This window comes from Amblyomma mixtum, chromosome 6 (assembly GCF_055824585.1).
Source record: "Amblyomma mixtum isolate Tamu chromosome 6, ASM5582458v1, whole genome shotgun sequence".
NCBI classification, from domain to species: domain Eukaryota; kingdom Metazoa; phylum Arthropoda; class Arachnida; order Ixodida; family Ixodidae; genus Amblyomma; species Amblyomma mixtum.
This window is the reverse complement of record NC_143017.1, coordinates 52,750,075-52,821,801: the sequence shown is the minus strand read 5'-3', so window position 1 is coordinate 52,821,801 and position 71,727 is coordinate 52,750,075. Positions and strand designations below refer to the sequence as shown.

General features: G+C 50.2%; 1 protein-coding gene and 1 pseudogene across 2 annotated transcripts; one reads left to right on the top strand and one right to left on the bottom strand.

The window, feature by feature from the left end:
- The window catches only part of LOC149339130 (uncharacterized), a 1,695-nt pseudogene extending 228 nt beyond the window's left edge, over positions 1–1,467 (top strand).
- Positions 1,468–30,230: 28,763 nt separating this feature from the next.
- Positions 30,231–62,035, bottom strand: LOC149339129 (uncharacterized). Of its 2 annotated transcripts, none has more exons than XM_089550402.1 (4): positions 61,689–62,035; positions 49,382–49,575; positions 31,886–31,944; positions 30,231–31,288 (listed from the first exon to the last, which is right to left on the bottom strand). In XM_089550402.1, the coding sequence occupies exons 2-4, from the start codon at positions 49,566–49,568 to the stop codon at positions 30,623–30,625; spliced, it is 912 nt and encodes a 303-aa protein (XP_089406528.1). In that variant the 5' UTR covers positions 49,569–49,575; positions 61,689–62,035; the 3' UTR covers positions 30,231–30,622. The 2 variants fall into 2 exon arrangements, with proteins under 2 accessions (XP_089406528.1, XP_089406529.1); XM_089550403.1 differs by lacking the exon at positions 61,689–62,035 and adding an exon at positions 53,647–53,773.
- Between the last annotated feature and the right edge of the window lie 9,692 nt (positions 62,036–71,727).

Sequence of the window (71,727 nt, the reverse complement as noted above, 5' to 3'; positions counted from 1 at the left end):
CAATGTGCTCCAGCGAAATCGGAGCTTCTGCATGTCAGAGCGAACCCAAAGGATAGGACAGCAATGCACATCTCTCTGTCTGGAGATCCTATTAGAGAAGTGGAGGAGTTCCGTATTCTGGGCCTTTTCATTCACCATAGACTCAGACCGGACTCCACTATTGTGAAACTCGAGAGAGTAGGCGAACAGGTAGGGCGCATGATCCGCCGCGTTTCCAACAAGCGGGGCAGTCTGCGGGGCAGAGACGCGCTTCGGCTCGTCTATGCCTTCGTGACTAGCCGGATCCTATACGTCATGCTATATCTCCGCACTACTAAGCAAGACGAGGGGCGAATAGACGCCATCATCCGCAAGGCAACTAAGCGAGCCCTGGATCTCCCGGTGGCTACCTCTAATGCGAAACTCAAGGCACTGGGGGTGCTAAACTCCTACCAGGAGCTGCGGGAGGCCCACCTCGTGAACCAATACACGCGGCTCATGCAGACGGCCCCTGGACGCCGCCTGCTAAACCGCTTACACATCCAACACGACTGCACTCCAGAGGAGGCGGAGCGTAATCCAGTACTGTAGCGCCATATATGGCGCTACAGTACTGGGACACGCTCCGCATATATGCTCTGGGTCCCCCCCTCTCCCCCGTAGCATGGACACCGACATGCACGAAAACAGACGACAAGCGCGGGCTCGGGCTCTTGAGAGACAACACGGCTCCCGACCCGGTGTATATATGTAGACGTAGCAGGGCCATCGCCCACGAGATTTTACACGGCCGCTGTCGTTCACCAGGAAATGCACGTTGGTGGACTCTCCTTTCGAGCCCCGAATTCAGTGCGAGCCGAGGAAGTAGCGATAGCGCTTGCTGCCGCCCACGCCAATTCGAGAATCATTATCACGGACTCCCGAAAAGCATGTGATCATTACTTGGCAGGGGAGATCTCCCCCTTAGCTGCTTGTATTCTAAGACGGACTGCCACTGATCCAACACCCAAAAGAATCATTTGGGCTCCTGGCCACCAGGGCTTACGAGGAATGAGTGAGGAATGAGCCGCTGACGCGGCTGCCCGAGCGCTTGCTCACCGGGCTCCTCATCCCAGCTCTTCTGGCTCGGAGACCAACCAGCCGCTGCTGCAATTCAGGGAAATAATAACGCATTATAGCGACAACCGCCGCCTTTTCCCTGCCCCTGCAAAGGGGCTGAGTAAGACGGAGGAGCGAACTTTAAGGCGCCTGCCTGTGCTGCAATCATAAAACATTACGATCCTAACACGGATGGGCGATGCCCGCACTGTGGGGAGACCTGTGATATCTTCCACATGGTGCGGGCGTGTACTCAAAATCCCCCCTTTCCCTACCCCTTCCAGAGAGGCATGGGAGACTGCCCTCCTCAACTGCTCCTCGCTTGAGTCCCAAAGGGCTCTGGTGAAACGGGTGCGAGACGGGTCCTCGTCATGCGGTGTCCCGGACTAGGGACGCCGACCATGTAGCAGGGCCACTCTGTGGCTCCCAAACTCTTTCACAGAAAAAAAAAAGCTTTCACCACCACCACCCGATCCTGGTCACCACTGCTGGGACTGGAGCATCTCAGCCTGCTGACACTGTTGCGCAGAGCTGAGCGAAGAAGCGGTCGAGGCGACGGTGAGTCAAAGGACGTTTATGTACAATATGTACAAGGGCTTTACCTGATAGGTACAAAAGCCGAGAGCACAACAGGCTAGCACAAAGAAGTAGGGCGGCCCCGGGAGAGCGTCGCTCTGGCGTGATGGCTCGTCTGCTACCCCGTCTGCTGCTCGAGCTGTTGTTGTTGCGACTGAAAAAAGGATGAAAAGGAAAGTGCACGGGCCTGCCGTCCGGCTCGAGCTGAGCCACCACTGCTGCCACATGCGGGTAGAGGTGGTAGAGGAGAGTTGAAAGATATGAGAGGAAAGAGTGAAAGAACAGACTCGCGTCGCAACAACCGCGTCCGCCGAAGCGATGATGCCGGTGTGCTCGGTCTGTTATTGTTGCGACTGAGAGAAGGATGAAAAGGAAAGAGCATCGGCCTGCAGACTGGCTCGAGCCGAACCACCGCTGCCACGTGCAGATAGAGGAGAGTTAAAAGATAAGAACAAAGAGAGAAAGAAGACACGCGCGTCGCAACAGCCGCTTCCGCCGAAGCAAAGACGCTGGCTGAAACAACAGATACACCCCGCCGTTCAACTGTTGTCGCGACTGAGAGAAGGATGTAAAGGAAAGTGCACGGGCCTGCCGCCCCGATGGTAGTCACGCGACGAGAATCGGTCCTGCTGCGGCGGATTCAGACAGGCACCATTCTAACTCCTTTCTTGTTGAACCGCTTTCATCGGGGTGGCACGACGCCACCTGTATCTTGTTCCTGCTCCAGGTGCAACTGCCGTGCGGATATGAACCACCCGCTCTGGGAATGTCCTCTCTACACCTACTACACCCGTCTCGTCTTCGAGCCCTGGCCAACGTTAAGCGGGGACCGTGGGCCTGCCCCGATACCTCGTCTCGAGATCATGCCGTCGAGCTCTGGCGGGCGCTCCTCGTGTTCATCCACGACTCGGAGGCGCCGCTGGTCGACGATCGGCTCCGCAGTGCTCACGAGAGGCATGCAGCCTCCACTTAGCTGCCTCCAGGAAGTTTTAATAAAACGGAGGCAGCGTTACCCCCCTCCCCCCCTTACAATACCCCTCCCTTTCCACCGTAGCGCCTTCGGCGCGTTCTAATGTGGAATAAACGTGGTTTAAATCAATCAATTGGGCCTGCCGACTGGCTCAAGCCGAGCCACCACCGCTGCCACGTGCAGATAGAGGAGAGTTCAAAGATAAGAGGAAATAACAAAAAGGAAAGAAAAGACGCGCGTCGCAACAGCCGCGTCCGCCGCAGCGGACGCTGGCTGAAAAAAGAGATAAGCGGCCGAAGCCGCGCTCGCTCCACCTTACGCGGCTCCGTTTTCATAGCCGCCGGTGACCGCTGCGACAGCCAGACGTTCGAACCCTCCAGTCAGGTCACGCCACAGGCCACCGTTTGAATTGGACGAATGGTCGACAGGAGCTCGGCCGTTGAAGGCTTACAGACTGGAAAGGGCGGCCGGCGAAGCGTCGTAGGAGTCTCGAGCCGACACTAGTGAGGAGGAGGAGGAGGAAGGGTCTGCGCTGGCGAGCCAGGATGACTCATGCTGCAAGCCGCGACATGTCCGAGAGTCCGGGCTTGCTTTGCGCAATGGCGGGCGCATGGCGCTGGTTTCCACACAGGCCAGCGGAATGTGGGCTCGAGCACAACCCCCTCACAACAACCAAAATAAAAAAAAAACGGCAGCTTCAACAGCAAAGAAAAGGCGTATAACTGGCTCCTTGGAGCAGTGGACACCGATGGAACGGGAGCTTCGAAAGCAATGGAAATGTGCATAACTGCCCCCACGAACAGTGGGCACCTCTTTAAGTGGCGTGGCGGTAGTGACAGATGTGCGCTGCATGTGTTTGCATTGGCAACGTTGTGGGAGAAACGCGACACTGAAGTCATAGGCCGTCGGCGTTCATTGTGTTCACAGGCGTTGCCGTTGAAACGTTGTCGGAACGTCGAAGGCTAAACCCGCTTCCTAGCCTATCGAATCTACCAAAATTACATACGGGATACGGACGCTGCACGCCGTTACCTCACGGGCTCATCAGGGGTTGGCAGGAAACGAGGCAGCAGACACAGCCGCCCGCGCGCTTTCTCACCGGGCTGTTTTCTCCTCCCCACCCGATCAGGAACCCGATTTTAATCCGATCTATACCTTCAAAGATATTACAACCAACTATCAAGATAGCCATCGTCTTTACCCCCGCCTATGTAAAAACCTCAAGAAGGCGGATGAGCGGCTCCTTCGCCTTCTCGCCAATACATTGCTGTGCCCGGCAGCGCTAGAACATTTGACCCATCCTTTAACGGCAGCTGTCTGCACTGTAGAGCGGTGTCTTCGGACACGTACCACATGGTGTGGGCCTGCCCCTCCAATCCGGCTATTCCCTCCATCCCCAACCCAACCCGGGAGGGAGGACTGGGAGGCAATCCTGCTCGGCTGCCACGACTTACAGGCCCAACAAGCCTTAGTCGGGCCGCCCTGCATCTAGTAACGTTCTATCTTGTAAGGATCGGTCCCTTACGGGTTGATCCAAGCATACCTCCTGTCAGTTCCCAATAAATGTCTTCACCACCGCAATGTCCCACCACAATTTTGCATGCAAGACAGAATGGCGACCTGCAAATTTGGCCCGGGTCATATCCAAAAATTTGGCCCGGCCCTCCCCGAAATTTGACCTGGGCCGATTAGCACCAAAATCAATGTACAACCTTAACTGACCGTGTCCGACACGATGACGACCTACAAATTTGGCTCGGATCATTTACAAAAATTTTGGCCTGGACCACCCTTGAAATCTGATCTTGGCCGACTAAATAGCGACCTCGAATTCGGCTCGGGCCATTGCCAAAATGCTATCGCTCGAACTTTGGGTATAACCATGGTTAAAACCTGTTAGGAGAAGGTAAGTGACGCCAACCAAGTAAAATACAGGAAAAACACGATGTTTCGGGACCGGCTCGGCCCCTTCTTCACGGTGTGACTACGGGCGAGCGCAGCTTGGCTTTTTAAGCCCCTGTGTGGAGGACCTGCGGGTCAATGGCCGCAGCCCATGGACGTAGGATGAGGGGAGAGTCCCCAGGGAACGATTAACATTCTCTCGTGTTTGCTGTATGTGCCACGACTCGAGTAGAAGCCTCCTGCGTGGGTTAGCTTCCGTTTCCAATACAATGGTGCTGTCGAAGTCAATTGGGTGGTCACACCCTTCACAGTGTTCGGCCACGGCGCTGCGTTGACGATTCATGTGACGGACGTCCGCTTTGTGTTGGTTCATCCTTTCCGCGAAGTTCTTCGTTTCCCCTATGTACGACGCCGGGCAGACGGAACACGGAATTTTGTACACGACGCCCTGGGCCTTTTCTCTGGGCTGCCGGTTTTTTGGGCGGGGGAGAAGGCGACCGATAGTGCTGGTCGGTTTGTGCGTTGTCAGCACCCCTTCTTTTCCGAGAATGCGACCGAGCGTCTCGCTCACGCCTCTCACGTAGGGGATGCAAACACGTTTCCGCTTCTGGCATGCGTCTGAGGAAATAATAGACCGGATTTTGTTTTGCCTTTCTTGTTTCCTGATAATGCGCCGGATGAATGAGCTTGGGTAGCCGTTCTTTTGGAGGTCAGAAATGACTCGGTTCTTCTCCTTCCTTTTATCTTCACTTGAGGAACATATGGAGTCGGCTCTCTTCAGTAATGACGTCACGACAGATGCTTTGTGCGGGATGGGATGGTTCGAATCGAAATGTAGGTACCGTCCTGTGTGGGTTGGCTTCCTGTGCACCGAGGACTGCAGGCTTTTGTCGTGCCTTGTAAGTAGGACATCCAGAAAAGGCAGGCTGCCCTGCTGTTCATGTTCAACAGTAAATTGTATGGCCGGTTCAACTGAATTTAGATGACTCTGGAGGTTTTCTATCTCTGAGGTTTTCACCACACAAAAGCAGTCGTCTACATAACGGAGGAATAACTTTGGCTTGGGATTAAAGGAGGAGAGGGCCCGGCTTTCGACGTCTTCCATGGTTAGGTTAGCCACTGTGACTGAAATTGATGCCCCCATAGCAGTTCCGGTTGTTTGCTTGAAAAATTCTCCGTTGTAGGTGAAAAAGGTACTGCGCAGACAGAGGTCGAGAAGGCGACATACCTCATCGACGTTGAGTGGAGTTCTCTCGTGCAGCGTATGGTCGTTTTCGAGTGCGCGGCGAGCAACGGACACAGCAAGGGGAACCGGTACGCAGGTAAATAGCGACACCACGTCAAACGAGACTAGGCTTTCGTCTTCCTCCACGGTAAGGTTCGAGACAAGTTGGACGAAATGCCGCGAATTCTGTACATGCGTGGGTGTTCTGCCGGCGAGCGGCGCCAGCACCTTGTGCAGGTAGTCAGAGAGACGTCGCAGAGGAGACAGGGTGAAGTCTACAATTGGCCGAAGGGGGACGCCAGGTTTGTGAGTTTTAGGTAGCCCGTAAAAACCTGGAGCTGAGCCGTTTCTGGAGATGAGGCGGAGGTAAAGCCATTTGAAATCAGGATGCCGCTTGAACATCTCTGCCAGGGTTTTGTTGAGTGTTGCCTGAGTGTTTGAAGTCGGATCCTTGCGAACCTTCTCATACGCCCCACTGCTCAAAAGGGCTGACGCCTTCTCCTCGTAGTCGCGTCGGTCCATCACCACTGTATTTATTTATTTATTTATTTATTTATTTATTTATCATCATACCCACAGCGCCATTGGCTGGCATTACAGTGGGGGGGTAGAAGAAAAAGTACACAAATGCCACCGCGTGCAGGTGGTTACAAAAAAAAAGATAACAATGAGATAGAAAGAACACGGAATTATTATACACAAAAAAATGTCACAGCATGGAAGAAAATGAATCATTTGATAATATGGACACTACTTCCTCAGGCAGCTTGTTCCATTCCGAAACGGTTTTGGGGAAAAAAGACATTTTAAAAAGGTCAGTCCGGCACCTGTATTCTTTAACTTTAAGTGAATGATCTCTACGTAAAGACACGTAATCAGGGTTGGCTATATATTTGGTTCTGTCTATTCCAGTTCTAGAATGAAATATATTATGAAATAATTTTAAACGCAGTACTTTCCTACGTTTTTGAAGTGAGTCCCAACCCAAAGATTTTTTCGCGCTCGTTACACTAAAATATCGCCCATAGTTATTGAAAACAAAACGAACAGCCAAATTCTGAACTCTTTCTAGCTTTTGAACGTCAAGCAAGGTTTTCGGATCCCAGACTGTGCAAGCATACTCAAGTATGCTTCTAACGTTTGTATTATACAGCAGTTCTTTAGTCTTTAAAGGGAAAAGTTTAGCGTTACGTCGCAGGAAACCTAAAACACGACAGGCTTTGGCAGTAACGAAATGCACGTGACGATGCCAAGACATTGAACTTGTTAAATATACACCAAGATATTTAAATTCCAACACTGAAAGCAGTCTGCTATTATTTATGTTATAAGTGAAAATATGGGGAACCTTCTTTTTAGTGAAACACATATGTACAGATTTTTGTAAGTTAATATGCATTCCCCAGTTCTCACACCACTGGGCCACTTTACACAAATCCTGTTGTAATGCATCGCAGTCACTTTGATCGTTAATAATTCTATACAATACACAATCGTCCGCAAAAAGGCGCATGTATGAAGAAATACCTGAAAAGATGTCATTCATGTAAATTATGAACAGTAATGGGCCCAAGACGGACCCCTGAGGCACCCCTGATGTTACAGCCACCTCATGCGATTGTTTCCCGTTGACAACAACACATTGACGCCTAACGCTCAAATATTCCTTTATCCACCTAATAACGTTCTCATTTATGTTGTACCAGTATAATTTTTGTATTAATAAGGCATGTGATACAACGTCAAAGGCCTTCCTAAAATCTAGAAAAATACAGTCAACAGAATATCCCTTATCTAAAGCACTTGACAGGTCATGTACAAATTCGGTAAGCTGGGTGACACACGAGTAACCACTGCGAAAGCCATGTTGATTAGTATTTAATAATGAATGTATACTAAGATGATTCATAATACTAGTATAAAACACATGCTCTAAAACTTTGCATAATACACTGGTCAAGGACACTGGTCGATAATTTGAAACAACATTCCTAGGTCCCGATTTATGTATAGGTACAACATTAGCAAGCTTCCATTCATCAGGCAAGGAGCCTTCCTGTAATGACTTTGTGAAAAGGATTTGAAGGTACCTTGACAACGCAAAAGCGCAAGAAGAGAGCAGGATCGTGGGTAAGCCGTCCGGACCGGTGGCACTGTTATCTTTTAAGCGTTCTAAGAGCGACACAATTCCTCGCTGATCAAATTCAATGTTCTCCATGGGTTCCGTACAGTTCAAGGCAAGGCGAAAATCGGCAGGGCTATTGCTGTCCTCAGCAGAAAAAACTGAGCTGAAAAACGTGTTAAAGCACTTGGCTTTCTCCAGATTATCATGAACGATACTTCCGTTGTGATCGAGTGGCGGGATAGACAATTCATCCTTTCTGTTTTTTTTTATGTACTGCCAAAATTCTTTAGGGCGATCCTGGATACGCATGTCGAAAGACTGAAAGTAGGTAAATTTAGCCTCTTTGACCGAAGCATTCATATCCTTTGTAATCTTTTTTAACTGATCCATGTTATCTTCCGACGGATTTCTTTTGAAGCGTGCATATAGTTGTTGCCTCTTTTCAACGACTCTGCGCAGCGCTTTTGTGAACCATGGCTTGCTTTTGCTGCGACGTTTCGTCATCACCCATGACGGCACATGCTGCTCACGCAAATCAAAAAGTTTGGCTGTCAGTGTGCGCCACAGCTCATCAACGCTGAGTGAATCAGACAATGTTTCGTACACATCGTAGAGTTGCCCTTGTCTGCCGGGAGTATGACGATGTCGGTGTCATCCCTGAGACCGCGTAGGGCTTTTCGTTCCAGTTGAGACAGATTGCTCGGAAATTTGGGGGGTACCTTGGCGATGACACCAATCGCTTTCAGGCGGACCTCTTCCCTGACGTGCGGCTCCAGGTGCTGGATCGCATCTTCAACAGCCGCGACTAGTTTTGGGAGGGCGGGACCAGATGATATGTTGAATCCATGTCCTTTTGCGAGAACAGAGGATTCGGGCGGTGTTAAGCGACGGGAGGAGAGGTTCTTTACAAAGCCAGAGTTATGGGGGTCAGGCTGTTTCTTCTGCCGCTGCTGTAGGGCAAACAACTTCTTGTTTTGACACTCACGATGTTTGTTGGCTGCAGTGGAGGCCGCTTCCATGGCAACATATCATCTGGTCCCGCCCTCCCAAAACTAGTCGCGGCTGTTGAAGATGCGATCCAGCACCTGGAGCCGCACGTCAGGGAAGAGGTCCGCCTGAAAGCGATTGGTGTCATCGCCAAGGTACCCCCCAAATTTCCGAGCAATCTGTCTCAACTGGAACGAAAAGCCCTACGCGGTCTCAGGGATGACACCGACATCGTCATACTCCCGGCAGACAAGGGCAACTCTACAGTGGTGATGGACCGACGCGACTACGAGGAGAAGGCGTCAACCCTTTTGAGCAGTGGGGCGTATGAGAAGGTTCGCAAGGATCCGACTTCAAACACTCAGGCAACACTCAACAAAACCCTGGCAGAGATGTTCAAGCGGCATCCTGATTTCAAATGGCTTTACCTCCGCCTCATCTCCAGAAACGGCTCAGCTCCAGGTTTTTACGGGCTACCTAAAACTCACAAACCTGGCGTCCCCCTTCGGCCAATTGTAGACTTCACCCTGTCTCCTCTGCGACGTCTCTCTGACTACCTGCACAAGGTGCTGGCGCCGCTCGCCGGCAGAACACCCACGCATGTACAGAATTCGCGGCATTTCGTCCAACTTGTCTCGAACCTTACCGTGGAGGAAGACGAAAGCCTAGTCTCGTTTGACGTGGTGTCGCTATTTACCTGCGTACCGGTTCCCCTTGCTGTGTCCGTTGCTCGCCGCGCACTCGAAAACGACCAAACGCTGCACGAGAGAACTCCACTCAACGTCGATGAGGTATGTCGCCTTCTCGACCTCTGTCTGCGCAGTACCTTTTTCACCTACAACGGAGAATTTTTCAAGCAAACAACCGGAACTGCTATGGGGGCATCAATTTCAGTCACAGTGGCTAACCTAACCATGGAAGACGTCGAAAGCCGGGCCCTCTCCTCCTTTAATCCCAAGCCAAAGTTATTCCTCCGTTATGTAGACGACTGCTTTTGTGTGGTGAAAACCTCAGAGATAGAAAACCTCCAGAGTCATCTAAATTCAGTTGAACCGGCCATACAATTTACTGTTGAACATGAACAGCAGGGCAGCCTGCCTTTTCTGGATGTCCTACTTACAAGGCACGACAAAGGCCTGCAGTCCTCGGTGCACAGGAAGCCAACCCACACAGGACGGTACCTACATTTCGATTCGAACCATCCCATCCCGCACAAAGCATCTGTCGTGACGTCATTACTGAAGAGAGCCGACTCCATATGTTCCTCAAGTGAAGATAAAAGGAAGGAGAAGAACCGAGTCATTTCTGACCTCCAAAAGAACGGCTACCCAAGCTCATTCATCCGGCGCATTATCAGGAAACAAGAAAGGCAAAACAAAATCCGGTCTATTATTTCCTCAGACGCATGCCAGAAGCGGAAACGTGTTTGCATCCCCTACGTGAGAGGCGTGAGCGAGACGCTCGGTCGCATTCTCGGAAAAGAAGGGGTGCTGACAACGCACAAACCGACCAGCACTATCGGTCGCCTTCTCCCCCGCCCAAAAAACCGGCAGCCCAGAGAAAAGGCCCAGGGCGTCGTGTACAAAATTCCGTGTTCCGTCTGCCCGGCGTCGTACATAGGGGAAACGAAGAACTTCGCGGAAAGGATGAACCAACACAAAGCGGACGTCCGTCACATGAATCGTCAACGCAGCGCCGTGGCCGAACACTGTGAAGGGTGTGACCACCCAATTGACTTCGACAGCACCATTGTATTGGAAACGGAAGCTAACCCACGCAGGAGGCTTCTACTCGAGTCGTGGCACATACAGCAAACACGAGAGAATGTTAATCGTTCCCTGGGGACTCTCCCCTCATCCTACGTCCATGGGCTGCGGCCATTGACCCGCAGGTCCTCCACACAGGGGCTTAAAAAGCCAAGCTGCGCTCGCCCGTAGTCACACCGTGAAGAAGGGGCCGAGCCGGTCCCGAAACGTCGTGTTTTTCCTGTATTTTACTTGGTTGGCGTCACTTACCTTCTCCTAACATTAAATTTCCCAACCAGACAGACTTCTGTCGAATGTTTTCTTTTGAGTCTATGGTTAAAACCTGCCTGGTGATAACAAAATAACTTTATTTGCGCCCGTCGAGGAATCAGAGGGCGATGAACACGTGAGTCTTGACCACCGTCATCTTCCTCCCCTTTCAGCAGGTTGGTGGTGGTGGTGAAACACTTGCATTTATTTGACGGCCTAAAAAGAAACGAAAATTATGCAGCAGCATTGCGGGTGGCCTTCAGGCTGGCGGTTGTGGAGTCCAGGCCGTGCCTAGTCGCGACGTCCTCTGCCCAGGTCCCCAGCCGAAGTTGGAAATTCGGCTAGGTGCTGGACAAAGCAGCCTCCAATTGCTGCGGACTTTTTAGGTGCCAAGAGGAAGGGGGCAAGTGTACTGGGCAGGAGAGCAGGATATGAGCGTAGTAGGCTCTTGGGCTGGCTCATAAGCGGCAGGCCGGCGAGTACGCTCCGGGGTGGAGGAGAGCAAGACGTACGGGGGTAAGAAAGGTCTGGGTTTGAAGGGGGCGCCACAAGGTTGGTGGTGCTGGGAAAGGGATTTGTGCGGTGAGGGGCAAGTGAGACGAGAGAGGAGGTAGTGTAAAGTAATACGGTACGTGAGGAGCGCGTTGCGCATATCCATTCCCGGTAGGGGTGGGCTTGCTCGGTCGGTCGAATCGCGAGCAATATAATTAGCCGCCTCGTTGCCAGGATGGGCCGCGTGAGCGGGCACCCAGATGATTTGAATGGGGTGAGAGAGGACGGTGTCTGAACATTAGATGCCGATGGCCGGGGGTGCCACCCGTCCAACCGCGTAGTTGTAGACCGCAGGCTTGGAGTCAATTGAAAATGTATTCCGCGTAGGTCAGAGGGACGGCAAGTGCAATAACTGCCTCCTCGGCCTATCCAGAGAGCGAAGTGTAGACTGAGGTGGTAAGAGTGGGTTGAAGGGAGTTGTCAGTGACTGCAAGCGTGTGGGCTGGGTAGCGGCTGTGCGGGGCAGGATCCACATAAGCCACGGCAGGTTTCCGCCTGTACTCACGCCAGAGCGCGGAGGCTCGTGCTGCTCTGCGGGAGGGGTTGTGTTCAGTATGCATATTCTTAGGGAGGGGATGAACGGTTAGGAGGGAAGAGACGTGGGAAGGGATGGGTAGTGAGGCGGGAAGGGGAATAAGAGGGGAGAGCTTAAGGAGAGCTCCTCGGTGCGAGAAAGGAAGAGATAAGAGAATACACGAAGCGGCTTAGAACAAAGGCCTGGATCAAGCGGCGGAGGTCGTGTTCGCGCGTGCCGTGGTGGCGGTTGGCAATGCAGCGTATGAGGTGGATGTTCTGGTGCACAGTGTTTGTGTGTCGAGGATGAGGGTGGTGTGCTTGCCATTAGATTGAAGAAATAGTCCAAGGATGTGGAGGGTGGAGACAAGGGGAATGGGTGGGCCGTCCAGGTAGACTGTGAGAGGAGAAGGAGACATGGGGGCTATCCCCCGAGGCAGAAGGACCAAAAGCTTCAATTTGGTCGGAGAGCAGCTCAACTCGATAGTCCGGGCGTGAGCCCCCACCGCGTCCACGCTCGCCTGGAGATAGGTCTCCATATCGCCAAGATTGCCGGTGGTCACCCGGAGGGTGATGTTATCGGCGTAGAAAGCATGAGATAGAGCTGGAATACTGCGCAGAGTACGTGCCAGTATGAAGAGGGTTATGTTGAAAAGAAGCGTAGACGAGACAGAACCTTGGAGGGTACCCTTGTTCATGATTAAACTGCGCGAAGAAAACACGGACAGAGACAGAAAACACGTACACACACTGTTTTCTGTCTCTGTCCGTGCTTTCTTCGCGCAGTTTAATCATGAACGAAAAGCACCAACTAGCCCGCCAGAAAACTCTTCTTGAGTACCCTTGTTGCCAAGAGAGAAAGAAGGAGAAGTGGGACATATGAGATTTCGGCTGTGCGGTGGGTGAGGAAAGCGGTGATGTAAGCATGGACACGGGGTCCGACATGGAGGGAGGAGAGAGCGTCCAGAATGACAGTATGATGTACATTGTCGAATGCTTTGTTAAGGTCCAGCGCTAGGATAGATTGTGTGCGTTTTTGGCGGGAGGGGTGTAGGACATCCTCGGAAAGCTGGAGCATGACGTCCTGGGTTAACAATTGGGGACGAAAGCTGAACATGGAGTCCGGATACATGTCGTGGTCATCCAGACAAGTCTGCACGCGCGCCAGGATGACATGCTCCAACAGCTTGCCAAGACAGGAGGTGAGAGAGAAGGGGTGGAGGTGTTCTAGGGCAGTAGGTTTGCCGAGTTGGGGGATGAAAGAGACACGTGCATGGGTCCACGAGGAGGGAAGATTTGCTGCCTGCCTGTGTGTATTGATAAGGTTAGGAAGGACTTCGAGGGTGTCACCCAACTTCACGCACTTTTGCGAGGCGTTCGCAGACACCCTTAGAGCGTGTGGGTGTAGCGGTCTCGGACTCAAAGGAGATGCCCTCGACTCAGCGTGGCAAGCTCAGCGGAGACCAGCTACCAAGTGACAAGAGGTTTTTGGTCGTTTGGTGCCCAGTTTTCGCCGGTCGCAAGCCAGAGAATGGGTCGGAGACAAAGGTTCACAAACAAAACAAAGTTTATACAGCAATGAGACGATACAGAGGATTTCACAATCACTAGTACAAGCACATACAAAGTGATTAACAAAACAATGCAACGCGTGCAAAGTTACACTCGAGAGAGAATACAATACTCAAAAGAAATATCGCACCTAAAGTGCACTAACACAAGAGAGAGGCTAACAAACAAAACTCAATTTGTTCACCGGGCACTGCGACTGTCCGATGACCAGAGGTCCACGACGATGCCGTCCCGCAGACTGGCGCACGTTGCCTCGTTGGTCCGTGGCTGGCCGAGTGGTGTTCTCCCGGGAGTCAAGCGGGCGCGCTTCTCCGAAGCTTAAACGGCGCCTCTGACTAAACTGGTGGTTGGTTGCGAGTGAGAGAAGAATGAAAAGGAAAGTGCACGGGCCTGCCAACTGGCTCAAGCCGAGCGACCACCGCTGCCACGTGCAGATAGAAGACAGTTGAGAGGTAAGAGGAAAGAGAAAAAGAGAGAGTAAAGACGCGCGTCGCAACAACTGCGTCCGCCGGAGCGGACGCTGGCTGGAAAAACAGATACACGGCCGTAGCCCTCACTAAACTGACAGCGGTCAACGCCCTTCTTATATAGGCTTTGTCCGCGGCTGTTTGTTCTACGCGCCAGAGTAGGCGCGCACATACACGTAATGTCCCGTGCAGTCTCCCTTTGCCTTCTCGCGCCAGCCACGCGTCCTTATTGGCCAAAAGCCGGGAGTCGCTTCGGGGAGCTTCTCGTAATTTCTGGCGTGGCGCCGCCGCCGACTTGCGAGTGGAAGAGGAGGGAGGGCATGTCTTAGCGCACGCAGGGCTACGCGCTTTCCCCCGGTTCGCAGTAGAAGCGACTCCGACGTTCTAGAGCAGGGGTTCTCAAACTGGGTTCCGCGGAACACAGGGGTTCCGCGGGCTGTCTTCTTGTGTTCCGCGAGAACCCGCACCGGCCCTGACCCGGCAGCTGATATGAAACTGGCTCTGAGTGCTACTGAGCCACGCTTTGACTTGCTCTTAAAATGGAAGCAGTACCACCCATCACATTAGTATTTGTATAAATCTGTGCAATAAACATTTCCCCTTTACAACTCTGTCTTTGCAAAAATGCACTCGACAACATTGCTGGTAAGTGAAAGCGGGGGGGGGGGGGGGGGGGGGGGGGGGGTTCCCTGGAACTTATTGAAGGCTTTTGGGGTTCCTCCAAGCAAAAAAGTTTGAGAACCCCTGTTCTAGAGAAATCGGCGTCGTGGCTGACTCATTCCTTCCGGCGAGCGGTGGTGGAGGGGGCAGCCACACACACAGAAGGCTAGTCGCCCTCCAGGGGTTTTCTCCACCCCCGTTTTATGATCGTGCTGGCGAGATGCGTCCGCGCGGTGATGATTTTGTTTCTTTGTTTCTAAAGTGCGCCGAATTTTGTGACTGAGGGACAGTGTATCTAGGTTTCGGAGTGCTTTGTTAGTGATGCGGTCAGCCCCCGGGGCCGAGGTGGTGCGGAGCTTAGTAGCGCCGCACGAACCTCGCCCAGGGAGATGTCCGCATCAAGATCGGGGTTGGGGGAGCCTGAGAAGGTGGGAAAAAAATTACCGACGATTACGTTACTTCCTAATGCGAAATTTGAGCGCAGCAAATAAGCTGTTTCACCTTTTCGATAGATTGAGGCAAAGAAATCGAGCAACACATGTATGCGCTATCACAGAATTTTTTTTTTATTTTTCACACGTATTCCTTTAACAAAGACTCCACTAACAGTTCTTGACAGTCATGAAGGAAGCTTTGTGGTCGGAGAAATAGAGTGATATATGTTCTAATTGGTACACCAATGCTTGATTCTCAAAGACGAGATCTATACAAGTGCCTCGCGAGGTTGTCACAGCCGTGGGACGCGTTACGAGCGAGAGGAACGGGATGTTCTCCCGCATAAGTGTTAGGAAATTGCTGTTTGTCTTTATGTCAACATTAAAGTCCCCCACTACTAACATCGGTGTGGATCGATGGAAGGTTAATGCGAGTTGCAGGAAGTGCACGACGTCTTTCGTGAGTGCGGTAGGGGCGAAGTAGGCAGCTACTACCAGCAAGCCGTTGGGCAACTTTGCGGCGCACAGTTCGCCAACTTCATGTGACGTGCCAAACATTTCGACTGGTATTGCAGAGAGACCTGTGCGCAAGTAGATAGCGACTCCTGCCGCTCTGTTGTGGTCTCTGCGAGCACCACAGCAGTATAGGAAATCTATGATTTCGAGAGGCTCTTCGGGATCCATCCAGGTTTCAGCAAAGCAAAGTACAGAGGAATGGCGCAGAATGTGATCGTGGTGTACGTCCTTGGCATGTGCGGAAAGGGAGCGTACGTTAAGAATGTGGTTGTGAATGATGAATCAAGTGCTGCCAGCGAATGACGCGTCCATTGGCTGTCTGCGTGTGTTACTGATGTGTGGTTAACACGTTAAGCTTCGCCTGTAAGAGTGGAACGCGACAGCGTCTTGCAACGCTGCCAGGGAGTCCACAGAACGCCATCGCCAATTCGTCTGTACGCCTTGCTGGACGGTAAATTTATTTGTTGAGGAAAGGAAATGTATCTCTCTCGCATATCTGGGTGGACACCTGCACCTCGCCGTAAGGGAAAGGGGGAAGATGGGAGTGAACGAAGACGCCGTATTACCTAGACGCGCCTTTGTTCATTCCAAACCATTTAGCTGGCATTACGGAGTGGCTAGCGTGCTCGTATCGCACTCCGGAGACCCTGGTTCGATTCCCCAACTCGACCAATTTCGTTCTCGGTTTTATTGATTTATGCGGTCTAACTAGAAACGTTAATTAGGCTATTTCATATTTATATTATTGAATTTCTATCCATCGTGTTCTGTCATTAACCTGTCAATTGTTGGAACTGTCTAGGATGTTCGACACAACGTATATGAAACGAGCAACGTCTTACTGAGTGGGGAAGTGCGTGGTGGTGGAGGGAACGCGGCTTCGTACTTATCTGTTTTTTTTCAGCAGCGTCTTTTTCCGCGGACGCTGTTGTCGCTGCGGCGCGCGTCTTTCTTTTCTTCTGACCTCTTCATTCTCCTCTATATTAATTAGGCTAATTGATTAATTAAGCAATTAACTAAACTCAGTCGAACTTAGTTGCAGCATCACTATACGATCCCTTTGATTGGTTGCATGGTTACTACCCAAAGTACAATTGGCCCCATTTGAAATTCGCGCACTGTGACGTCACGAGCATTTCGACCAATTGAAAAGCGTGACATTGGGGGCGGAGCTGGTTACGAGGCCGACGCCGACGCCGACGCGAAACCCAGGAACGGACGCCAAAGAGCTGCGCTCTAAAAGAGTAGGGAGGTCGGTGTTGAGGTACCAAGGTGTTCATGAGGGCTGCCAGGAAGTCAGTATCTGAGAGAGGGGAGGAGTGGAGGAGGTAGGAGACATCCTCGCGCTGGAAGGCTTTGGTGTGCATAGGTTCTAGCAACACCCTGAGAAGCAACCACGTGTCGCGGAGGCCCAGACTGCCGGCCATGCGATCGCAGGTCTGGCCCCACTGTTGCCGAAGAGAGGAGTAGGGCTCCTCCGTGTCCGATGCCAGCTGGGCCAAACGGAGGCGCAGGCGGCGATTGTGTTTCTAAGCCTGCCAGCGGCGGTGGACAGCGTGATAAGCCTCCCGAAGGTGCAGCAGACGACTGCAGCAGACGACTGTCTGCCATAGTGGAGTGTAGTGCTGCAGGGAGTGTGGATGTGGCAGTGCGGACGTCCGCCAATAGGGTCTCAGTCCAGGCCGAGAGATCGGTGATAGGACCAGAAGAGGAAGTAGAGAGATGAGGGAAGCGGAAGCAGTTGCAGTCAACTATCTGGCTCAGACGAGCAGAGGTACGAGCTAGAGACGGGAGAGGGAAAATGGTGCAGAGGATGTAGTTATCGCTACCGAGGGACACCCCTGTATGAATCCATCTGGGATCGGTAACATATTTGGCGAGGGCAATGTCTGGATTGGTGTCTCGCTGTACACTGGATCCAATCCGGGTGGGTCAAGCGAAGTCATTAAGGACAGAAAGGCATTCGCTCTGGATGAAAGTCAAAAGCCGCACCTCAACCTCTGGCAGTGAAACTGTCGGGGTTGCCGCGGCAAACGGAGCACACTGCAGTTCCACCTTCAGCATGGATACCTTGCAGTTCAGCGGTGTCCGGGGCCAGATGGATTACTTTCTTTTAGTCTTCTTTCTGGGTGACCATTAAAGCATCCCACGACTCTATATTCATGTCTGGTTCGTTGTAGCTAGGCTGTATCCACACCATGTAGATCATGTCTACAATTTCGTTGCAGTGTTTACGCCTCGGGTCATGGATCACCGGATGTCATCTGCTTAGTGCTAGTGGGTTGGTAGAAACCCCCACCTCTAACGTACTCCATATCACCTCTTTCTTTTTGCTGAGGCCTTTGCCTGCTCGAGATAGTATCTGTCTTCCTAATCTGTAATGACTAAGAATATCTATGTACGTGTTCAGTTCAGCCCCTTGTCAGTGTGAAGGGGCTCTGTGCTCGACGAGACCGCACTGGGATCCCGGTGTGCGAGTCCTTGGGCCATGCGTACGCTTTCTCGTTTCCTCGCAGGCCCTCGTGAGCCGGTGTCGAGATTAGGTTAATTAGCTCTGCCGGTGCCGGGCCGGCAGCCCCTGCAACCCACGTCCTGTCTGTTGGCTAGTTTCTTTCTGTAGAGCGTTCGCTCTGTCCTTTCGCCCACCCTCATGGTTTATCGGGTGCATGTTCCTTGGAGTGGTGGGATTCTGATTTTGTTCCTTATGTCTGTTGTGATATTCTCCGTGTGTTTGAACCTCGCTCGAGGTTCGAAGCTTAACTTTTCCAGTATTTTAGCCCCGGTCGGCTCTGTAGGAGTCGCTGCTGTTGCGCTTTTCTGGTAGCTTCAATGAGCTCGTATAGTGTGTTTTAAGTCCCCATTTTCAGAACGTTCTGGGTGGATGTGTACGAGGGGAGGCCCTCGGTGGTTTTGACGCCTTATTTCCTGATTAGGAATTCAATCTTGGTCTTTTCTGCTTCGGCTAGCCGTAGGTATGGTGCCATGTATGCGATTGTACTGATTACGAATGATTGGACTAGTCTCATGATGTTCATCGCCTTCATTCCCGCGTGTTTGTTTGCTATATTCTTTTGAGTAGCCTGCATATGTCTGGCCTACACTCGATTCGAGATTTTGTATCATTTCGGTGTTCTTACTCTGACTGTATCCTAAGACCCAGTACTCTAATCGCGCCTACCGAGGATATTTTGTCCTGGTTTACCGTTATCCCATGTTCATGGGGCTTTCTTTGTCTCTTTTGTGGGCCGAGGAAGAGCGATTCCGATTTCTCGGCAGAGCATCTGAGTCCTACTCGTTTCAGGTACGACTCAATTTCGTGGATCGCTCGTTGGAGGGTACTTTCGATGTGCGCGTCACTGTCTCTGGTAACCCAGAGGGTGAGGTCGTCCGCGTATAATGTTTGGTTGAGTCCTTCTATACAGGCCCCTTTCTCTGGCAGGCCAATCATTGCAATGTTGAAGAGTGCTGGTGGTAGGACCGAGCCTTGGGGAGTACCTTTGTTGCCCAGCCTTATGCCTTTCTCTTCTTTCCTTTCTAGCCTTATAGTTTCAAGTTTTTCAAGTTGCAAGTTTATTCAGAAACACACAATAATAATGATTACAATAAAATCAGTGCAGAAGGACGTACCATAGTACACGACTGTCGGGGGGACCTCCTAGAGCAAAGCAAGTGGGGTAAAATCACAAACAATGGAAGGCAAGGTATCAATTAGCATAAAAATACAACCTATAAAAAAGCGACGTAAACGATATGTTGAAAAAAAAAACGGAACAAAAAGTATATGCAGTGACAACTTTGGTACATAATACTGACAAAATAAAAGTTTAAACAAGGGTTACGACTGTTAAGCAGGTGAACTACACCGCAAATGTTTAAGTGCTCCTTAATGCGATGGTGAAATGAGTAAACATTCCGAATGAGTGAACAGTGACTGCTCTGTTTGAAAGAAAGTCCTTGACGTAGTTGTATACTTTTCCCTTACACTTGGTGCTTCTAGGCGTTCTAGTAGGCTGCGTAATCAACGTTGCCGAAAGCTTTGGCCACGTATAGGCCGCCTATTACTCTCGTATCTGCCGTTAGGTTGTCTGGAACTTGCTTTTTAAGTTGAAGCATGACGTCGCATGCAGAAAGATGTGTGCTGAAAGTCCCTGTTCTTCTAGGAATCTGTTTAGTCTCGTTTGAATGACGTGCTCCGTTAGCTGACCTACACACGAGGTGAGCGAAATGGGCCTCATGTTTTCGAGGTTTTCCTCGGCTTAGTCCTCGTGTTTCTGCGCATTTTTTTCGGTATGAATATCAACCAACCAGCCCAGCTTTCTGCTTTCCTAAGTATAGCTCCGAGACTTAGTTTCTTACCTGGTTTCGGAATAAGGACTAGGTTGTCCTCTTTCAACGCAGGTGGGATTTGGCCCTTATCCCAACATTCCTGCATGTACACTGTTAGGTTTTTAATTGATGCGTCATCCAAATTCCTCAGCATGCGATTGCTGATTCTGTTTGGACCTGCGGCAGTTTTCGTTCTGAGTATGTTTAAATTCCGCCCTAACCTCTCCGATGGTGATGGGCCCGTCCAGAATGGGATTCTCTGCGCCCTTGTACTCGGGGAAGGGTGTGCATCGCAAGTACCTGCCCTGCACTTCAGAGATTAATTGGTCGCTATAGTTCCTTCGTATTTCCACCGTCCGAACCAATCGGTGGCGCCGTACCGCGGCCGAACTGTTTAAGCTGGGACTTGCCAAGCCTTGGGCATTCGAGGTGCTCGAAGATCGTCTTCTTCCTCGCTCGAGCTGCCTGCTGGCTGGCACGCCCACCTCGTCTAATTAGAACCTGGGCTATTTCTTCACCCGTTTGTCGGTGACATATTTGGTGGAGCCGCTGGGTAGCTTCCCATGTACTCGGATTGCGAGGACACTCTCGACACCTGTTCTCCACGCGTGGACACAACATTCGTCCACAAAGCGAGCCGCCATCTGCGAGGCCTACAACCAGAGTTCAGCCAACTGACAGCGCCGGTAAGAGCGGTAAGAGCAATGACCTCAACCGTGGCTAGCCAGACGACTCAGCATTCCGGGAATGCCCCGCCATTCGTCCTTCACGCACCTCGGTCGCCGCCGCCGTTCCACGGGGACAGGTTCGAGGACGTAGAAGACTGGTTGGCCAGCTTTTACCGAGTGGTGGACTTCAACGAATGGGACGGCGAGCGCAAATTGCGCAACGTCTACTTTGCGCTGCAGGACCCAGCCAAAACATGGTTCGAAAATCACGAAGCCTCCTTTACCACCTGGGAAGTGTTTCGACGAGAACTGCTAGCGACGTTTACCACCAGCGAAAGAAAAGAAAAGGCTGAAATCGCCCTGCACTCGAGGTCACAGCAGTCAAATGAGAGCGTCGCTATGTTCATCGAGGACATGACGCGACTGTTCAATCGGTCCGACCCTGTTATGCCAGAGGCCAAGAAGGTGCGCCACCTAATGCGCGGCGTAAAAGAGCAGCTATTTGCCGGACTGGTCCGTGACCCACCAAGAACAGTGGCAGATTTCACAAGGGAGGCAACGAGTATCGAGCGTTCACTGCATGAACGGGGCGCGCACTACGGACGTGAGGCTACTGTAGCACCCGCTTCCCAGTACACGCCTACGTCGCTGCCCGCCGAGGAGCTTCGGGAGCTTGTAAGAAGCGTTGTGCGCGAGGAATTGGCGAAACTTCGCTTGGAAGCTCCACAGGCCAGTGTCGCTGCCGTAACGGACGTGGTCCGTGACGAAATCCGACGAGCTGTTGTGCAGCCGCCCCCAGCTCCACACCCGGCGCCCTCTGTTATGACGTACAGCGACGCACTACGAAGTCCTGGGCCAGAAATTCAAGCCCTTTCCCCCGTCGTTCCCATGCCAGTGCCATCTCTGCATCGTGGGAGGGAACAGCGCGAAACAAAACGACGGACAAAGCAAGAGGACACAAAGACGAGCGCTGACTCGAAACTCGATGTATCAGTACAAACTCGCCCAGTTATCCATCCTTCTTCCATCTCTGCAGTACCCGAGCGCAGCAGTACCATCTGTGCCGCAGGAGTACAGGCCCCCCATGAGCAAAGCGCACGTGTGGCGTACGCCAAACAATCGGCCGCTGTGTTACCACTGCGGGGAGCCCGGTCACATCCTCCGCCACTGCTCCTACCGCAGAATGGGTTTAAGGGGGTTTTCACCATGACGCACCTCGACCGCGCTACGGTGAAAGGCCACGGGATATCGAGCTGTACCTGGCTGATAACGTGCAGTCCTCGACCCCGCAGCGGCGCCAGTCCCGATCGCCATCCCCAAGGCGGTTCTCTTCGCCCGGCCGCCCATCGTCCTCTGGCCAGTTCAGAGGTGCGTCCCCATATCAGGAAAACTGAAGACGGCGTCCTCCGGGGGTAGGGCCGCCGCTGCTGGACCGTGTCAAGAGCCTCCATTCGAAGATTCGCCGCGATGCTCCGACCGACGACGACCTGACCCGACGACCTCAACGACGCGCTGCGACCGACTGGTTTCTGCCGAATTTCCGGTATCCACTGACTTCGAACAGCGCTAAGACAAAGGACAACGAAAAAGAGTACAACAGGACCAAGAAACATGTACCAACTAGCTCAACTCTCCGTTTTATTGAGGTATCCGCTGACAACCACGACGTTACTGCACTGGTGGATACCAGCGCCGATTTTTCTGTAATGAGCAGTCGGTTAGCCACGGCCCTGAGGAAGGTACTGACCCCTTGGTCTGGGCCGCAGATCCGGACAGCTGGTGGCCACGTCGTAACTCCGATCGGTGTCTGCACTTCGCGAATCCAGATCCGTGAAGTTACTTTCCCTGGTTGCTTTGCTCTGTTACCCGAGTGCTCCAAGGACCTCATACTCGGTTTAGATTTTCTTCAAAAGTACGGTGCCGTTATCAATCTACAGGAGCTAATCGTGTCGTTTTCCACCCAAGGCCCTGTCGACGACGATACCGAGACACGCAGGGCTAAGCTATGCGTCTCTGACGACCAGGTACTAATCCTGTCAAGATCCAGCATGTTTGTTAATGTAGTGTGCGATAACAGTCCCAGCACTCGTGGCATCGCTGAAACCAACACCTCACTGCTCCTTGGTCGGCAAGTCTGTGTAGCTCGTGGAATTATTGAATTGAACAGTGGGCGAACTGAACTTCTGGTGACAAATTTTGGTTCTGAACCTCAGTGTTTGCCTGGTAAAACAGCTATTGCGTATTTCGAAGAACTTGCTGAATTCTCGGGACAGCACGCGTTGTCCGAAATCCCGACATCAGTGGAGGCACCGACCACTCCCATAAAAACCGACGTGAACCCGAATCTCCCGTCTAATCAGAAACGCTGCCTAGAGAGCATTATCGAATCGTTCCGCGACTGTTCCGCCTCGACCTCCAAAGTTAGGCAGACTCCATTCACAAAGCATCGCATTATAGTTGACGCAAACCAGCGACCGCTATGCCAGCCGCCTTATAGGATCTCTTCGAAGGAACGTGATGCCATTCGCCGACAAGTTCAAGAAATGCTCCAGGACGACGTGATACAGCCGTCGACGAGCCCATGGGCATCGCCTGTTGTTCTAGTGGCAAAGAAGGATGGAACCCTACGGTTCTGTGTTGATTACAGGCGTCTAAACAAAGTCACCAAAGAAGACGTTTATCCTCTGCCGCGCATTGATGACTCCCTGGACCGGCTACGCCACGCCACGTACTTCTCGTCACTAGATCTACGCAGTGGCTATTGGCAAATCGAGATGGACGAACGTGACCGGGAAAAGACCGCATTGATTACACCGGATGGTCTGTACGAATTTCGGGTGCTCCCTTTCGGCCTGTGCTCGGCTCCTGCCACCTTACAGCGGATGATGGACACCGTGCTTGCCGATCTAAATGGCAGTCCTGCCTAGTCTACCTGGATGACGTTGTCATCTTCTCCGCCACGTTCGTAGAGCACCTGAGGCGCCTGCGGGCTGTGTTTGCCGCCATTCGTTCAGCCGGTCTTTCCCTCAAGCCCGAAAAGTGCCACTTCGCCTTCCAGGAGCTGAAGTTTCTGGGTCACATCGTGAGCGCTAAGGGAGTTAGCCCTGACCCCGATAAGACGACCGCTGTCGCTGCTTTTCCCGTGCCAACCGATAAGCGCAGTGTGCGCCGCTTTCTGGGTATCTGCGCCTATTATCGCCGTCTTGTGCAGAACTTCTCCCAGATCGCTGAGCCCCTCATACGCCTCACGAAAGATGCCGAACCGTTCTTCTAGGGCCAGGAGCAACAACAGGCCTTCGAAGACCTCCGCACTCGTCTCCAAAGGTCGCCCATCCTTGGCCACTTCGACGAGTCAGCCGACACTGAACTACACACAGACGCCAGCAACATCGGCCTCGGTGCGGTCCTTGTGCAGTGGCAGTATGGTCTCGAACGCGTAAGCGCATACGCAAGCCGCACCTTGTCACGCTCGGAGGCGAACTATTCCCCTACTGAAAAAGAATGTCTGGCGATTGTGTGGGCAGTGACCAAATTTCGCCCATATTTATACGGCCGCCCGTTTAGAGTTGTCAGTGATCACCATTCGCTGTGTTGGCTAGCGAACCTGAAAGATCCCTCAGGGCGGCTTGCACGCTGGAGCCTTCGTCTTCGAGTTCGATGTCACCATCGTTTATAAGTCCGGTAGGAAGCACAGTGATGCCAACTGTCTGCCTCGTGCCCCTGTCGAGGACAACCGAGTTGATCCCGACGACGATTCTGTGTTTCTCGGCGCCACCCCCACGTCCGTCCTCACTCAACACCAAAGAGACGACAGTGAACTACGGCCTCTCATTGAGTATCTTGAAGGAAGCGCAGAGTCGCCCCCGCGACTCTTCTCACGTTGTCTGTCGTCATTCTGTTTGCGCGATGGCGTTCTGTATAAGAAAAACTACCGTCCGACGGAAGCTGTCTATCTGCTCGTCGTACCTGAGGCTTTGAGCGAAGAAGTCCTGCAGGCGTGCCATGATGACCCATCTTCTGGTCACCTGGGTTTTTCTCGCACTTTGGCGCGGATACGCCAAAAGTACTACTGGCCCAGGGTTGCTACAGTTGTACGGCGTTACGTCCGAACTTGCCGCGAGTGCCAACGTCGCAAGACGCCACCGACTAAGCCAGCCGGACTACTACAGCCCATTGATCCGCCACAATCCCTTTCCACCAAGTCGGCATGGACTTACTGGGCCCCTTTCCGCAGTCCTCGATGGGTAACCGCTACATTGTGGTGGCCACCGACTACCTCAGCCGGTACTGTGAATCTAAAACTCTCCCCCGTGGTACCGCTGACGAAATTGCGAACTTTTTCGTTCAAAACACTGTGCTTCGTCATGGTGCCCCCGTCGTCGTTATAACTGACAGGGGAACGGCGTTCACCTCGGCCCTCACACAGGAGGTTATGCGCCTTGGCGGCACAAGTCACCGAAAAACAACCGCTTACCACCCTCAAACGAACGGACTCACCGAACGGCTCAACAAGACGATCGCCGACATGATCTCCATGTATGTTGACGCAGACCACCGGAACTGGGATGCCGTACTCCCTTACGTCACTTTCGCCTATAACACTGCACTACAAGAAACGACGCGTTTCACTCCATTTCGTTTAGTGCATGGTCGCGAAGCCACCACCATGATGGACGCAATGTTGCTTCCGACTAGTACTACCTCAACTGTTGTGGGTGCTGACCACTTCGTTCGTCACGCCGAGGCCGCCCGCCAACTCGCTCGACAGCGCATCCTGCACCAGCAAACCCACGACGCTCGCCGCTATAACCTCCGCCACAGAGCTGTTAGTTACCAGCCCGGCGAACAAGTCTGGGTTTGGAGCCCAGTCCGCATGCGTGGACGCTCCGAAAAGCTTCTGCGCCGATATTTCGGCCCCTACGAGGTACTCCGCCAAGTAAGTGAGGTGAACTATGAAGTTCTTCCCCAAGGAACAATTCGCTCCTCCAGACGGCCGACCTCCGAAGTTGTCCATGTCGCACGGATGAAGCCATATCACGCCCGCTAGCGCTTCAGGCGTGTCTACACCTGCCGCCGGACACATGCAGCGTCCCTTCTCTTCGTGCTGCCCATTGCTGCGGCACCGAGTCGGTGCCCTTCAGAGAGGGGGAGCAATGCCATCGTCCGAACCAATCAGTGGCGCCGTACCACGGCCGAACTGTTTAAGCTGGGACTTGCCAAGCCTTGGGAATTCGAGGTGCTCGAAGATCGTCTTCTTCCTCGCTCATGTCCTCGCTCGAGCTGCCTGCTGGCTGGCACGCCCACCTCGTCTAATTAGAACCTGGGCTATTTCTTCACCCGTTTGTCGGTGACAGTATTTGTATACGAGTAGCTGTAGTTGTTGGCGCGCCTCACGCCTCGTGCGGGTGTAGTGCCTGAGCATTTCCCATGTTGGCTTTGCTGATACTGCGGTACATCTGCTCGCAGATGCTACCCCAATTTTGTCAAGCTCAGGGCGTGCTCCTCGATATCTCTGTCCTGTTTGGCTGGAAGCTTGAGTATGTTTCTGTTTCCCTTGTTTTGAACAAGTTTTGCTTCTAGCTCCCTTTTCTTGCTCCACAGGCCTATCATGCGCCTGTCCACCTCTGCTCTCGTTTTGTCTGCTTCCACCTCTTTCGGTGGCTTCTTTAACTGCCGCGAGAATATCTGTGCCCCAACATTCTCCTGATTTCGTCCTGGGCATGAAAGTTCCTCCTGAATCGATCCCAATTTACCGCTGTGACCTTTGTGGGTTTCGGCGCGGGCGGTACGTCTTTTACCACGATCTCAATAATTTTGTGGTTGCTTCCTAGGTCCCACCCCCCCGTGTTGCACCACCTGGCCGCGATTTGGCCCCTGGTTAGTGTTAAGTCGGGTGTAGTGTCCCTACTCACGCTATTGCCCTGACTTGTTGGTTTGATGGGGTAAGTAACTAAGATTAGCTCATTCTGTAGAATGCTGTCCCAGAGTTCTCTGTCCTTGATGAGCCTGATTTTGTACGCCCCTGCGGGTTGATGCGCGTTTAAAGTCACCTGCCATGACAATTGGGTTTTTGTCCGTGATCTGATTCGTTTTTGCGAATAGCCTGTTGAAGCCGCAATCATTTCTCTGTTTCGGAGAGCTGTATACGTTTGAGACGTATATGCTATTCTCTTTACGCTTTCGCAGTATCATTTGATTAGAGTGTGACCTAATTTGACGTGTCCTGTCTCGTGCTTCAGTGCCGTAACGTTCCGTTTGACGAGGGTGGCAACCTGTGCATTGTCCCCTCGGCCCGGGTACGATTTGTAATCGGGCAGTTTCGCGTTTTTCCGGCACTCTTGTAAGGCTATAATTTCAGGTTTGTCGCCGTTTGCAAGGAACGATTTTAAAACGGCTCGTTTACGCAGAGAGCCCCTACAGTCCAATTGTCAGATAGTATTATTGTTGTTTGGCCAAGGCATTTTTGCTTGCTTGGAATTCCGCGCGTATACATGGTCCCTTTTCTCGAATTCCGCCTTGAGAGCAGCGTCTCGCTATCAAAATTCTACTCTGATCGTTTCTGTGACTGGTTTCATGAATTGCATTAGTGTTCCTCTCAGTAGTTTCATGTCATGTTCCTATTTGTCGTTTAGTTGTTCGAATTTCGTCTCGAGGTCCGACTGTGCTTCGTTTCTTTTGTAGCGAAAGAGAGAAAAAAACTTTATTGTGCAGAGGAATTCGGGCCTCCCGGACACCTGGGTCCCCGCACGACCCCACCACACTCAAAACTTCATGCCTAAAAGATCCCTGACGCTGGCAGTGCAGCTGGCGACGATCTTTTGTCTTGCCGGGTCCATGGAGCGTAGTGAGGTCTCCCGGTCCTCCCATGATTGGAGTGGCACCGGCCCGCCGGGTGGAGGCAACTGGCTACTTGCGTTGCAGTTGCTGCCCGGTTTGTGGCCGGGGGAGGGACCGGTCCCACGTTCTACTGCTGGAGCTATCGCTGCAGCAGCTGCTCCTTTGGCCTTGTTGCTTCGCTTCTTCAGCCTCTTGGTTGCATTTCCCATATGCGTTTCTTAACGGTGCACGGGGTGCAAAAGAGATTTTTGCACCTCTTGTCCCCGGTGTAGTGTTCTTTGTCGTATATAGTTGGCACTGTGGTGTACACTGGTGCCCCTCGGGGGGGCGATGTCATGCCACAGCCACGGCACTTGGTCTCTTCACTGTCGCAGACGTCCGAGCGGTGGCCAAGTCCTCCCCACTTGTATCAGACCTCATAACTTTTAAAAAAAAAGCGAAAGCATTACTAGTCCCATTAGGAGAAAAGCCGGCGGCGTGTGTACTCGCTGATGGTACAGAAAGTCTCAGCGGTGACAATCATGAGGATGATTAAAACTTTATTTCCGCCGATGTAGGAGGCCCCCTACTCCCCGCCCCTGGCACACAGGCCTAGGGGCTGGAACCTCCGCGACTAAAGACTGGCGAGATACATTGGTTCTTCGCGGCTTCACCCGCCAGGCGGAAAGCTTGTTTCTGGTCGGCGGGGACCGCGCTCAGCAGCAGGGCCTCCCAGGCTTCTTTGCTTTCAATTTTATCCCCAGCGCCCGGAGATCTGGCGCATTCCCAAATTGTGTGATCAAGGGTCCCCTTCGCTCCGCAGGTCTTACATTTATCGTTTTTCCTATCGTCTGCCTGGGTGCGAAACAACCAGAAGGGGTCGAACCGAGTGTACGTGTGTTTCACTCGTACCTTTGTGGATTCAGCGTTTGTGGAATGAGCGTCCGCTGGCCTGTCCTCATTTCATTTCTGAGAGCGCAACCTGCGTCGAGGTCGAGAGCCGCGGCGGTGACTCAGTGGTTATGGCGCTCGGCTGCTGACCAGAAAGAGACGGGTTCGATTCCAGCCGCGGCGGTCGAATTCCGATGTAGGCGAAATTCTAGAGGCCCGTGTACTGTGCGATGTCAGTGCACGTTAAAGAAGCCCAGGTGGTCGAAATTTCCGGAGCCCTTCACTACGGCGTCCCTCATAGCCTGAATCGCTTTGGGACGTTGAACCCCCATAAACCAAACCAGGTCGAACACTGATGATGACACACACGTTTTCACCTTCACAGCACGTATGGAGTCTTAAGTGCACTCTGAAATTTTTCTTCTACTTTCTAATCAGTCATCTTTCAGCCGTAAAAGGATTACACAATTGATTTACGGGGGTTAACGTCCCAAAGCTAGTCTGGCTATGAGGCGACGCCGTAATGAAGGACTCCGGAAATTTCGACCACCTAGGGTTCTTTAACGTGCACAGTACACGGGCCTCTAGAATTTCACCTCAATTAATTTCTCGTTGTGCAACACCACAATTTAAAAAAAAAAGAGAAACATTTCCTCATGCTTGCCCTGATTTCGGTGACTGTTAGCTTCCTTCAATGTACACTCTGCGTCACCCTTGTGTAGAGTGCTCGAGCAGCCTGCACCACGCAGTCAAAAGTGAAATTAGAAAATGAAAGTTAAAAGTTGGCTTTGAGTAAATTAAATTATGCAGCAACTGTCTCACATATCTCCATGGACACCCGAATCACGCCTTAAGGGAAGGTAGGAAGGTGGGACTGAAAGAAGAAAGGAAGATTTTTTCTTCGACCACCTGGGCATCTTACGTGCTCTGACATCGCACAACACACGGGCGCCTTTTTTGCATTTCGCCTCCATCGAAACGCGGACGCCGCGGTCGGGTTCGAACCCGGATCTCCGGCTCAGTAGACGAGCGCCGTGACCGCAGTCCATGGCTTCCTGGTAAATTGCTTGCGCCCACGTTGCTTGCAGGTTATGTGGCTCTACATCGGTGCAAGCGTAGACTTTAAAAGGCAGAGACGCTCCTACAAGGTGACTTTTATGCTGGCCAGGACACCTCTCGCGCGCACTGTACACTTCATATAATGTCAGATAATGCTGCTTCGTTGGTTGTGTGATCGCGTAGCTACTGGTCACTTTCACTCACGTACTGGCTAGTTCTCAGCTCTTCGTGCTTTCCATAAACGTTCGCCTTTCGCCAAATACTATTGCATTCATATGTCAAGCTATAGGACCTCGTCGCCATGTGCCCAACTAGTCTCTGCTCCCAGGCTCGTCAAAACTGTGTACAGTTGTCCGCACACCTGAATAGAGCGCACGGACGGTGCATCGGGGAGTACACTTTTGTCATTTACCAGTGACCAATGGCTGGAAACCTGTCCATATGGTGCATGCACATTCCCATGGATCGTGTTTAACGCATGTCTTTAAAATCTGCATTGGGCCCGCCAGTCAGCTGCGATTGTTATAAGACAGGTGTGTGGGCGAGTGTACGGTTTGCTGTACAAACACTCGGAGTGGAGAAAGTGGGTTGTAGCAGTACGGCAAATAGCGTTGGTGCGTTTACGAAACATATAACCTATGTGAGATCCAGGGCGGCGACGTGGGCCACTTTGGTGGCACAGCTGCATATGATAGCACATAGCTCTGAAACAGGGCAGCGAATGGAGTATAACACAGCATCTGTTTGATCCTTTGTCCTATATCCTACTTAAGCGATGTTTTTCGTGTGCAGCGAGACCATGTAGCCAAGTGGGACGATTCGGAATCACGATTGTGCGAGATGGATGATTCGATGAGGAAAGCCAGTGACGCCAGGCGATAGCCCTCATAACTGCAATCCACGTGCAGCAAAAAACTTTATTTGCGCGCATAAGATTACTGTTCTCCGTCGGGGGGTCTAGACGTGATGCAGTTGCTACTGGGTGTGTCCATGACACGCAGAAGCACCGAAAACACGATAACGCTACTAGGGTTCGAGGAGTCTGCAAAAGCTCTCGGCCTGACCATGAAAACGAGGCACAGTCTTTCTTCGCAGTCATGGCAAATCGTGGTGATACGGTAATACCCGCGCTTGGTAAAGACTTTCCGGACAGGAAGTCGGTCTCAGAGCCACTGAAGGGTCAGCCATCGTGGCTCGTAAAAGCGGCCGTAATGAGGTTGATCTTTCGGGCATGAGCGTGCGCCCCACCGTGCGTCGCTCTGAGACGCCAGTCAGTGCGCGTCGGAGATGACGAAGCCCGGTCCGCTTCCCCTGCGCCGTGCGGGAGTGGGCGGCGGTGCCTTGGGCTCTTCCGCGTCGATGTCGTTTTCCGACGGATCCTCCGGGGGCAACGTCGGGCTGCTGGTCGCATCGATGGACGGCGCCAGCGTCTCGACCGTCGACGTCGCCTCTGCCACGTCGCGCGTCGCCGACGCACTCACTGTCTGTACGGTCGTTGCCTCCGGAGGCGACGGCACTAACGTGCTGTCCTGAGCTGTCTCGGTGTTCTGCGGCGCATCCTGGTCGCCGGTGGTAGATGGTGGCGCGGTTTCAGGAACATTGGTTGACTCCATGCTTGGCGCCCTGGTTGTGGTCACCACCAAAGTGGGCGATACTGAGGACGGCTCCGCGGCTCTCGTCTCAGAGGTCGGCTGGTCGGACGCTTCGGCGGTCGTGCTTGCAAGCCCTGTCGACCTGGACACCGTGCTTTCGCTGTCCGTGCTGCCCTGCGTGGTCGGCTGGGCGGTGGGGTGCGCCGTGGGGTCCCGACATGGCTTCTCCTCGTGTTCTCGGTGGCGGTGTTCGAAGCCGAAACCATATTCTTGTTCCACGGTGTAGGACTGGTCTGGCTTTCTTGGCGTCGGAGGAGTTGCGACCCGGAACTCGCGGCCCTCACCCTGTGCAAAAAAGAGGCGTAAACCTCACCTAATGTCCACAAGTGTCGCTAAAACTTTACCTTACGTCCGCGCCTGTATGGTCATAACTTCTCCACTTAATCGACGCCTTAAAATGTTTCAATGTTCATTACTGACTGCACTGATTTAGCCAACTTTGTATCAGATGATAAAGGAAGAAACGAAGATGCTAAGTCTTCATGAACGTCCTATCGATTGGGGTAGTTCAATGGAGGAAAATTTGCAATATAAGTTTCAACAAAGTTTCCGCTGCAGTACGTTTGCGATCTCTGTCAAGCCCTCGTGCGAGCCCCAACATTTTATGGAAACGAAGCTCGGTAACAAAGACATCTGTTTTATACCCTGTCCGTTTTTTTTTTTTTAGGCTTCTGTTCTATTTATGAGTTCTCGTTCGTATTCTCTGACGCAGCCTGGAAATGAGTCGGGTTCATTTACACTGGATGAAATTTAAACTTGCTGGCCATGCGTACTTGGTATAATTGTGATTTTAAAACCGCAACGAGGATCATCAAGGTTAAATATTCAATACTTGAGGCTTCCCTTCTCACGAGCTGCAGATAAGAAACCACGCCCACTCACCGGCGAAGGAACTCCACGCAGCCAATTCATGAAGTCCGCGAACGCTGATTTGACGCTGGCTGCGAAAAGTGAGAGAAAAGAACGTTTTGGTGAAGACATCGTCGAAATCAATCGATCCGTTCGGGAGTAGTTGATCAATAGCATCCACCCATGCGCAGCCTTACTGTTACAGAGGAAAGTTATACAGATTTATTAGAAGCTTCGCAGTAGAAGCAAAATTATTTCTGGTGGGGGAAACAGATCTTGCGACCCATCCTGCGCGAAATCTTGCTGAGAAAGCAGGTTAGTACGGCAGAACCGAGGCAGATGGAAATTTGTCAGGAAAAAATCGAGTACATGATTTTTCCAGAGGGTGAATTTTAGTGAGCGCTACGAAAACGAGGCGAGAAACTGTGCACAGCTACCATAGTTACCATACACTATCATAAACGATTGCACAGCTACCATAGTCCTCCATAAAGTCAGCAATAGAATTAAAATAAGGAATGAGGGCCGGGCGGGGAGACCCGATCTCGCCAATGCTTTTCACCACCTGTTTGCAGAAGGTGTGTTCCGAGGTCTAGATTGGGAACAGTTGGGGATAAGAGTTAATGAATACCTAAGCAATCTGCGATTCCCTGATGACATTGCCTTGCTAAGTCACTCAGGAGATGAACAGCAAAGCATGATCAATAAGTTAGACAGTCAGAGCAGAACGGTGGGGCTAAGGATTAGCATGCAGAAAACATAAGTGATGTTTAAAAGTATCGCAAGAGAACAGCAGTTAATAATTCGTAGCGAGCTGCTGGAAGTGGTAAGGGAATACGTCTACTTAGGCCAGGTAGTTATCACTATCCGGATCAGGAGAGTGAAATAACTAGAGCAAGAATGGGGTGGAGCGCATATGGCAGGTTTTCTCAGATCATGGTTTGGTTTGGGGTAGAAACGTGGAGGCTAACGGAAAGGGTTCAGCTTAAGTTAAGGACAACGCAGTGAGCTATAGAAAGAAAAGTGATAGTTGTAACGTTAAGAGACTGGAAGCGGGCAGAGTGGGTGAGGGAACAAACTAGAGTCATTGACATCCTAGTCGAAATCAAGAGGAAGAAATGGGCTTGGGCAGGGCATGTAATGCGAAGGCAAGATAACCGCTGGTCCTTAAGGGCAACGGAGTGGACTCCAAGGGAAGGCAAGCGTAGCATGGGGCGGCAGAAAGTTAGGTGGGAGGATGAGATTAAGAAGTTTGCGGGGATAGGGTGGCCGCAATTGGCAAAGGACAGGGTTAATCAGAGAGACATGGGAGAGGCCTTTGCCCTGCAGTGGGCGTAGTCAGGCTGATGATGATGATAATAAAAAACGTACGCCTTGCCACACAATCCAAATGCATACACTGCACCGACATACCTATAATGGCTTTAAAGAAACGTTTGTGAGATTAATAGGTACATCCTGTACATAAAGCAAACAACTCAGGGCATTGTTGTGCCTTGGTCGATACTGCATTATTCAATAAAATCGTGGAAACAATATATAAAACACATGGGATGACTTGTCATGTTTATACCAAAGCTGGAAACAGCAGATGTGAGCATAATAAAGTGTACCAATGCCACCAGGACAAATATAATGCCATTAAATGCTTACTGCCTTAAGTTGTAATGCCATTCGGACAGTGCCACATATTCAAATTTAATGGCATTAGCCTTACAGCCATTCGCGACCTACTGAGTTCACCACAACTCATTTACCACAACTCGACCCAATTCACTACCACTCAAAAGCTTGCAACTTTGTTAGTAACACCTTCCGAACCAGTGCCAAATGATGTATTCATAACTTTCAGTCAGACGAGGCATCGCTACTGCATTTTCGATGCGAAGAACGCCATTTTTACCAGCACTTCTGACGGACGTTCTCGACTAATTGTGGACCGACATGCGAATTTATGGCTACTTTTTTTACTTGTCAAGCAAGAACAGCGGCATTTTCTACAAAAAAAAGAGGAAATATTGCATTCACACAAGATTCCCCAGATGTTGTGCTCATTAACACTTTTTATATCCAGGTAAAATTTTTGACTGTCTTATCGTCATGGCGACTTTCGTATAAGGGAATTTAATTTGGACGTGTTGTAACAACTCCGAAGATAATGTCGTTAACAAACTTAGGGCATTAAGCCTTTACTTCTACCGCCTGTGGCACGGGTATAAACTCTGTTGCAGCACTATTGTGAAAATAAACCATCTAAGAGCAGCTTAATCCGAGTAGGTTAGGCCTGAAATGATTACCTTCAAGCCGCGGTCGACTGTACACGGCTTGAAGGGGCACTGAGGACAACTCCATAAAATTTCTGTCATTAATAAAAATCGACCCTATGGCTCCTTGTTGATATGTTTAATTTGTTTGGCGGCAAAAAAATAATTTACTTTGGAGAAAATAGAATTTAGAATTGAAAAACTTTTCCCCCACCACTCAATTCAAACTCGCGACGTCAAAAACGAGAATGGCTCCGTAATCACCGTTCAGAAGTGGATGGCGGTGTAACAAAGCCTCAAAAATCCGCGATTATAAAAACTGTCTTAAAGAGCGACGGCGCCACTTTTGAGAATTCCGCAGTACTAAAGGACTCCAACCTGTATAGGCTGCTGGTAAATCACGTCAAGCTTTTTTTTTGTGTGTGTTTGCTAGCATAAAATGCTGCCGTAATTGACGATTAAATTTCAGGCTTCTCGTCACAGCACCGGAGGAAAGCGGAGAAGCTCGGCGTGACGTTACGGACGGTAAAATTTCAAGTTTCCGCTGCTGTCAACCACTCCCTGCTGTGCGTCATTGGATGTTGCCAAACAACACTCAGCGGACTTTCCCTTCAATGGCTTTAATTTGCTTCCTTCGAAGCAAGCGTTTGTAGGTTAGAACTATGCCGGTACCGCAGATGACGCCATCATGCGCCCTCCAATTCATCATGGCTCTCCTGTGGAGAAGTTTGAAGGCCGTTGCAATTTTAATCGACGATTACATCACCATTTCAAACGCTAGTAGAAAAGGACTTCGCATGCTTTACTTGCAAGTTTCACACAGTCGATCCCTCAAAGTTCGTTGAATACAAAAACATCTGCAGTTGCCATTCAACGTCCACACAGTTTCCTTGCGAAAATGGCCGATGGTGGCGATCACCTCTTCAGCCATCACCCGCACAACTGGAGTGACGTCACAGCCAAGCCGGCAGCCACGGAGCAGCAGGTGGTGAGAGACAATTTAAGCCGCTAGATAGCGCTACGTTCACATGACGTCACGGCGCTTTATAGTCGTGTGCAACGGCTGTGTGAAGCTCCTTTGCCGTGGTAGACGTCGGATCAGTAGCAGTAAGAAGTCAAGATTCAGTATGCTCGCCAGCGTAAGATGCAGCATCGGCAGCGGCAAAATCCAGCCGTGCCTGAGGCGGAACGCAAACCAGCTATCGAGGTCAAGTAACATATTGTTGCCAAACGAACGCCGCGTATTTTCGGTACTACCGCAAGCGTAAGGGGGAAGCATCCGGAATAGATGTCCCCTTTGCCACGGCCGGACTGTCGACGGAGCCGCCTGCAGCTAAACGTGTGCTAACGGATGAACAGCGGGCTCGCGAAGTCGAACAACAGTCTTCCAAACAGAGGTACCCCACAGGGCTCGATTTCTGTCTTCGACGCTCTTCAATCTTCTTTCCACTCCTCCCTTGCCTCTCGGCACCGCGACTATCCGACGCTCTCTGTATGCCGATTACTTCGCAATCTGGACAGACTCTGGATCTCTGGATCCCTGGGTGACAACCAAGACGCTCTGCAAGCGGCCATTGTTGTAACCCAGAGCTATCTATCTCGGAGAAACTTAGGTGCCCAGCCACCAAATCTCAACTTCTCGTGCTGCACCCTACTGCAGGACCGAAAACATTGCCTTCCATAATGTGAAGCAGCTCCTGCCCACCTCCAACCAGGTCCTAAGCATGGCTGCCGGATTCATCTCCAGGAGACATGGGATCATCGAGCGTGACAACATCCGTTTGATCCAGGCCCTAATTCACAGACGTCTCACTTATGGAGCCCCCCTCTCTTCCCTTCAGCCAGACTCACAGGTATCAATTGGGCTGCCTTCTCCTAAAAGTGTATAAGAGAGCCCTCGGTCTGCCACAGCATACGCCCATGCAAGGATTGCTGGCTACGGGGGTCGACAGCCTTTAAAGAGCCGGCGGAGGTGCACTTGACCAAAAAAGCTAGAACGTGTCGCTGTCACTCCAGCCGGGCGAGTCCTCCTAGGTCGCCTCGGCCTTCCTCTTCCGGTGGGTCCCCAGGCACTGGAGAGCCTCCGCCGGTTGTACCGCACCCAAATGATGCAGAACACAGCGACACACTCACAAGCTATGGCTCCGCATTGACTTCATCAACACTCAGACTGAAAAGTACGCATGTACCTTTACCAGAGGGATCTTGAGTTCGCTCTGCGACAGTCTCCAGGCCGCTCTTGGAGTGCCTAAAACGTGGGACTTAAAGGTCACTCATCGACACTAGCAAGAGCAGATCCGAAACCTATGATCGGCTGAGCAATATCGTTCACTCCACCAGCAACGAGAAAGCACTAAAGCAGTTGCAAGACAGGTACGTAAGCCCACACATACTCCGTCTCGAGTATGCTGGCCCTTGATGCCACGATCACGGCAGGAGAAGTCAGGGCAGAACTATAGTAGCCATGAGGAAAGCACCACCCCGGGGTCAGACAAGGTGACGGCCCGGCTCCTATAAAATCTCCCCGATGACTACCTTACATCCTTGGACCGATATTTAAACGAGAAGCACTGGAATACGGGTAAACTACCATCGTCCTGGAAGCTGGCTGACATACGATTGATATCAAGACCCAAAAAACCCCTGCTCTTAAGCCCCACCTCGGTGGACACTGCCGAGGCGTACACGAGAAGCGCCTGCGCGCCCAGCACGCGCCGCAACGGGCTTCGAAAAGTGGCATGCATCTCCATGCTTCTGGCGCTGGCTCGCTCCCCGTTGCGAGCCGGCTGAAAAAATGTCACGCCGTGAACAAAAAATGGTTGGGGAGCTGCAAGGATTCCAAGAAGACTTGGGGGAATCGGAAAGAGCTTCAAGCCGTGAAGAAAACAGTAACCGAGAGCCCCGTGGTCACCCCATTGTTGCAAACCGGACCTCCCTTTCGACGCACGCGCTAGCACCCGCGCGCAGGCGCCGATATCTGACATGCACAGATATCTGCGCCCCGCTAGCGCCTGCTCGCTCGTCGCGCCTCGCGCATGCGCAGACAGGCTCCAGCGTACGCCCGTGCGCGTAGGCTCCTCGCCCGTACGCCTAGGATGTGTCCATCGAGTTAGCCCTTTAGACAATCTTCGCTCAATTTCACTAACGTTTTGCTTCGGCAAACTCTTCGAAGGAGTTGTCATCACCAGACCTCGAACAGCCTTCTGAATTCGCCGCAGTTCAGATTTCGGCTGTACCTGCCAACGCAAGGCATCTGCCCGCTTTCACCGTCTCACGAGCAATATACGGGATCTACTTCCACCTCACCAGTCAGAAATTGCAAAGCTAGAATCACTTATACGGACGGCCTACAAGATGTCACTCGGTCTCCCAGAGACAATTCGAGATCGCGCCTCATGTCCCCCGGCATCCACAACACGCCCAAGAAATCTAGGAGACGCAAAGACTTTCACAGCTCAACCGCCTGGCCATCACTCGAACAGGCCGTACTCTCCTGAGTAAGATACACCTCAAAGTACCCTACCCGGTCGACAAAAGGACGGAGCTTCGACTTCCGATCCGCAGCAACATATATATACACCATATACACCATCTATATACACCACCAGAAATATGCATCAAAAATACAACGCGGAACGAATAACTGCCAGAGACAAAAGCCTGCCCAAGAAATGGGATGGTCACCCAGATACGCTCAACGTGGATGCAGTCGGTTCAATCCAAGCGCGAATGACCATCGCCATAACAAATCCCGAGGGCAAACTAATCAACTGCGCGTCAGTGCGCACTTCCGACCCCACACACGCACAGGAGGCATCCATCGATCTAGCACTAGCTACCAACCCAAACGCTATGTATTGACAGATTCCAAAAACGCATGCCGACATATCAAGAACTGACTAACAACGGACATATTAACAATGAACTAATCCATCAGTCAGGAATCACACTTTTCGCAAAACATCCCCCTAGTCAAGTCTCAATCATATGGTTCCCGGGAGACACGGGACCAACGGGAGGTAATGATGCCGGCCATCTGCGCGCTCGAGCTCTCTTACACCAGGCTTCCCCGTCAGTGGACAAAGCAGAGAAACATGTTACACAGCTTATAATTACCTTTGTCGAACACCTACAGGCCTACAAGCAGGCCAGACAAACATACACCAAGCCCTAGATAAGGCGGAAGAACACACCCTCCGCCGATAACAAACACACACTATCGAAACACCGCTTCAGCTCCACCAATGGTACCCCTCACTCCACAAACCAGAGTGCCCACTTGTGGAGAAGTAGCTAAGGTTTTCCACATGGTGTGGGCATGCCAATCCAATGCCGGTATTGACCTCCTAATCCCGATCTGAGCAGTGGGAGGTCATTCTGCACAGAGAGGACCCAGACAACCAAGGAGGTCTGGTTCGCAGGGTCCACGCTGCGGTGCAAAACACTGGGCTGCCGCACTTCGCGGACGACCCAGGGCTCCAGGAATTTCCATGCCTTCAATAAAGTTTTCACTCAATCAGTCACCAAGGAGCGCCTGCAAGTGGGCGTTCCGTGTGTCGTAATGTAGTCCAGGTTGGTCTGGGAGAGGGTGCATTCACGGAGAGGCTGAAGGACAGCCAGCGCGGGATGATCTTGCGAGGGAGGGGGGTAACAAACATCAGAGCCTTTACCTTTGTTTCTAGATTCCCGCAACGTCTCTGGTATATAAGGCACCTGAAGCCGGTATGTCATCACCATTTCTGTGGACGAGAGCAGCGATGCTCTGGTTACCAAGGGGATGGCAGGCTGCTAGGGAGACCTTTCCCGGTGGGGACTCCGAAGGGTGGTTGCACCCTGGAGACGGGATCCCATCGCCGCCGGGAGGACGCGCGGTGGCCCAGCTGGTCTGGGCGCCTCTCGTGAAATGTGCACGGGTGGAGACAGAGCCACCTCAGCCAATGTTCCTGGCTGGGACTGCCTTGTGGACGGACCTCAGTCGTGTGCCGAATGCCTTGGGGCAACCGGCCCCGTGGCCGTTTGACCCGAGGAAATGTCGGGGATACCCGCAGTTATCCTCGGTCATCCGACACACGTCGGAGGGCTGGTAATGACTTCCCTATTCCACAGTCGCACTACACATGTGGCTGCAAAACGGGAGCTGCCGTCCTTTTGAAACTTTTGCTGCAAGCAATCTGCGGTGCGCACTAGCGGGAGATTTTTTAATGCGTAAGCATTGCCTGGCTCACGCATGGCGTCCACGGAAAGCGTGTACAGAAAATTTTAACAGAAAGTCTGGATACTTACCCGAGCCTACACCAGTTACTCGGTAACTCGGTTACTCGATAGTAACTAAGGAAGGCTCGGGTGTTAGCAGGATATCCGCGGCGGCGGCCAATGGGCGGAAGCTCGGGTAAGCTGCTCGGGCACTAACTCGGCTAAGCTCGGGTAAGCTAGGAGAAGCGCCGCGCAAGGTGCAGCCAATAGGTGGAAGCTCGGGTAAGTTCGGAGGAACGTCGCGCCACCTGCGCAGAAGATAGGGAAGAACAACATGGGTCGCACAATCCCTGCGGGTGGCTATGATAGAAACAGCCACCTGCCAGTGCAGTAGCTAATCGCTTAACCTCCGCGCCACTGCGCTGGTAGTGGTATATGAGGACTCGCCGCCATCTAAGAACGTTCAGTAGAGAGTGACCAATTCTGCATATATTGGCATTAATCCAAGGAGCTCCAAATGGTGTGCGGTTTGGTGGCCAACGCGAACTAAGTTACAGAAATCACCAACGCTCCAACGAAAACAGCAGTAGTGCACAATGCTTTCCATTCATAGCACGCAAGCATACTTAAGTGCTCCCGGTTTTTTTTTTATTGCTGCAACTGGTCCTGAATTATTTCAGCATGCTTTGCGAGGCAACGACACCTGGATGGCTATGTCATTTGGCTTCCCAGTCAGTGATTTCTGGCTCGATCCTCTATACAGTGGCCGCGTTTCAAGGAGGCCGGATACAAAAAGTCCGTGCATTGATATTTTGGTGAAAACTAAAGAGCTTCAGGGTAAAAAAAATTGTAGGGGACACTTAAGCTACGCTTTAAGGATCTATGACGCGGCAGTGTTATTTAGTTATGCCCACATACGTGGAAATGGCCATTCTCAACTTTACATTTATATGTCCTTGGGAGTTCTCATACCACTCCTTGGGCAATGGTGCAGCGGTTAAGGATGCGCCGCTGCCCTGCGATGGCAGGTGCTGCCACCGGTGGGTCTTGTGCGACCGAAACATTAATTTAACTTCACCTGGCAGAAGTTAGTTTGCTCACAATCCGTTGTGATGACGCCACAGGGTCACGTGACCTAGGTTGCCCACCCAGGTTTCTTCTCCAGCGGTGGCTGCCTGGGCCACCCCACACCACCCTGTTTATCGCTCACAACGCCGACGCCGGACTTTCTATACGTAGTGGGGCCTTTAACGCTGTCACGTTAAAACAATGTACACGAATACTGAATTTATTCTAGTCCCGCCAAACTCTTTTCTGAAGTGCAAATTTACTGAGGGTCGAATTCAAGGTTGTCGCTTTAGCAGTCCCTAAACCATAGATTTCTCCTTGTGGTCCAGCCAAGGTGATCAAAGTTCCAGCAGCGCTTATATGCTCACAAAATTTGTGCGTGGCACGTGCATTGAAATCAGTCAACTATGAGGAGTGGCCAGAGCTGTGGTTCGCTCCTAATGCGGGAATACGCCTGCGCTTGCACGTTTTTATTCGACCAATTTGCAAGAAGCGAAGTCGCCATTAGGCACTGCAAGATATTTTCCAACCTGCTGAGGTGTCACCGCTGAGTAAGGCTATGAGAAATGCCCCTTTCTTTTCTTGTATAGTCAGTTCAGCGCTCTTAATTTGGCTGTTTCTCTCGACCAAGACTATGACGATGTGGAGGCCCTCAAGGCTCCCTTCGTATCTCGGTCCACGACGACATGGGTGACGGCTAGTGGCCCAAGCTCCCCAAGTAGACAGGAAGCACACTGTCAAATTTATCGAGAAAACCTTCCTCCGTTCTCCTTCCCACGTGTACGGTATACCATGCTGGTCATCGCATAGTAAACCTCCCTGCCTTTCCGTTCGTCTTTCTTTATATCTCTTTCTTTCTCTCTCCCTCTCCCAGGAATCCGTGGTCACGGCCACACTCACATCGCGCTCCTGCTACGGTGCGCAACACGCCTCGAGCTGAGCAAGGCGCAGACCGTAAAATGGGAAGGCCTATATTCAGGGACAAGGAACTGGAAGCTGGATGAACCGATAAAAGAATACGAGGTATACGCGGCTGCCAGGTCATTCACGAGGAACACAACACTGGGAAAAGATCAAGTAACCAATGCAATGATCAGAAACCTCAGTGATGACCAAATTGAAAGCCTGACTGGACTAATCAACGAGCACTGGGAAAGGGGCACGGTCCCGGTGGAGTGGAAACACGCTGAGATTATCGTGATACCTAAACCAGGGACAACACCCAGTTTAGAGAACCTTAGGCCGATATCACTAACTTCATGCCTGCGTAAACTATACGAGAAGGTGGTCAAGACTAGACTGAGCAACTACATGCAGGACACCGGTCTGTTTCCGAATACCATATTCGGGTTCAGAACGGGGCTCTCCACGCAAGACGTGATGCTCCAGTTAAGAGACACGGTACTAAAACAAATATCAGGAACTCGAGAAGGCGTAATCTTGGCTGTAGACCTCAATGGGGCCTTCGACAACATCAGCCACAACGCCATTCTCGCAGAACTCTCGACAACAAACTGTGGGGAGAGGATCTTCGCATACGTAAAGGCCTTCCTGTCTAACAGAACAGCAACGATCGGCATCAACAACATTAGGTCAGAAAAGAAGACGACGCCAAACAGAGGGACACCACAAGGATTCATCATCTCACCTTTGCTCTTTAACATTTCATTGATTGGACTAACTAGGAGACTGAAAAACATCAAAGATGTAGAACATTCAATTTATGCGGACGATGTAAAAGTATGGACGACAAAAGGATCGACGGGAAACAAGCAAGAAATACTGCAAAGAGCGGCGGATGAGATCGGTCAATTTGTTTTATTTAGCGGGATGCAGTGCTCCCCAGAAAAATCAGAATTTATTGGACTTCACAAAAAAAAGAGGACATCGGAACGATAGAATTAGAGATAGATGGACAACCCGTAAGAAAGACAAATAAGCTTCGCATCTTGGGAATGTGGCTGCAGGAGAAAGGCAAACGGGACCATACCATCCAGCTCTTGGAACACTCCACGAAACAGATATGCAGGATGTTAAGCCGAATTACGAACAAGCGAGAAGGGGTGAAGGAGGAGATGCGTTACGGATAACTTCTGCGCTCATCACACCGAGGATGACGTGCGCGCTTCCGTACCTACAACCAAGCAAAGGGGAAAAGAACAAAATGGAAACATGCATCAGAAAGGCGTATAAGCAAGCCTTAGGCGCCATGACCTGCGCCTCGACAGAAAAGCTGATGAACATGGGGGCGTACGGCACCTATGAGGAGCACAGCGAAACCATGCTCAGATTTCAACTGGAAAGACTTAAAAGAACAGCCGCTGGCCGCGCACTACTGCTAAAGCTAGGATACCCGGCAGAATGCGAGGGCGAAGACAAGGCAGACATTTACAGCCAAATTAGGAGCACTTTCTTGGTTAAACCAGTGCCCAAAAACATGGACCCGAAGAACCACGAAGGAAGACGGGCGGCGAGATCATTGGAGTTGGACAGGTTCCTAACGAAGAAACAGATGGTTCTGTATGTTGACGCGTCCAAGTACAGAACGAAGGAAAACGCTAGTGCGGTAGCAGTAGTGAACGCCAATGGAAAGATAATTACTGGTGCATCAGTGCGCACAAGGACAACACAAGCAGCGGAAGAGATCGCCATAGCTCTAGCCCTGACTGAAGCCAATCGGCAGGGACTGAGTTACTGGATAGCGACGGATTCTCAGGCTGCAGCGAGGGCATACAGAGATGGAAGGATCGGCCGAAAAGCCGCCAGGATCCTCTTCGAACAAAAACAACACAGACATGGATCAAACAACACAAACATTCAACACACAATCATTTGGGTCCCTGACACTGGGGTTGAGGGAAATCTCATGGCAGACAACGTTGTCCGAGGGTTCACGGACCGGAGGGCGGGTTTGCCGGTGGAACCCTTCAGCACGCCAGAATCTTACGGGGAGGCAATGAAGGCGTTGTTGGGAGCGCGCAAGAAGTATGCGGCTCCGGCGGATATCCTCAACAGAGAGCACACCACCACACTCAGACGACTACAAACAGACACCTACCCAAGCAGAGCCATGTATCATAAAATGTGGCCGAACAGATACGCGAAAGAGTGCGTGTGGTGTGGGGGCTACGCCACAACGTACCACGCCACCTGGGGCTGTGAAAAAAGCCCTTTACTACCAAAGATAAATAGGCGTAGTCTAGAGCAGTGGGAGGCCCTCCTGACTGACTCCTACCCGAGCACACAGCTTATGCTGGTAACGAGGGCCAAGGCAGCGGCAGAGGCCAACGGGATCCTGGAATAGGGAAGACCGACCACTGGAGCTCCACATCTATCTATCCCCAACCCCCTACTCCCTAACTCTTCCTTTTGCAAAAATAAATATTTTACTACTACTACTACGCAACAAAAGTCTCCAAGCTGTCGCGGGGCTACCACGCCACGTTGAAACCAATGAACTGTAACTGTACTGTAACTGTACTGTAACTGTACTGTAACTGTACTGTAACTGTACTGTAACTGTACTGTAACTGTACTGTAAATGTACTGTAACTGTACTGTAACTGTACTGTAACTGTACTGTAACTGTACTGTAACTGTACTGTAATGTCTTTCGCATCGTTGTCTTTGCATCTTATCGTTTTTGCATTTTTATCTCTGTCATCACCAAGTTGCACAGGACTGCCGGCGCGTGTAATCTCGCTTTTTTACCAAGTGTTGTTATTATGTCTTCCCCACGCCCCCTTCACTGCCGCTTTTTGCTGTTTGTGTCCTCAGGGGTGTACAGCCACCCTGATTTTTAATAATATAGCGCGAGCGTCGACCGAACTGCTGGTCAGCGCCTTATAACGTTGATAAGCGTGCAACAGGGCGAGACTTCGCGCACGCGCACGAAGGCAGAGCGTCGTCTGCTACGCTGTTCCGAGCACGAGGACACACGCCCTGCCACAATATCAGCTCGCAAGATCCCGCCGAGTCGTAGAGCGCATGCGCATGGTTAATATGTGATACTTTCTTTCCTTTTATTTTTTCTTATCGTAACTTTGTATCGCCAGGCAGGCCTCCAGTAATAGGCAAAAAAAAGAGAGAGAGAGAGAAAGAAAGAAATCACGTCTCATGCAGTCTCGCATATTAATCATGCGCATGCGCTCTACGACTTGGCGGGATCTTGCGAACTGATATTGTGGCAGGGCGTGTGTCCTCGTGCTCGGAACAGCGTAGCAGATGACGCTCTGCCTTCGAGCGCGTGCGCGAACTCTCGCCTTGGTGCACGCTTATCGCCGTTATAAGGCGCTGACCAGCAGTTCGGTCGACGCTCGCGCTATATTATTAAAAATCATGGAGGCTGTACCTAGCACCTGGCCGGCCAGAATCAACGAGTCCTTCTTCTTTGTGTGCGTCAATATGCACCTGTGCGCTTACCCCGTTTCCTTTGGTTTTATTGTTATTTGCCTTGACTTGCGCATGTGCCCTACAGTCACGGGTTTTGGGTGCTGTATAAAACGTGCGGATCGCCCTCCTTCGAAATTAATCAATTTTTAGCGTATCTGTCCTCGCTTCAGCGAGCGCGGCTTCGGCCGCTTATCTGTTTTTTCAGCAGCGTCCGCTCCGGCGGACGCAGTTGTTGCTGCGACGCGCGTCTTTTCTTTTTTTTTTCTCTCTTTCCTCTGATCTTTTAACTCTCCTCTATCTGCACGTGGCAGCGGTGGTGGCTTGGCTACGAGCCAGTAGGCAGGCCCGTGCAATTTCCTTTTCATCCTTCTCTCAGTCACAACAACAACCTTCGAAATTAAAGTTGTTAGTTCAGCGCCCTGTGTGTCTCGTCTCTCCTTCGTCCCTCGTTTGTCAGCGCTGCCTGTTCAGGAGAACTGTGCTGTAACTGTACTGTAACTGTACTGTAGCTGTACTGTAGCTGTACTGTAGCTGTACTGTAGCTGTACTGTAACTGTATTGTAACTGTAACTGCACCTAGGCTCGAAGTTATTGTGATCGAACGGAAGGAGAACAATAGCGCCGCCGCATGCTGACACGGCGACCAAGGCGGGCCGGCAACTTCTCGTGTGTGGGGAGATTAAGCCGGGGAGCCTCAATCCAATTCTTCCTAAGATTACGCCATAGGAAGACGAAACACAGCGCAGCTACAAGCCGCTACCGTACAAACGAAGACCACAAGATTATGGTTTATGGTTTATGGGGTTTAACGTCCCAAAGCGACTAAGGCTATGAGAGACGCCGTAGTGAAGGGCTCCGGAAATTTCGACCGCCTGGGGTTCTTTAACGTGCACTGACATCGCACAGTACACGGGCCTCTAGAATTTCTCCTCCAAAGAAATTCTAGCCGCCGCGGCTGGGATCGAACCCGCGTCTTTTGGGTCAGCAGCCGAGCACCATAACCACTGAGCCACCGCGGCGGCTTCGATCTGCGAAGCAAAGCGCGCTGAAAGCATGGTTAGGGTTTGGGAACTTTCATATACCCCATTGTCCAGAAAATACAGACATCAGCGCCGATTACTCCCATAGCGGCCGAGGGGAAACCGATTAGAGCGTTGAATCGTGGTCATGACAGCAGTATCCAGCAGAAAAAAAGCTTTATCCCTGAGCGGAATTGGAACCACCACCGTCGAAAAAAGAACAGCTTCGTATCGAGGTCACTCAGACAGTTTGACCCCGGCCGCAGACTCATCGCGGAACGTGCGTGGGCACGAATCATTCAGTTTTACGCATCAGTTATCCTCCAGTCGCCAGGTGGGCTGAAGTAGTTGAAACCGAAACTAACCGAGTTTCGTGCCTCTTGCACGGCCAACAACGAAGCGGCGATATTCAGGAGTGCAGCCTGAGACCCCAACTCACAACAGTCGTTGCCGGTATTGGAAGTCACTGGAGGAGACTACCACGTATACATGATGAGCTATGACGCTGCTCCTGCGTCAGCAGAAAGTGAGTTTCGCCATGCCAGACTCGGGACCGTCGCATCAGCCGCAGGCAGCAGCAGGGATTCGGCATGCTTCTGCACGTGAATGTGTAGGCGACAGCAAAATCCAGCCATACGCGAGGCGGAATTGCAAACCCCCTAGACCTCTCGGCCAAACCGAACATCGCCAGATGAACGCTGCCTCCTTGACCGTGCCCACGGACCGTCGACGGAGCCGTCGCCTGCTAAACGTGTGCTAATGGCTGAATAACATGCTCGCAAAGTCCAACAGCAGCGGAGACGCAATCGCCTGAAGCGGGGAGCTTTTTGTGTCTTTGTATTTTTTATGGCGTCCTTTTTTTTTTTGCCTTACAAAAGCTACATTTTCAGCGAAATTGGCCTCTTTGCAATCTAACGATGGAAACTTCCATTTGCCCCATCTCCCGATAAGATTGGAACTTGTGACACTGCCTCGGCTCGATTTTGTCGGCACCGGCCACGTGCAAGGAAAAGAGATGATTAGAGGAAGTGTGAAGGAATGTGATCAGAAGTAAAGGAAGATGAAGGGCAGTTAGCAATGGGAGGAGGCTTTCAAACGAAACGCCCGAGATCTTGAGGTTAGCAAAGGGAGGAGACTGAAACCACAGTTCAAGTCATCGTTACTGCTATTCTTCTAAACTTTCTAGCTTCGAACAACTTCCTTCATCCTGCTCAACACGGGTTTCGTGGGGGGTTCTCCAGCGAAACCCAACTGGCAATCTTCACTCACGACGTGCATGCGAACCTTTACCGTAATCTACAGACCAACCCATTATTTTTAGATTTCGCGAAAGCATTTGACAAGGTACCTCACCAGCGCCTAATACTAAAACTCGCCCTTTTAAATTTACACCCTAATATCCTCGAATGGATTAAAGAATTTCTAGATAGCCGCTTTCACTTCGTTTCCGGGGAATCTCTTTCCGCTGCCTGCCTTAAGTATTTCGTATTTTTTAATGATGGGAATCTACTCCAAAGTATGGGCAGCATCCCTACCCCTAAAAGGAAGTGCGAAAAAGGAGAGCTTACTCCTTTTTTTACTCCCATATATGGTAATTCGTGTTTAGAGTTTGCGGCGTCTTGTTTACAATTACTCTCGCCATCGGCGCACAAGATGGCTGTGACTGGCGTCGCATTGTCTGTGTAGTTCGCTTCTCCATGCTTTCTGTCTTCCCTCGCTGCCGCGCACATATAAATGTGCGCGGCAGCGATAGCATCCACGCTGATGCTGCAGAACAGACCCGCACAGTGTGCTCTCTTCATTTCTCACATGGTGGCTTACTGCTTGCCACCACTGAGAGACGCGACAAAGACGGGGCCGGTGCCTGGGGCGTGTCTTCCGTGTGTTCCCGGCTCACTCCTAGACAAGGATACCGTCCAGGAGCCGCAACGTCATTTCTTGTTTTTCTTTATTTAATGGTCGTTGCCGGCTTTCTCGCATTTATTACGATTGTCTCGGACCAAACGAGTTTTCGTTAAATTCTCGACTTCCCTTACGAGGAGTAGAGAAGGCAAATTTTAACGGCAGCTTGCCGGAGGCTCACCACGTGCACAACGAGGCACGCAGGTAAGTGTAAAAGGCGCTCACTGAATAAAACAGATTTCACGCCTACTGAGCCAGAGTACCCGGGATTCGAACCCGACCGCGGCGGCAGCGTTGCGATGGAGGCGAAACGCAAGAGGCGCCCGTGTGCTGTGCGATCTCAGTGCACGTTAAATATCCCCAGGTGGTCGACATTATTCCGGAGCCCTCCACTACCGCACCTCTTCTTTCTTTTCTTCTATCAGTTCCTCCTTTATCCCTTCCTCATGGCGCGGTTCGGGGGTCCACAGAGATAAGTGAGACAGTTACTACGTCATTGCTTTTCCTCAAAAGGCCAATTTTTAATTTTGGGAGTGGGCTGAACCGAGAGTGAACAAGTTAACCAGCATGACGCACGAAACTAGTTTCAGAAACATACCTCCACCGGCCTGTGCATGTATACGACTGGAGTGCTGGGCAAAACTTCTGCCGCTGACTGCGTTTTGGAGCGTGTGCCGAGGCATGTGTATTGAAAAGACGCCACTGTCGTGCTGCGCCCGCTATGGCATGTTACCGGCACCTCGACTCTCAGAAATCAAAGCCGAAATTGGAACTTAGAAGTTGTGACATTAAGTTATGCTGGGTGTATTGGTGAAGAATACGCTGTGTACAGGGTTTCTAAAGCAGTGCGCTATCTTTACTTGGTAAAAAAAGCGGCCCATATAAATTTAATTTTCCTGCTTTACCCCTGAATAACGCCAATATGAACAGGCTTTTTGCAATTTATGGTTGCGCATACCGATGGCAGTTTATGGTATGATAATACTGTAGTTCCCTTGTAACAGAGCTAACGCGCTAAGACCAAACCGTGAATACGTTCCAGGCCCTTGCATAGTTGGACAGCGGGTCTGGGACGACACTGCCTCCTCGGAGAAAGGTAGATCAGTCGTCTCGATACAACCGCACGTCCCACATCGCACACTCAAGCTCAAGCCTCCGCGCTGACTACTGGATATGGTGCTCGGGTGCTGCTCAGAAAGACGCAGGTTCGATCCCGGTTGCGGTGGTGCCATTTTGAAAAAAGCGAAATGCTACTGTGCGATGTTAGTGCACGTTAAAGAACCTCAGGTGATTTAAATTATCCGGCGCTCTCCACTACTGCGTTCCTCATGGCCTGAGACGCTTCGGGAGGTTGAGCCCCATATACCAAACCATAAACCAAACTCAAACTCAGCGTCCACTTATATCCCTTACTCCTGGCAGCGCTGGACCGCTTTCCTTGCCTGTCTTCAAAGGTCAGCAATTGCTGGCGCATGTCAGTGTCACGGCCGCTTGATGCAAAGCGCAAAGCCTTGCGCTTTGTATCTAGCGGCCGTGTCAGTGTCATCATCGAACCGACAGTTAAGAGTTTCTGCAATGACAACCACGGACACCAGCACTATTACGGCCTTAAATCGTATCTCGCGAACGCGAATCTCTGGCGTAATGTCACTCTCTCGCTCTGTCGAGGAAAGCAGCGCGATGCCACTCACACCAGGAGCGCTCGAAGAACTCGGCGGCCCCATCGCGCAGACTCCTGGCTCCGCTGGCGATGCTGTCCAGCAGGCCTCTCTTGGTCACGCTGTGCGGGGCCGCTTCGCCGCCGTCCTGTGCCGCGCACGCCACCAGGGACGCCGCGGACGCCATCAGCGCCAGCAGCAGGAACGCGCGGCCGGCCATTGTGTCCCTGCGCCGAAGGAAGGAGAACTCGTACATCCCCTGCGCCGCCTACTCGGCTGGCATAAGGGAACATCCACACGGCGGGCCAAGAGAAGGCTTTGGACGACGCCGGGAATATTGGGGTGAAAGCACTACTATAGACGTAGCAACCCCGAGGCATAATCTTGTCTTGTGCTTGAAACAAAAAAAATTCGCTGTGGCTTAGCTTGGTTAAGCCCGGTAATTGCGAAAGCAATATCCGTACCTACGCCATGGTACAGCTGGTAGTGTAGATGGTGGCGGTGCTTGTGGTTAGACTTGTGGGGATGCATCGGTTATACAATCCAATGCAATCCAATCCACTCCTATCCGTTCCAATCCAATGTAATCTACTCTAATCTAATGTAATCCAATCTAATCCAACTAATGCAATCAAGGTCAAATGAAGGTCAATGGTGGTCACCGCCGCGGCACGATGGTGGTCACCGTGCAAAGTGCAAGTAGTATTGCTTTCGCAATAAAATTGGCAGTGGTGTGTGTTGAGCTGCAGACACATCTGAGTACCCCTCTCAATGCATGGAGTCCGGTTTGACCAATCAAATTGGAAACCTCGGAACTCTTCCCTGTCGTGAACGAGGACAGCGTTGAAAGGCTGATGAGAAAGCCAAATTAGAAATTTACGCTGATGGTACCAGTATATATTGCGCTTCCGGTAACTGCATTGTTTTTTATTCGAGATGTTTGGCACTAGACATAATGAGAAAGGGAGATAAAGAAGGAGTGTAAACAAGCCTCGCTTAAAAAGTGACAAAAGTTCTCGATAAAATGATTAGCATGTGTCCACATGCGATAGTCGCCTGCAAAGTACCATCGCAGGCCTACCTTAATTGCTTTGGAAGCGTCGTCTAACAGAAGCTGTAGCCGGGCAAGCCCCCAGCAAGTGTTTTTCGTCACACTGGTCTGGCGCAGCACCACAATGGGGACACTTGTCAGTCACTTCTAAACGTTTGTCAGGCCACCGATGACGCACAGAAGGAGTCAGAGCCGCTCCTGCCCGAATAAAGCGCGCAGGTACCTCCTCCTCCCGAATGAGACTACGGGGTTGAGGGTACGAATACTGAGGAATTAGACCGCGTGCTCGCTGCCGCAAAGCCTGTTTCTCTGAAACATGGGACAGGAACGGATCTGGGGTAAGAGGGGAAGGGGGCGGGATGTCTGATGTGTGTCATTGTATCCACATGAATATTATGCGGATCGTGAGCATGGCCGCGAGTTCAGTGCATACGCACAGGGCAGGAGTATTTTGTGCAAAGTTGGTGAATGGACTGTGTGATATGGAATGTGCGCCGGACAGCCTTAAGCTGCCTAAAGGCGGCAAGGGAGTCAGAGTAAATGTGAGCAATATCGAAAGTGGATACGAGTGCAAGGGAAGTAATTGCATTATGTATCGCTTGATGGAAATAAATTAATAGGTAGCCACTCTCTAAAAAAAATGAAGAAGTCAGCCTGGTGATCTACCTGATAGGCTACTGATAATGAGTGTGGTGATGAAGCGAAACAACAAGATACTTATAAGACCCGTGGCCTTACAGCAGGGCTTTCGTAACACGCAACGCTGATGCTGCCTCACAATATGGACAAAGTATGATTCCGAAGACAGAGGGTACAGGCCTGTCGGATATCTAATGCAGCTCTCAGTGTACTGCGGCTGTCAATTCACTGCACCTGCTCATTAAATGATCGAGGTTTTTGCGCACACAACATACTGTGCGCATTAGATTTTTGCTGAATCCCATTTTGTAATAAGGTATAGCTAGTGTATGCTACATCCAGGCGAATCCTGTGGAGGCGACTATGGTTGCGCCTATCTATGTTGCGCGGGATGCGGAAATCACAAGGTGGGTCGGTGTTTTCAAGGGAACTGTACTGACTGCCCGGCTCATCACACCACAGGGAGCGTTAAAAGCGCCAGGCTGTGTAGTAATCGTATACAGTAGTAATGATGCAAGCAGAAAACTTGCATGGTGTAATGAAAACAGGTGCAGCACATTGGCTGTGCGACGGAAGGCAGTCGGACACTTCGGACACGCAGCATGCAGCAAGCGGATCACCAATTTCACTAGTCACGAACCACACGAAGCAGCTCCTGTGTCTGCAACACTGGCAGGGAGAGGCGTCTGCTCTCTGCCAGGGTACTCATGGTACAGAGGTTTGGGGGCGAAATGCAAACACTCCAGTGTAGTGACACTTACGCGCACGTTAGAGGCGGTCATATCAACCCGATGCCATTCAGCATAGCCTTCTTTTTGGACGGCACAGTACCGTCAAACCACTCGTGCCTGATCTTATTAGGAGCGCCACGAAGTGTGCGCGACCAGTGACATGAAGTAGCAGTGCACCAAGGCTACGACTGCCATCATTATTATTTGTTTTTTGCGCAGAGAAGTTTGAACGTGCCAAAGCTAGCTCACAATCATCTGACATCTGACACTTCTATCTCACTTGCACGGACCGGGCATTTTTTTGTTATCCTATCATTAAATCATTTGGAGAGAAACTTCGTGTTCATTTTCTTTTCATTGGGAACTCATACTACCTTTGGAGGTCGGCGCATGCCCCCTACATGCAGTATGGAGGATTTTTTGTTGCTGAATTATTTACTCCTGCCTATAAGTATACCTTTGTACATTTATCTTCATTACATCTAGTCTATCCCTTGACATCTGCTCACCCCGTTCGGTTAAATGGACAGCCCTTTTAAGTCGGAACGATCATCGTACTCAATTTGCAAATTAATTAAATAATTAATGGCTTCGGCTTCACTGACTGCACACACACCTTTAGCGAAAATTTCAATAGACAGACCTTAGGTGGTGTATAGACAGACTATGCTCTGTCTATTAATTTTTCTTATGAGGGCATGCGTACAACGCATTCGTACGCACACATATGCAGAACTGTGAGCGCTGAAGCTGCTGAAGCTGAAGCCGTGCCACAGACCGTTTACAGCGCACGAATGCATGGGCGCCGCCATGTTTGGTCACGTGACCATGCCGCCATTGCCTGCCTCCTGGTATCGACGGCTTCCGGCACGCTGACGCAGTCCTGAAAAGCGTTATTGTTGCTGCCGATGTGGATGACGAGTTCTCTGCAGCTTCTCACCGGCGCATGCAGGATCGCATCAACTCTGAAATGGGGCACGCCCGTAACACGAAAAGAGTAAACAGTGGCCAAACGCCTCCGAAGCTGGAACGACCGAGCCTGCGCTCTAGCACTGGGTAGACGCAGCGTCAGCGCTCCTCGAGCAAGCCGCAAAATAGTTAAAGGACGCACAAAAATCACAAGGAGAACGAGAAAGAAGAGGAGGAAGAGACAAAGGTGATACACGCAGGTATATAATAGACGGCCAGCCTCGGAAGAGCGTGGCAACACTCTTTACTTACGCTAATGTGGAAGCGGCTTTTTACCTTGGCCGCAGTCGTGCCGAACAGCTGTACAACAGGGCCGCCGCCGTTCCCTCGCGGCGGCTCGAATGGCCCTTCGCAAATAACCAATCGCATAGATTAACCGGACGGTTGGCTGCTGCGAACAAGGCCACACTCACCGCGTGGAAACACAGAGACGGTGCCGGAGCACAGAGCAGCAAGAACAATGCGCACGACGATGACGACGAGGCTGCGGACCGGTTTGTCTCTCACGGACCGCTCCCGATCCGCGCACGCCCGCTCATAGCCGCGTGGGCACGTCCGTGACGCGCCTTACTGCCCGCGTTGCCCTTTTTCTCACGCGCCCGGGGTGGGCGCCTGCAACGAAGAAGAGCCCCGGATGATGTCCCCGCGGATTCACGGGGACGGGACGGTAGCCTCACTCAATTACTGCTGGCTCAGATACGCGGGCATCGGCTCAGAGCTGAGAGGAACATGCAAGGGCCGTGGGAGAAATCGGCGAGGAAGGCTTTTGCGAATGATTCTGCTTCGCAACGGCAAACGGCGCTGCAGGAACGCTATAGAGATGAGTAATATCAAGATCACCAAGGGCGCCTGCCGTAGACATTTGTGTGTTACGTAGTAGGGAAATTATATATGCCAATGTGCATTACCTCTGAGCCTTGGAAGGTCCTTGCGAATGCAAAACTGCCGTTGAGCCGTTCTCTCCTTTTGCCTCCTGAAGCTTCACCGGTATCGAGTTGATTCCTTGGTCGCGTCAGGCACTGCCGTCTTTTTTATGTTTTCTTTTTTTTCCTCTCGAGCTATGCGGACGCACTGGGCTAGTGTCAGCGGTCCGGTGCCGTTAGGGCATTCGCCATTGATCGAGACCACGCGGGAGAAAGGCAAACTCGGTCTGCCGCTCGGGTCGGGGATAGGCGTGAGCGCGGTGCCTCGGCGATCACCAGGGCAACACGATCGTCGACCCGACAACACGCTCTACCCTCGGGCCGCGGTGGCCGGGACACGCCTGCCCCAACGATCGGCACGTGTGCGCGGCACGGGTCGCCGTCGCCCCCGCACAGTCCTGTCTCCTTCACTTTGGGAATCGACTTGGAGCTCGGAGTAGGTCCCAGCCGAACTCTTTCTTTTGAGTAAAAAAAAAAAATGAATGTCGAATGTGCCCCTCCTGTATTATTGATTACATCAGCGTTGAGTAAAACAGGATGCGGGGACCAGGGTAGGCAGCTCCTTATATGCGGGCGACAAGCTGCCATAGGCGTGCACAGGCCGACGAATTCCGAACACGCTGGTTTCATCTTAAGTACACTGACATCACACAGTATACGGGTGGTTTTGCATTCCGTGTCCATCGGAATGCGCCCTCGGCGACCGAGATTCGATCTCGCGACCTTGAGCTCAGCAGCCGCACGCCAAAGCTACTAAGCCACCACGTATGGGCGGGTTGCTATGTGCCCCCACTACGACGACGCGGCTACAAAAAAAAAAGGCCACACTTTCCAAGGGACAAGACGATCTTCTGAAGAAGTACTAGGATACTCTGATATGCGCCTGTTTGATTCTTTGAGGTTAACACATCCTATGGCGAGGTTGACCGTGTGTCGAAAGAGCCCGATGTAGATGAAATGAGCTGCAGCAAATGCTTGCCCTGAGTGGTCCAAATTGGCGACTAAAAAGCACGTGCGAAAGAACGCGGGCGAAGTGAAGGAGACTATAGGCGCTGATCCTATCGACAACTCTTTCTCCACCTGTGTGTGCGTTTTCGCGTTGCTCAGTACGCACAAAGTAACCCAGACCAAGCTTCAGATGCAACAGGTTACCGCGTTGAACCTGCCAGTTCGCTGGCAGTTTACAGGCGACCTAGGCTTAGCGCGCAGGCTAGCGCATAGGTACCCTTAAATGCATTGTTTTCGCGCACCACTAAAACCTCTCCGGCCAAGCAACTTAACACTGCTTTCAGTGGGCGCCTTCACTTGCTGATAGTACCGACAAGGGAACATACAGAGATGTTCCTTGTGGCTGGGTGACGCAAACTGCCTTGACTTCAATTTAAGAAAAAAAAACAAACAGGCGTCAAAACACTGACGTTTGTGCAGTGACGTTTGTGCAGTGACGTTTGTGCACATTTTGCAGCCAGAGAGATCGCTGCGCCTTCCAAGGTTTTATTGTTGCGAAAGCAACACTACGCTAGTCGCCGAGCCATTTCGAGGAGCCGAGGAAAGGCCATACTGCGCATGCGCGAGGAGCAGTGACGTCACACGGCGCTCAGCTGCGCGTCGCCGAAGTCGCTGCGCGGGTGGCTCTAGTCGTGCATGCGACTAGAGTCACCCGCCAGTTGCGCATGCGCAGTAGCGGCGCATAGCTAGCGTGCCGGGGCCGCCGCCGCTGCCGCGCTCTCCATCGCCTCTCTCTCTCTCTCCTCGTTGCTTTCGCAAGCCTCCAGGTTTAACCAGAGATAAAGCACTGTTCTTTGTGAATTCGACGATAAAAATTAACAGCCATTTAGTGGCTTTAAAATCAAGGAACCCTATTTTCTAAAAATATTTCCGTATCTTGAACTTGGTATAAACCACCTATGCGCAGATAATTTCACAAAGACACAAAAAGAGACGAGGAGACCGTTGTCTCCTCGTCTCTTGTTGTGTCCTTGTGAAATTATTTGCGCATAGGTGGTTTATACCAAGTTCAAGATGCAAAACCAACTAGCTCGTCAACATGCCTTACTGAACTATATTTCAGTAATTCAAGTATTTTGGGGCTTTATTTATATCAGAGAAAATAATAAATTATTTGCGCTCGTTTTTCTGCCCGTTCCAAGTGCTCTATTTTGCTTATTTTTATAAATGGCAGGTTTCATCAAGAGGGCTTTTATGAAGTAGATTTTTTTTTCATTTAATACAGTTATCGCGCCGTGTACATTACTATTCCTATTCACAATATTTCCGCATTTATGTTAGACTTTCCCGCTTTCAATAGAGGGCACTCAAAACGTACAACATTGGAACGGGACGTTGCTGTTCTCGTACTTGATACAATCGCACTAATGAGACGTCAGTTGAAGTACTACTGTTCTTCTTGTCGTCTGCTTCTAATAGTTATGCCAGGTTTTCCAGCGAACAATTTCAAAAATTTTCATAATAGACCTTTTGGGGTAAAAATATGGCTTTTGCGGCATAGCATTACCAATGTTGGAGGAAACCTGAAAACCAGTGAATCGTCTGAAGTAGTAAGCTGGTTAACTAATTTTTAATAATTAACTTTTTAACCAGCAGAGTTAGACGCCTACTTGCAAGATTTCTAGCCGGTTGTTACTAATAGCTATATCAGTTTTTAGAATTTCGCTATGGCTCGAAAAAAAATTTGGCTGCATCGTGAGAACATGCGCTTTCGAAAGCAAGGAGGCAAAGCCATCCCTCCAGTGCATGTAACTAGTCGAAAGAAAGACAAACAAAATTTGTAGACCCACGCCACCAAGCATAACTGCGTTTCTGAAATTCTAAAAATCGATATGGCTATTACCATAGTCCTGACTATGCTTTTACTAGCGACCGGGTACAAATCTGTAACTGCAACTAGGCGCCTAACTCTACTAGTTTAAAATTAGTTATTAAAATTTAGTTATAACCGCATTGCAACTTAAGATGATACATCGGTTTTCTAATGTCCGCCAACACTGGTAATACTATGCCATAAAAACAATATTTTTGCCCCCAAAAGTCCATTTTTGATAATTTTTTTCAAGTGTTCGCTGAAACACCCGGTATAGTATTCGAAATTGCCCCGAGATCAAGCCACGCCGTGGATAACAAAGGTTAAAAAAAAAAAAACTGGCTGAAAATCGTGATCAATTAAATTAATGGACCACTCTATTTAGAGAGCTCATGACATCCACTATTTTCTATGGGATGTCTTCACCTTTCTGCCCTAGCAAGCCTCATTTCCTTCAAACCGCTTTTCATGTAGAAATTGGTTTTGACCTGACTTTTATGAAATTTGTTCGTGATCCAAAACGGACTAAAATCGAACTTTACGAGAAAGAGAATGGCCCCATTCCTGAAGCACAACTAACACTTAATTTTTGCCACTCGAGGTTCGTATATGGCATGGAGGCAAAAAAAAAAAATAAACTGAGGAAAGAGCGCGAAGCCAAGCGGCCAGCCTTCGCAAGCCAAGTGCTCGTGAAGCCGCTCCCTCCCCCGTTTTTCGCTCCCCCAGTCGGTCCCTTATGTTTTGGTGTTGGTGTATTTTAGTGCGCGCGTCTGCGCGGCCCATAGCGCGGGCATCTACAGCACGGAGGTAGATCTAGAGGCAGTTTGCCGCGTTGGTCTGCGCATGCGCGCGCGCAGCGGGTTTAGATATCACCACACGCTTTGACGTGGAGTAACGACGGGGGGCTTATCACTAGGCTTCAAGGCTACCGCCGGACGCTCCCTCCTGAGTTTCTTTTTTCCCCCCATAGTAAGAGGTCATAGTTTTCCCAGTGCCGCACCATCTTGCATACCCCACACCGCTGCCACCCCACGTAACGGTATTCAAGGCGGTGTTCATAAGTAAGCAGTAATGGCTTTCGAGCTACGGCAACCTTCAACGCTGCGCGCCGTAATTAAAATCAAGGTTCGTTTTGCATGGACAACGAAGCTCAGTTTTTTGTTGTTGTTTTTTCATGGAGCCACACACGGAGAAAGCAAACGTACAACTACGGAGATCAATCGCTGTAATTGCATCCTTTGGAAATTAGCTCAATTTCCGTAGCACATCACAGCGTGAAAGTAAGCAATTAACCGTGCAGTTCTCCGTAAGGTAACCTGGCAAGGAAACACGCGCTGACATTCTGTGCGCAATAATGAATGACTTACCCACCAAAATTCAATCTCGCGCTGGCCTTTTCGCAGATGACTGTGTAATTTATCGCGAAATAACCAATCCTAATGACGAAAAGATTCTGCAATCAGACCTTAACGCAGTAACTGCATGGTGTCAGGATTGGTTAATGACTCTTAACTCTAACAAGTGTAACTTAATGCATGTATCTCGAACTAACTCTAATGTTTCTTCTTATATTCTTCAGGATTCCCCGCTTGAACAGGTAACATCTTACAAATACTTGGGCGTCTTATTTTCATCCAAATTATCATGGGAACAGCACATCAACTATATAACTAGCAACGCTAACAGATCTCTCGGCTATCTGAAACGTAATTTTGCGAACATTTCTTCATCTCTTAAATTACAATTTTATAAAACACTTATCCGTCCAAAGCTTGAGTATGCTGCTTCTGTATGGGATCCCGGCCTTGATCATCTGGTAACAACCATCGAAGCTCTTCAGAATCGGTCTGCTCGCTAAATTCTCAGTAATTATCATCGTACTGCCAGCACAACTAACATGAAAAACACGTTACACCTACCTCCACTCTCCTTGAGACGTCAGATACAGCGACTTTGTTTGCTCCATAAAATATACTACCACGACACACTTCACGATCTTTTACTTCACCGGCCCTCTTATGTGTCACATCGCGTGGACCATCGTCATAAAATTGGATCTTTCGCATGCCACACAAATACCTTTCATAATTAATTTCTCCCGCGCTCAATAACAGAGTGGAACCACCTTCCCGATGATCTTGTGTCTATTACTGATGCATTGTTCAAAAATGCCTTAAAAGCTCATTTTGGTGTTTCTGATTGATCGTTACGCACTGTTTATTTATTTTTTACCCCCGTATTACTACTTGTATTGTGTTCTACAGTTATATTTTGGTGTTGCTTACTTGTAGTACTTGTATTGAATTCTTGGATGTTTATTGTTACCTTCTGGTGTTCCTTACTATTATTGCACTGTTTTTGACACCCCTATATATATATATATATATATATATATATATATATATATATATATATATATATATATATATATATATGCCTGTGCTTTTATCTTAATTATGTTGTGTATTCCACTCCCCTCTGTAACGCCCGACCCGGGCCCTGAGGGTATTCGAAATAAATAAATAACTAAATAAGTAAATAAATAAATAAATAAACTGTAGCCCAACTCCATGCCCAAGATGTCCGAACGTTTGCGCAAGCAAAATTTATCTACAAATGGATGGTTCTCTTTCGACGACTGTTCAGGGACATGTCCAGAGTGATGACGGCTAAAGTAAGTACATCCAATCACAGTATACAATAAGAACAGTCGACTAATCACGAAACTAAACACAGTCGTGGAAGAATTCATTGTTACAGTTTGGGCCAGTTGGTGAAACAAACAATAAGGTTTAGTTTATTGGAGTTTAACGTCCCAAAGCAACCCAGGCTATGAGGGACGCCGTAGTGAAGGGCTCCGGAAATTTCGACCACCTGGGGTTCCTTAACGTGCACTGACATCGAACAGTACACGGGCTTCTAATATTTAGCCTTCATCGAAATTCGGCCGCCGCGGCCGGGATCGAACCCGCGTCTTTCGGGCCAGCAGCCGCAAACAGTTCTTGTGTCTTGCTTCCTCTGCGCAGTGCATCCGTCATAACGAAGAAGTTCCTTTGCAGCGTTAGCTTTTACTAGTTCTTGCCCCTGTTTTCAGGCGTCGTTGTCGTTCGCGTCCGCACCGGAAGCAGTACCAGGGTGTGCTGCTTTCGAAATGTGAGGCGGAGCCATTGCCCTGTGGTAGCACAGATTCGCCCCTCCCAAGCACCACCACCTCCAGAAACACTTGAACTCACTTATTGCTCACAAGGCCGTCTTTGTTAGGCTACAGGAAGTACTCCACTCTGTCCAAGTGTTACCACTCTTAACTCCTCCCGCTACTTGCACTCGTCCCCAAGCCAAACCCCACTTTATGAAATTGTTCTCTTCCCCCGTGCCAGCTAACACTCAACATTCGCGTTATACGGACTCTTAACCGTCCTGTGAGATTCTTTTTTGTTTTTCTTGAATGAGGCTACGGATTTAATGACAGTTTGACGGGGATGAATTGATGCTGCCTGCTGCCAGAACGGTATACACCCAGGTTTGATCCGTCACTACTATACTGCTTCCGTGCGGCTGCAAGAACCTCAGGCCTGCAGCATTCTGAACCCCCGTCCTCTAGTGTTTGAAAGTAGGTCCGCCAATCTGGGAATCAGGCTCTCGTTATCTCTAATCTGCCCTCAACAAGATATGATAGAGGCTGCAGTAGTTAGCACAATTTAATCGCACAGAGGAGTGGATTAGCAAATCCCGCGAGAATGCAGCTGCAGAATGCACCACGCGGGTTCAATGAACTATATCGCAATTGTAATTTACGAGCTAATTCTTGACCAGGGTACATTATTGGAAATACTATTCTTTTATGAAATCTCTTCCATAGTGCCTACAAGCTTAAATGTGCAAGGAATTTTTAAACTCGCTGAACTATTATTTTCTTCGGTTTCACTGCTACGTTTGGATTGGTAAACCGTCCTATACCTTTATCTGAAACCTCCAGAGCCAAGTCAGATCTAAGGCATAGTTCGCTTTGTACTGAAATCTTTACAGTTGCCATTTTTAGTTTTGTAAGTCTTTGCCTTTGTCATTGCCTTTGGTGAAATGCAGCTATTTGTATTTTAGAGTAAATTTCAGAGTAAATTGTTATAGTATCTTTCTATCTTATAGTGATGAATACAAAGGAACCAAAATTAACATTGTAGCATAATATCTAATCAGAGAGCTAAACATACAGTGTTTTTCATTTGTATATTTAAGACGCCTTGCAACACGCAATTTGAGCTAAGTCGTTAGCCGGAATTCTAATTAATTAAAATTTCTGAATAACTGATCAGTACTTACGAACGAAAAGTTAGATTTGCAGGAATGCCAAGAAAAACGCTCTCGCAGCGTTCATATTGTATCAGAACCACTAATCGATAATATCAATTTTTGAGTTCTCAGCGTTATCTATAGTTACCTACCCTCGAACAGTAATAATGAGTGGAGTATAGTCTTCCTCCCAACATCTACACTACAACAGCACTTCAACGCAGCTTTACATGACAGAATAGCGGGGCAGAACAAAGCTAGTCAGCTTAAAAGCTGCCTCAGTCAAACGCGGCCATAAAAAAGTTAAACCATGCAATGGCGACATATAGCAATTCTTTTTTCCGAGTAGAAACTGCGTGGTAGCTACGCCATAAGCCGTCTCCGCTCAGGCTTTGCTTGAATTTCGCATGTTTGTTATTATTCGCCGCCTACAAATGTGCCCCTCCCTTGAATACAGGATCTTTGTTTATTACGTGAACTCACTCGCGAACCATCTAGCAGTCTCTCTCTGGTCGCTAAGCAAGAAGAATAGCCGATTATTACAGATTCCCTCCTGCATACTGCAAAGATGAATGGAGTAGGCCCGGTAAGCTGTTTCACTGTTTGAGCAGCTCCGGTAAACTCTCGGTAAGCAAATTCAACTAGACTACGGTAAGTCCGATGGACAGACTGAAGTAGATTTTGTGTAACCATAGTTACCATCATCTTGTCACATACTGCAATTCGCCGCTCCGTGCAACGCTGCCTCTAACACTATGGGCCTAAAAGACTTCCAGAAAGTAAAAACAAAGAAGACGAGGCTCCTGCCAATTATGCTAATCTTCCAGATGAAACACGATCAACCCGGAAAGGAAGAAAAAAATCCGTCGTAACCAATGAGGCGTGAGAAAAAAATAAAAACAAAAAGCAGGCCACTTACCTCAAATTCACGGTCAAACGGCTTCTACTTATCTCGTTCTACCCTCCCCAGTCGTCGGGGTGGAGCAGGAGAGGGCCGGCCGGTCACCGCAGACGTGCGTGACAGGTTTCACGGCAGACGCACCACGACACCACAACTGCGAAGCGGCGATCTCGAGACAGCGAGCGTCAACTCGCTTACGCTTCGTTCGCGTCCGTTCCGTGCCGCCTCTTCGAGCGCCGTCTCGCGTGGTCGCCGAATCGCGCCGCGCACGTAACCGACAAAAGAGCGGCCGTGCAATCACTTGTACGCTCGCTCGCGTGTGTGTATGTTGGTACCCTTTGTTCCGCACCACCGCCGACGCAGACCACTCGGGAGCCAAGCGCGGCTGAATCAACCGCAGAGCGCTTCCTCCTGCCCTTACCTCTTCCCCCCCCCCCCCCCCAACCTCCTCATCAAGGACTTTTCCTTCGCGCACGAACCCCCTCCCCCGCGCCCCTTTAAACATTCCGCTCAGGGCGGCAGTGCTTCTTGTTCTTCACTCTCTCTTCAATCTCTTTCTCTCTCTCCCAACAGCGAGGCCCGGGAACGAACGACGCCGCATTTTTACCGGCTGTCTGGGCGACCACTACAGCTTTGCGCTTTCGCTTCCTTGCGTCACTGCACGACCGTGATTTCCCTGGAGTTGTACTCCTTCCCCTCCTTCCCTTCTTTCTCCCCGCTGTTTATGACGTCACATCGCCGCCTCATTTTCGCCTGGACAATGGGCGCACGCATGCTACAGGGAAAAAAATAAGCGCTTTCTTCGTTTTTTTTTTTTTTTTCACGTTGGCTGGTCCTTTGTGCTGAGGAAGGAAGGAAAGAACATGTTCCTCCTGTCTCCTAATAACGTTAACAGCGCGAACAACTATCCTCACTTCTAGGAAGTTGCTGTGGTCATGAATTCAAACTTTCCATCTCAAATGATTTGAAACTGTGATGCCTGGATTTCTGAAGCTGCCCGACTCAGGTCACCCCTGTGTTTTTTTTTTTTTTAATTTTTCATAGTACAAGGAATTGACAATGCGCATGCAAAGAGTCGGGGTAAGGCAGACATTAACTCGGGCTTCAAAGTGAAACACTGCAGGGAAGTTACACTCGATCACAAGTAGATGAAAACCACACAGCAGGTGATGTCATGATAAATTAATGAGCTAGATCGTTGCTGAATGCAACAAAAGTGACGGATAATTACATAATGATGGCATTACCCAATGCTCACCGATGATAAGTGTAGAAAGTTTAGTGTGGTTAAGGTTGTGTTTTGCTTGTACAGATGAATCGCGCAACATACAGCAGCACCCCCGCTATCGCTTCGCTGCTTCGCACAAATATTCAGTTTGTACGAATATTTGCACAAGTACTGATTAAAAAATTCGTAATCGATTCGATTTCAAATTCGATTCGCATTTTCTTCGGCTTTTAGATCATTAACCCCTGTCCGTTTTTTTTTTTCGAGCTGTATAGCCTCGGAAGATTGCCTCAAGGCTTTTTCTTGTACAATTGTAATAATATCAATAGTTCAACGCCTCCATATTTTTACTTTTGGAACTGAATATATGGCACTTGTATGAAATTGCAGCGACGCTTCAGTGAAAACGGGTGAGCTGGACGGGGCCACACCTCTCAGCCATCGACACGTTGCTGCCATTTCGAGGCGACGTCATGCGAGCAGTAGAAAGCTGCGAGACAAAGGTCGTGTATTGAAAAATGAAAATTAAAATTGGTTTTTGAGGAAATGAAAGGCACAGTAACATGCCTCAGTGCGGTTAATGAGTGTTTAAAAGCAACAGAAAGGCGCAGTAACTGTCACTTCTCGAGAGGGTCTGGCACCTGAATCGCGCCGCTCGGGGGGACGGAGAGTGAAAGAAGCAAGAGAGAAAGAGTTGCCGAGGTTCTTTAATTAACGTGCGTTGACATCGCTTTCGACCAACCGATTTGGCCAACCAGTTGTTCATGGTCAATGTCCGTGCACACTCTTCCGCTTGCAGCGTTACTTTCGCGATTTTGATCTTGAGCTTGCGGTTATGTTTCTGCTTCTTCAACCACCATGTGAGATCTTTTTTGGCCTTCCATAGATGTAGTAGGTGGTTGTCAATAGCCGGAACTTCTTCTGAGGTCTGGAGCGTACGCGTAAAGCGATCCCTGACTCCCAGCAGTGACTCAGCCCATTCCTCGTAAGACTCTATACGCGTTAAGCGTATAGGGTCTTCCGCCTTTCGGAACAACGACCAGTCCGTGAGCCTGGCGTGCCCTTTCGGCTTGCGATACTTACTGTAGTCGAGGCAGGTCTTGAGAATACAGTGGTCACTCCCCAAGGTCTCTTGCGTGTTGTGCCATTAATAGTTTTCAGCTTTTGGACATGTACCTCTTCAAGCTAGCCGCATCTGCCCACTGATGTCATCGGGGTTGGGGACGTGCGGTGATGTATGTTGCCCTAACCGGTTGCAAGATACTGCGAGCACGAGTTTTAAAAATGATTTCTAAATTATAGGGTTCACACACCGCTTTTAAATCTCACTCGAATGCCCACAAAGACTATCTCTGCAGATATGTTACACTAGAATATGCCACTCGTGATCATTTCAGGGTCCCTTTAAGTGTATATGCGGAATTGCGGAATACGTGCGGAATTGGTCATTCTTTACATTCATGGATCGCTGGGAGTCCCCACAACCCTCCTGGCGCAGTGGTGCAACGGTTGAGCGATGCGCCACTGCCCAGCGATGGCAGGTGCTGCCGTCGGTGTGGCTTGTGAGACCCAGATTGTTCTTCCGGCGCAGCCTCTCGTGAGCAATCATTAATTGAACTGCCACCTGTAATTGTGGACAATTTGCTAACTGGTGGGCAGGTTTTGATGACGTCAGTAGGCCACGTGGCCTAGGTGGCGCACCTGTCACCTATGGGGGCCACTTAAGTGGCGCACCAAAGTTGCTTCAAGGTCGAGAAGTCTTCAGACTAACATCGGTGACATCGCTGATTGCGGGCTTAAGTGAACACACTAAAAGGAAATGGAGGTGTAGCCATCGGCAGCCGATTTCGCAAGTACAATGCATGCGTCGACACCGATTTTCCGGTGCTGATCATAGAGGCTACGCTACACAGTAAGTGACTTGAAAACGCTGGCAACCCGTCCTTTTCGGTAAGGCTTTCACCAGCTTGAACTGGCGTGTAGGAAGATTTTTAGATCAAACTTTCTCGCCGATAAATGCGTGCAGCGTTTGCTGCCGCGAACAGCTCAGGAAGAGGCAGTGAATCAATTTGTGCTGAGAAAAGCAAATGGATGATGTTATCCTCAGTGTCCCTTTAAACACATGAGTAGATATCCGAGGGCGTTTGGCAGTGAAACCGAAAATGACTTTCGATAGCCCCCTGATGTGGCGAATCGTCAATAATACCGGTGCCTGATTCTCCTACACTCGAAAATAAAAACACAGTAGTGTTTTTACAGTTCTTCTGGTCGAAGCGACCGCTGTTCCACGCCACCACCATCTACTCTCCCTATTGCAAAACAACACGCGAACCTGCTGGGCGGCGTGACACGCAAGGCGCAGTCACCCCGTGGAGTTTCTCAGCATGATCTTGGAGGGAAAGGAGGTGCTGCGATCCTTCATCCACCGCTTTAACGAGGAAAAAAGTCAATATTAAGAAACATAATCTGTGTACAAAGAAGAACATCAATGCGTAGCCATAATTTCTCAGCGGAAAAACTTTTTCTCAACAGGTAATTTTGAGGAAGTCTACAATTGTCAACGGTCCGCATGGACAGTGTTCTCATCGTTCAGTACACTCCGTATCATACATAGCAGATAACGCTGCCAAAGCTATAGCGCGCCTCTTTGCACAGACTAAGCCCGCGCTCAGAAAGTAGTTCTCCATAAAACCATAGTGACCACAGATTTATTTTTTATCGGCAAATCTCAAGTGCCGTCAAGCAACTTCCTGCACTTCGTTTTATTTCTTGCCTCATTTTTGCCCAACGACTCATCGAGATGTCGAGAAGAATAACGTGGCGGTATGATGCGCGGCTTAGTAGGACTAATTGCTCTTACTCCGTCCACGCCAAAAAAGTAGTCCACACTCGGTGAAAATTATAGCCAGGGGGCCCGAACACTCAGCGACTCACAGATTTGGCCGTGATTTTTAGTGCTACCGCTTGGTTGTACACTGCTTTTTGTTTTCGTACAAATCCTCACAGGTTCTTTGAGAAAAACAAAAGATACGTTGCGGAGTAATGTGGTTTCGCGGGCGCACTATTTCCGCAGCCTCCGCAACGTTGCCTAGTTAGCCGCTATATATGAAACGGAGTTTAGCTGGACGAGCGAGTTTTCAGTTACGACAGTCTACGACGATGACAATGGTGGTGCTGTTTATTCCGGGAAAAGTCTAGATACAGTTGTACTAATAATATTTTACAAAAAAAAAAGTATCCTCGAGGCCACTTGCAGCCCCTTATGAGAAAAGCGTGCACTAACGACCCGTTCTAACTGCGGCAGGCGTGACGCTTGTAAGAAACAAAGATTCCTCCATTGAACCAGCAACTTAGCCTTATCAAGCCTTATTTTGCTTCCTCGTGTGTCCTAATGGGGGAAAAGCCCAAAGAAAAGGTGCGCGCCTTGCGTGGCGGAACGCATCACCGACTTTCGCTTTCGGTACGGAAGCGAAATCGTTGATTGCAACAGTGCCGGCCCAAGCTTGAGGTGTTTACGCAGATGCACCGCTGTATAGCCAAGCGACTGTGTTCACTAAACTTGCCGTTGCTGAAGCACCTGCTTACCTTTTGCCAGGAGGCGCTTTCATTTATTTTATCCGCTGCTCGGTCTAGTCCCTTCGGACCTAAAAACACTGTCATTTGGCACTGCAAATCACAACATAGTTTTAACGCCTGGGTATTCTCATCAATTTAAGCAAATTATTTCACTCCCAAAGGTACAACAGTATTTGTGATATTTCTCCGTGATATAAGCTGTGGTTCTTAACACCGTCAAAAGTGTCAACGCGGTCTCACCTTTAGGTGGCCTTTGTTACAGAGTGGATCATGATGGTGCTACCACTGTTTATCCGCGACATCTGTAGGTAAACATGCAGAAGTCCAACAAGCAGGCCACATATAGTTGTGGTGTAATCCCTGCTACACCTGGGATACCCCACTTGAGGAATGCATGGCCGGTGCGCCGCGTCTTATTGCCATGCTTTCAGACCGAGCTTCTTCGACAAACGCACCTCTATAGGTGTGGTTGTGGTAGTGAAAAACGTTTAGATTTAGGAAGTGTGACTATGGGACCAGCACACGTGGGCCGGATCCTCAATCCAGGACTCCAATAGCTTCTGCTATCGTGTGGGCCAGCATGATCAGCACTTGCTGATCGCTCAGGCTATCCAGCTGGACAGAGCAGCTTCCTATGAGGAAGTAGTGGGGTGGGGTATATATCCACTCTATTCGCAACACGTGCCTCTCGTGCCGTCGCGAGGACAGCAGTATACATGCCTTTAGACATATCAGATATTAGACATGCGGTAGCTAAAGAAGGGCAAGTGTGTTAATGCTACCCGCATCTATGTGTCATAGCCGCCACGGTTACTCAGTGGTTATGGCGCTCGGCTGCTGACCCGAAAGATGCGGGTTCGATCCCGGCTGCGGAGGTCAAGTTTCGATGGAGGCGAAATTCTGGAGTCCCGTGTACTGTGCGATGTCAATGCACGTTAAAGAACCCCAGGTGGTCGAAATTTCCGGAGACCTTCACTACGGCGTCCCTCATAGCCTGAGTCGCTTTGGGACGTTAAACACCAATAAACCAGTCTATGTGTCATGCGAAGATGTCGATGCAGCTGCCGCGCCTCGCGGCCGGATTGGGATGAATTTCCCCTTATGGTGACCCCGAGAAGTTCATCCATGAACTTCAGCACAGCGTTTGCTTGGCGTCGAGGTCAAAACCCTCGCAAGAGACGACGGGTGCGTCCAATTGCCTCGCGATGCGCTCCTTGGCTTAGCTGCTGGGCAAAAAGACCTCGCAATGAAATCTTTGATGTGGGACTATGAGCCGAATTCACTCCGCATACCGCTTTCTCTGCAAGCGATGCGGCGAACTTTTTTTTTTTTTTGGTTTATGCAACGCAGGTTTTGTCTTTCGGTGTCATTAGTTCCGTTTCTGGTCTCTGCGTCCTGCTTTTCCGCCAGGAATCCCTCGCTCACCTGCGCTCACTGTAGACAACTGAGGTTTTCAAGTGTATCCGCTTCTACAGAAGCAAAGGTGCTCCACCCCCCTCCCCCCTCCTTCCCAGCTGACCGGCTCTGCCTACTTGCTAGACAATGAACACGTTTACAGCAATGACTTCAATTTCCTCGATTTGGCAATGTTTTTTTGATTATTTGAGGCACGTTTCCGGTTGCACACCCAATGGGCATAGGTTCGGACCCCAGTGGGACTTAGAGTCAGTTAGGGTGTATTTTATTTTCGGGAGTTTTCTAGTGGTGTGAACAGATGCGCGGACAAAAGTGACCCACACGGCAAAGCGAAAATGTAGACGTTTAATGCATTCCTGCATTAAAATCGCATGATTGGAACCTAATGCTCCTGCTTACACGACGCGCTCATAAAGGCATCAGGGGAAGGCTGTATACAGTACGGTGTTGTCGGCTTGAGTAGCAGCACAAAAATGACATATGCTGTAAATGTCATTTTTTGTTAACGGCACTGGCATTCGCCTCTGAAAAATGCGTACTGATCGTTGTGTGAAATCGACAACAAGACGCTTTCTGCCGTTTACCTCGTTTGCTCTTTTTTTGGAGCCGCCATTCAAGCGCTCGAGGCCTTGCCGTAATGTGACCGGGTGACTCAACGACGTGTGGCTCAACGGCGCAATGTAGAAGACTGCGTTAGTTACGGTGATTAGGGGTACAGTCGCGTACACACGCACGACCATTCATTTCAGGCTTTTCTTCCCGTTCATTGTGCTGGAGATGTACGTTTGAGCGAAAAAATAACCCCTCCCAACGCTCAAAGCGACATCCGAGGAACACTTGAATGCAGCAAAAGTAAAAGCTAAACTCCGTTGCTTAGTTATTTCTCTCGCTGCCAACGGGAATTGCAGAGCTTCATTCTACCGTCATCATGGCGGGTGAAATTACACGCTATAGCACCGTTCGCGGACTCCTTCACCTTGAGGACTGATTGGCACCTATTTTACTTTTTTTTTTCTGTGTCTGTGACGCCGTTGAAAGTTTGTCAGTTTACTCACCATGCTGTCTTCAGTGAACGTAATATCCTCTAGCTTTTCATCCATCCATTAAGTTTATTTCCTCTCTCTTTTGCTCAAGATAAATATAAGTCTCTATCGTCGTTATAATCGCCATTGCAAGGTATGAAGACGGAATGGAGCGTGGGCTGCGTCAGGGTGGGCGCAGATGGCCTAACTAATTCATCGTAAATATAAAATCATTTCGGCAGCACCATCATACATTCACAAACTTTCTTTTTTTTACAAGGACGCCAGCCTCAAGCAGGCTTTCCGGAGTTTGGGTTCTTCTCTTTTGCTCCTTTCACTCTCTTGCGAAGCGGACACGGTAATGATACTCAGGTGGTCGAAATTATTCCGGAGCCCTCCTCTACAGCACCTCTTTCTCTCTTTTAAGGCGAAAGCCTCACTTTTGAATTACTTACTATTACTTCATTGAATTGCTTTCATCGTACATTTTGATCTACCGGGTTCGGCAGGAAGTTGGGGTGTGGGGCGTTGTACGCTTGATCAAGCCCACTCGTCCCTCGTCCGTGCCAGTGTGACCCAGTCTCCATATAATTTCTGTATTTGCTCCCGTGTCTCTCACCCGTTTCAGCCTCTTCCTGATGTCGTTGGCCACCGCGTCTTCTGTCGTTGGCGCTGTCAGCTCTGCTATCGCTGCGTATGAGTCAGGATGCGACAGTTATTTGGAGTTCTCTGTTTCGCAATATCCCCATGTGTCAGTCGTAATGGTGTTGACAGCACCCAATATGGCAAGCAATTCCACGTGTTGGATTGAGCCTTCGGGTAGGTGGCATCTGTGCTGGCCGTTTTAGTTGCAGTACTGGCGCACAGATCCATGGCATACCACCCGTTTCACTTATAACTTCAGCATTCGTGTAGATGTCTATTGTGTTCGGCGGTATCGTCAGTTCTGTTCCCTTTTCGAAAACTTACCTAGCAACTTACTGATAGGTCGTTCTGTCATTCGTCCGATCACCAGCGTCCCCCAGGGAGTGGATATGTCATTCCCCATGGGTCCTAGTGTCCCGTTGATTCGATTGTCCCATGCTATGATCTGCTCCCCTTGTGTCGTGTTTTCCAGTCGAGATCTCATTCGCACTTTCGCTTCGCTGATGATGTGCCGCATAGGCGGTATGGTTACGAGCCTATAGGCAGTTATTCGTTCCTCGTATGTTTTGGCAAACCAGTAATGGCACGACGGGTGGCCTTGTGTAGCTTTTCGATGTCTTCGAGGTCGCGATCAGAAAACTCCTACACAGGTGCCCCACACAAAATTATTCTAACCGCGACTGATGTGGCGAGTGTTTGGCACGGTTTCTGCAGCGCTCCACCGTACTGGTTCGATAGGAAAAGAAGTAATAAGAAAATGTCAGATCTGAGGGAAACTTCAGTGCCAGCTGGGACTAAACACAAATAGAGGCAATTTCTTCGATCAGAGGTGAAGAGGCATGACCATTACCACACATGACCTGTGAACATGAGAAACTAGATCTTCATCGCCGAAGAAAAAGAGCTCCTCAAACAAGAAACTGAGCAACTCAGTCCATAGGTGGCCAAGAACTGTCCACACTGCATGCACGCCTTCGAACATCCGCTGCCACTGCGGTACAGCGGCTGTGCCACAAGCGAAACAAGTCGGTCAAAATGAGCAGCTGCACAAAACGGCCCCGTGGTAAGCCACCGTTCGAAGAAAAAGACGAGATGCCCTGCCCGCGGAATCTAGTGTTAACCAGGGTGTCGAACCGGAACTGAACCCGAACCCGAAACCGGAACCGAACCCGAATTTTCGCCCGGAACCGGAACCGAACCGAACCGATATTTTTTTCGCCATCTTGGAACTGAACCCGAACCGGAACGATTCAAAGGAACCGTTCCGAACCGGTTCGGGACCCGGTTCAGCCCCACCTTTTTTGCATCCTGGCATACGTGTTGTTTTCCGACAAAATGAGATGATCCATCGCATAGATTTACCCACCCGTAGCTGTCTGCGCTGGGAAGTGCGAAAATGGTACCCAGTATATGCGACAGCAAACTTACAGGAGGTCTGTTGCCTGGGAAGAAGCCTAATTGACGCTTCTGTAATGTACTGCCGCCAATTCTAAACACTTGTACGTCAGGTTTATGTGAAGTCTTGAGCTATAACTCCTCCCTTTAACATATTTGCGCAAATCTTTCATCAAAATGTTAGACTGTTCTAACTTAGTAAAGTACTTAGACACCAAACTTTTGCTTGCGTGGTTTCTTTTTTCAAACAATGCGTTAGACGTAGGTGTGCAGTATTCACCAACACATAATAAATAATTTATGTTTGAATTTCTTCTTAACCCTGTTTCGGTTTCACAAACATAACGATGGCTGTGACGTGTAGTGGAAATTAGGTCGCGTGAGGTGCTATAAAACGGCAATATAACTGCTGATACCTCGTTCGTAGTAATTATAGGTCTTGAAATTGGCTGATATAAGTGCTGCAGTGAGTCGAAACAACGTATCAGCGGTTGTATTAGTTTTCCCGTGCCTCACGTGACCTAATGTTGAACTCACGTCAAAGCCATCACTCGGCTGATGAAGCTGAAACAGCATGGGAGAAAAAATTATTTTCTAAATTATTTAGTGGCAATAAGCGAATACCACACGGTGATCCATGTATTCTAATATCTATGGCATCATTTGAAAGGAGAAAACACGCAATAAGACTGGGTGTCTATAGTCATTTTAGTACCGATTGAGAATGTCTTCCTTTTCTTTGCGTCCCAAATAGACGAAATATGAGCGCGAGGAC

Excerpts from the sequence above, each read along its gene's own strand:
- LOC149339129 (XM_089550402.1), bottom strand. The coding sequence starts at position 49,568 with ATGGCCGGCCGCGCGTTCCTGCTGCTGGCGCTGATGGCGTCCGCGGCG. Across the intron at positions 31,945-49,381 it reads GTTCTTCGAGCGCTCCTGGT|CCAGCGTCAAATCAGCGTTC; the intron begins GTGAGTGGCATC and ends CACTTTTCGCAG. Across the intron at positions 31,289-31,885 it reads TGCGTGGAGTTCCTTCGCCG|GGTGAGGGCCGCGAGTTCCG; the intron begins GTGAGTGGGCGT and ends TTTTTTGCACAG.